The sequence below is a fragment of the Fundulus heteroclitus genome, chromosome 15 (genome assembly GCF_011125445.2).
Source record: "Fundulus heteroclitus isolate FHET01 chromosome 15, MU-UCD_Fhet_4.1, whole genome shotgun sequence".
NCBI classification, from domain to species: Eukaryota; Metazoa; Chordata; class Actinopteri; order Cyprinodontiformes; family Fundulidae; genus Fundulus; species Fundulus heteroclitus.
In genome coordinates, this window is record NC_046375.1 from 15,772,454 (window position 1) to 15,844,542 (window position 72,089).

At 39.3% G+C, this 72,089-nt stretch overlaps 1 protein-coding gene and 1 long non-coding RNA gene across 2 annotated transcripts; one reads left to right on the plus strand and one right to left on the minus strand.

Annotated features, from left to right (window-relative positions):
* Nucleotides 1-28,335: 28,335 nt before the first annotated feature.
* Nucleotides 28,336-35,890, plus strand: lratd1 (LRAT domain containing 1). Its single transcript, XM_012868854.3, has 2 exons — nucleotides 28,336-28,527; nucleotides 28,848-35,890. Exon 2 carries the CDS (start codon nucleotides 28,885-28,887, stop codon nucleotides 29,671-29,673), a length of 789 nt encoding a protein of 262 aa, XP_012724308.1. The 5' UTR covers nucleotides 28,336-28,527; nucleotides 28,848-28,884; the 3' UTR covers nucleotides 29,674-35,890.
* A 16,911-nt stretch (nucleotides 35,891-52,801) lies between these two features.
* LOC118566071 lies at nucleotides 52,802-58,505 on the minus strand. Its single transcript, XR_004932769.1, has 2 exons — nucleotides 55,826-58,505; nucleotides 52,802-53,645 (listed from the first exon to the last, which is right to left on the minus strand). It is a non-coding gene; the product is annotated as an uncharacterized LOC118566071 (long non-coding RNA).
* Between the last annotated feature and the right edge of the window lie 13,584 nt (nucleotides 58,506-72,089).

Below are 72,089 nucleotides of genomic sequence, written 5' to 3' on the forward strand. Positions count from 1 at the left end.
GCCTTTCTTGTACATCTACACTGTGTTCTGTGTTCTGGACATGATCAGAACTGATCTCACCATTGTGAGCCTTGCCCTACAGGTCTGTCTGTCTCTGTCCTCCTGTGCATGACCCAAGCCCGCTCTACAGAACTGATCCTAGCCTCTGCCAACCTGCCCATCATTTCCTACAGGGAGCAGCCTGCAGTCAGCATCGTCAGGCTTCTGCTTGCTCCTGCAGAGGATTTTTCTGCCTGCATCAGGTTTCTGATTTTTCATTAATAAACCTTTTAAAGTGCAACACTGTGTCTGGCTTGAATATCTGGTTCTCTGGTTATCCAGGGTTAGGGTACATTTCTAAACTTGGGTTAAGCTTAAAATGAGTTCAGTTTACCCAGTTTAGTTTGTCACAGGTCCAGTTGTTTTAAATATCTCTATTACTGATCCAATCTTCTGCACAAACTAATTGACTTAAAAATGCCATGTATAAATTACAAAAATGCTCCAGTTATTGCTAACACTATATATGGGATTATTGAATGTAACCGTATTTTTTTTCCTTTGTAGCAGCAAATAAGGTTGGTTGTTAGTTGTTACGCTTTTTACTTTCACTTTCAAGTCTGGCCGAATGGAGTAACCCCATCCTTCTCAAGAGAAATTAATTAACATGGTATGTAACACCAACTACAGCTTGTGACAACCAACCCCATTGTGGAGTTGATAGTCGCAATTATATTTTCATGAGAAATGTTTTTGGAAAAATATCTGAAAAATATTTTGGATACAATTTTTCAATTTACAATACTTAAGTTGATATCTTAGCATCTAACATTTTATAGAGTCAACATCTCATATACCATAAACTGACAGAACATGTACAGACTAGGCGACTCAACAAAAATCTGTATAAAAATAGTTTCATCCATATTCCAAATGGACTTGGGCTCTAACCAATGTATTTTCATCATGTTCTCCAAGTTGGTGAAGAATTGATCTACAGTATGTGTATTAAACGTGCAAGGCTGGCAGGCTCAAGAGTTATCATTGAGAGTGATGGGTGTTTTTTAAGAAAGCCAGAGAACCAGCCCCTGCTTTTCTTTCTTGGCTCAGTTCCCGTGGACTGGAATATCATTATAGACTAAAATTGTTTATGTAGGATTGCAGACTTCAAGGGGAAAGAGGCAAAAATAAAAATCTGAGGATGCGATGTAACAGCTGGTTTTCCCTACTCCTTAACTGAAGACTGAATGATTTCCAATGTATCCTACCGACACTATTTCCTTGTATTTGGTGTGTTTTTTATTTGCATACTGTTCAATTGTTCTTTGTTTTTATATTTGTAGAGCACTTTGTTCAGCTGCTATGTTGTATTTGAAATGCTTTAAATATGGTATCTCCAGATACCTCACTTGGACTCATTATTGGTAGCATCTTGCCAGTGTTCGATAATTAATATGAAACTCCTTCTCAGTGCTTTTGTACGATTTGTTCAACAGTTTCACCCTACTGACTGCCCCAACCATTGCATCAGGTGTTGTCTGGATATGGCTGGTCTTCCTGACAGATTTCCTACACATTTCCCTATCTAAAAAAAAACATCATTATATCAATACATTGTGGATTTATATGCAAACAATGGGACAACCTGAAAGAGAATGTGACAACCACCCCACCAGTGTTTTTATCAGCAGGTGTGCTAGCAACCACATGCTATTGTCTAGCCAAGGAAAAATATTTTAACTCGAACTTTCCCTTTAAATGGTAATATATTCTGTAAAGATCAATAAAAAAAAAAAAAAAAGTTACAGTATTATGTGAGAAACACTATAAGGGCTCTTACCAAATTGCTAAAATAGAGATGTAGCTGGTCTGTAACAACTATTAGTAATATATTAGTTATTTTTTTTAAACATACAAACCTAAAAGAAATAAGATTTAGTGACTGTGACAACCAACCCATGTTACAACAAAACCTGTCCTCCCCTACATTCTTTTTTAAATTAAAGGTTGTATTTAAAAAGAAAAGGTAATGTGAGATTACACTACTTCATAACAATATTATTTTATTTTAAGTGTTTTTACACATTTTATGAGGGTTCCAGTTAATTTAGCTATTTGTGTTGTTAAAGATTATGTGATTACAGATGGTGGAGCTGCTGGGGAAAACAACAGATAACTCACAGACGCCGGGGATATCACAGATGGGGCATACATAAACAAATGGACAGTTATCAAGGGGCAGCAGGCTATTTCACAGTTTAACAGTGACACATATCAGAAAGACGCCATGGAACGGATCGACCACTCCTGCAGGGGCATCTCCTTGCTGACCCTTTTAAGCTCATGTAACCGACAGATTATGACTCTGGGTTCCGGATTTGACCCTTTCTGCATCGTGTTCATGTATGAGAGTCCAGTACTGAAAGCTGTATCTTTCCTCTGGCTTGTTAGATTAAATATGCAAAAGTGTAGTTTCTGTTTCAAAACTAATTTCTCTTTTCAGGTAAAGAACTCGGAAGACAGCAACTGTGTATGGTCTATTATTTACAAAATTATGTTTCCACCCAACCTGGAAGTGGATTTTTTCCCCCTTTCTTTCTTTTTTTGTTTTGTTTTGCTGATGGACCACAGAGACATGAAGGCCACCAGCTGCGCACAGAGATATAAGGTTAAATATCTCCTGGAGCTGTGATGTCAGATCGTATGTGAGCAGATTTTTGTATTTTTGAAGGCAGAATAATGGTTCAGAATAAATGTTTGCAAACATGTTGGTATAAGTTGCATGTGGTTACATGAGGTGAAAGGCCTGGGGGTCAAGGAACGAGCCCCCGAAGATTGCTGCAACCCAGGGAAGTGGGTTAAAAGCCCCTTATTCTATGTAGGGGAAAATATAACGTCACCTGCCTAGAGTATAAAGATGGTCTTACTGAAAAAACAACCACGCAGTCGGCTTAGGTTTGTATACCATTAGCTGCCTTAAGTGGTTGAAAAAGCGTCCAGCCGTGGGCAGATATTAGGTTTTGAATGGCTCCTAAAGTTCTCGACCCTTAAAATAGGTTTATCCGCAGATAGGTCAAGACAAAGATGTAAGTGAAGTTAAATAGAAACTGGTCAGTATACAATAAAATAAAACAATATTTAAAAAAGTATTAAATTACATAAAATAAAAATATGTGCTGTGGCGTAACTAAACAGGCACAGCAATGTTGCGAGGGATGTGTTACGGTGACAAACTTCCTCTTTGCCTCAGTGGCTAACTTGTTAAATTTACTATGGGAAAAAAACGTAATATTGTTATATAGGAACAAGGGCTCCATTGTCTGTGGAAATGCATGTGAGTCCGACAATGACACACACCTCCCCCTTATGGTCAGAGGCTAAAATGTGTTGAATTCAGCATTTACTCTGAGTCGAACTATTTGAAAAGTGAAAATCACAGATCTGTATAAAAAGAGCAAGACAATGCAGGCCTGTGTGTATGTGTTGCTATAAGTTAAATATTGCTCAGTTGGTCAATCTGTCTAAAACTCTGTAAAAAAAAAAAGTTTGGGCAATGTTAACTGTTAAAATGCCAGATTCCAGGCTGTTAAACTACGAGCATAGAATATTCTTATAATTATAATAGAAAAGAGAAACAAAGCAGAGATTCTAACACTGATGTTAATCTGAAGTAAACAAAAGTAAGGAAGAATAGAAAATTGTTTGTAACAATGATCATTCATCATAAACCGGTCTGTTTAAAATAAGACACATCAACCTTGTCACTCCTCATAATTTAATTCCAAAATCTTTCCATAAATGTGTTCTTGCTGTTGTAGCCACAGAAACTGTATTTACATAGTTGAAACCATGGAGGCAGGTTTTCAGCACCTTTCAGGGAGGTAAAGGATGAAACATCCCTCAGCATTTGGCTGTGCAAAATGAGTCTTTTTCAGCATATTCTCTAACCAGCACCTTTTTGACTTTCTAATTAGCAAAAACAGCAAAACACAAAAAGGAACAGCTGCCCTAATTGCTTGCTGGTGCTTGTACAGTTCATTATGTGATACAAGCTGAATGTTCTCTCAAATTTAGGAACAAAAATATTTAGATTTTTGTTTTGATTCTATTATTTTGCCTAAAGCTGAATGGCAAAGATTTTTTTTATGGCTCATCTTGTCCACCTAAACTAGAGACAAGACTTAGAACAAATACGTCATTTCATCACTAAAAGAAGAGGGAGCCACAGGGGCAAAGCTGTGCTCTCTGTTGTGAACCTGCAGCAGCAGGTTTCTGAACCTCCACCTGCTGCTCTCGTCCACAGCTGATCCCACCAGCCTCAGATCTGTATATTACTCCAATTGGTAGTTTATGTAGTTTTTCATGAGTATACAGCAAACTGTAGTTGAATGTCATGGATTATGATGGTAGCAGGATTAAGCCTTGTGATGTGACAGGAATAAGTGCCTGTCAGGTGCGTACAGATCTGTGAGGTGGCTTGTGGTGCTTCTCTCTCTCACTGTGACAGCCACAGGTGCTTATAATTAGTGGCAAAAGGGAGCATGGGAAGAGACATGTCATGAGGAAGGTGTGCAAACACTAGCTGTAATCTGGCCTGATCCCTATTCCTGAGATCCTTGCCTTAAAACTATGTTTAGTGACCCAGCTACAACCATGTTCCTGTGTTTCTGAGAGAAACCAAGTGTCTATGAGCCTTCCTGGAATTCCTGTTCATCCACGCTCCTGCACTGACAAAGACTCATCCAACCACTACACCAAACGATCCCCTGTTTCTCCACCCTTCCACCACCGACAACAGCTAGCCATAAAGCATTACACAAGCCGCTGCTCAGACTGCCATCCACAGCTCTCTGTGTTCCGACTCCCAACTTCCTTGGACTCCCCCATTAACCAACACTATAAGCCACTCACAGAACAGGTAAAGGGGCCATGACAACAAATTTCATTTTTCTGAGGTTTTGGGGGTATAATATGGTCTGTTGTGCACTGATGTGTTAATGTCTGAATTGAATACCAAAGGACCTGCTCAAGGGGAGTCAGCTTTGTTAATTTGCTCAAGAACGGTCAGATCAGAAAATGGGTTAACTTTCTACGTAGGTTGTCTTTCTACGAAATTCATATTATCCAATAAGGGCACACCATCAAGCAAACAGCCTCCTCCCTCCCCCAGCTGCTGCACTATCTGACTTGAGAGGAGGAAGGCACCGCAGCAAGTTCACAGCACTAATTAAAAAGGGAAGCTGATGTGCATAAAGGTTCCACTCACTCCCGAAGGACGAGAGACTCACAGAAGAGTTTATCGGGACTTCACTGAAGATTGTTTCCTGTGGGGGAATTCAAGCCATGGCTTTGAAACAAACGGATTTAAAAAAACTTCTGTACTGACACAAAAGGTGGCGAACACAATGATTACCCGTATGTTTATTTAATTTCTAAATTAAATTAAATTTTATTTATATAGTACCCATTCATGAGACATGTCATCTCAAGGCACTTTCCAAAGCCAAATTCAATCAGATTATACAGATTGGGTCAGATTATACAGATTGGTCAAAAAATGTCCTATCTAAATGCTGTCAAATGTAAGAAAGGTGTGTTTGTAACAGAAAAGTCTGACTGATTGACAACCACCGCGACTGTCACCGCGGTGGAGAGCTGCCAGACCGCTGCAAACGTAATTGTGTTGCGGGCATGCTAGCAGCAAGTTCTCCTCTGAGGTACCGCGGTGAAGAACTGGATCCCAGCTGCATATGCCTGTGTCGGGAATGCGGCGGGGAGCTCACTGCGGTACCGCGGTGGTTCTGGATCCCAGCTGCCTAAGTGCAGGCGAAACGAGCTTTGTATTTTGGCCCCACTGTGTTGAATCGCACTGCCAGGTTAAAGCCTTTGGTCAGCCAGGATGACCAAGGGCTTTAAACTGTCCAACAACCTGCAACGCAAACTCTTCAACTAACAATAAAACCATAACGGTAGTATAGTTCCAGCATAAATTCTAATAAAGCTTCTTGCATATATACATCAAGCGGAGCACTATGGCGAAAACAGTTAGGCTCCACCTGTGAAAGTAAAATCTGTTGGGCTCCTTTTGGCATTAACACAATTCACATTGTCAGACAGGACACAAAACAAACGAGCAAACAAAATAATGGATTTGTAACAAAGTGTTGCGCTAAGAAGGGAGGTATGGATGGAGGGGGAAAGTGATGCGTTTGAGCAGTTTTCCAACTATGGTTGTAGCCGATAACAGTGAAATTAACTTGGATGGGCTGCATATCATTACCACAACCAACCCTTTAACTGACAAAGGATATTTGGCCTGACAAAACATCAAGCTGATCGTATTTTTTGTGAAATTCTTTGGAGAAGTTACATATGCAGCAATATCAACTACATAAAATGGTTTATACAGTGATGTCATAACACCTTTAAAATCACCAGCCTGTTTGCAGTCAGGTCTTTCATCTTGTTTATTTTCTGTTTGCAGTTCGTGACCAGTTTCCCCGGCTCCCATGCTCCACTTTCTTCAATAAAACCTCCTCATCATACATCTGCCTGCCTGTTTGTTGTTACAGAGTCAAAATGGAGAAATAAAACGTGACAGTGCCCTCACCACTGCACGAAAAACAATGAAGTGGTGGTAACTGGCACATTATGGAGAATAAAATGAGGTCCTGAACTGTGCTAAGATGGTGGGTGCAATTCTTAAAAATCAAATTCAAAACGTATGATGTTATTGAACTGAATGGCCCTGCTGTAACGCCAATGTCAAGGCTGTTAGAAGTGGCTGGCAGCCTTTGGAAGATTTACTGTATTTCTGTGGTATGCTGCTGTTTCTGTTTGCTTTTATTTCGCCAAGGGAACAGGCTGTCTGGTGTGCTCGCCCCATATGGGTCTTTTTTTAACTGCACGTCTGAAGTTTAAAAATTCAAGTAACCTAACCTTAATCCATTTTGTCTTCTATTCAATCTGCCAGTATCAAAGGTCAGTTCGACCCGCAAAGGTTGACACAGCTCAGGTCAGAGTTAAACGAATCTGAAGCTTTAGCGAACCCCTGATCTTCGAATTTTCACAGCTTGCATGTGTGCAAGCTGTGAAAATTCACTGCACCGCCTTGGTGTAATTTCTCAAGGAAGCTGATAAAATGACTATCCATACCCCTTTTACCTTGTCCATATTTTATCATGTTACAGCCACAAACTGTATTACTTTTTATCAGGATTTTTTTTATGATTGATCAACACAAAGTAGTGATTGATTTTGAAGTAGAAGATAAATTATCCAAGTTTTCAACCATTGTTAGAAGACAAAAGTGTTTGGCTTTCATTTTCACATTTGTAGGTTGAATAAGACCCAAATGCAGAGGCAGACTATGGTAAAACTGAGATCTTTAATGATGAACAAAATAAGAACTTGCAGAGGAAATTGCAGGAGGAGCAGGTCATGGAGTACAGGCCGTGTGATGGGGTAACGAGCAATCTAACGAAGTAACGGAGAAAGCCAGCACCGAACACTGAACCCCAGTGTATCCTGAAGAAGGGGTGGAGAATGACAAAGGTGTCATGGTGTGAGGGAATTTTCTGACCTACATGCAAGTTAACTCTCAGGCGACACAAAGTAAAGTTTAAACAGTTTATTCAAGGAAAAGAACACTGCAGATGTCAGGTGAGGTCTGAGAACCAGGACAGCAGATCCACTGTGAGGAAAGGGTGGAGTTGTGAGTGAGGCAGGCAGAAAAGAAGTTTGCAGAGGTTGAATGAGTAAATGGGTCTCACTGAGACTTTGTAGAAGGAGCCCTAAGGAGAGGGATGTGGGTTGAGCGTTAGACGGCGGACAGGTCTGCTTGGAGGTCAGGAGAATCCGAGAAGCTCTGGAGAATGTTGTTTGTTGGTTTATAGCAAAAGGACTGTGACATCTTAGATCCAGGAGATAATTAATCAGAATTACTGAAAAAGCAGAGTTATGATGTAACCCTAGAAGAGAGGAGACACAAGGAATTAACATACTGCAAAAAGAAAACTCAGAGAAGTAACTTCAAAACAGCAGGAAGGCTAGAAGTACCACATAGATTAACACGCAGGCGACAAGTGATCAGCAGCAGGTCTTCAGCGGCTTCAGCAAATAAGGGGATTAGAAGCAGGTGTGCCAGAGCACCCTGCTCAGCCGGTTCCAGAGGTGCAGTTCCTCCTCTCCAGGAGAAGCAGCAGTTTCAAGAGAAAACGAAGGCCATTAAAAACAAAAACACTCAAATTCCCTAATAAAAGGAATCAGAAGAGCTGATCAGTGGATATGAGGAATAGCTGTAGCAGTGTGAAAACAGGGAAGCAGAGAATGAGAGAATAAGGCTACGTTCACACTGCAGTCAAATGCAACCCAAATCCAATCTTTTTGCCTACATGGAAGTGTGAATGGTCCATTTCCAATCTTTTCACCCAAAAAAACTCATCCAATTTGTGCCACTTCCATATGTAGTACTAAATCGGATACGTGTTGGATATTTTTTGTAAAGCGTTCGCAGTCTGAATGGTCATGTCGCATTTCATCTGTCTTTTATGTCACTGTCCTGGCTCCCATTCACATCCACACAGACTTCTCTACCCTAGTAGCAAGGGTATTTTAATAGTTGTTAGCTGTTTTCTAGTTACCATTCTTCTTCTTGTCATGATGTGGTCTTAATACTGCAGGCTCCCCTTGCTCAACAACTTCATACTTAACACAGAGACATCGGTATCCACTTTTTTAAGAAAGCTTTATTGTACACTTTTAGTGGGAGTGGTGGCCTAGTGGTTAGGGAGCCAGGCATCTTGAGAGGCTGCAAATGTCACCCTATGACCACATATTGCTCCCCTATTGCCACTAGATGTGGCAGCACACTGCTCTCTAATGGATGGGTTAAACACAGAGAAATTTCCCCTCTGTGTAACTATAAAGGGAAATATGTATTTATTTATTTAGTAAAAATTACATTCACCATTACTGTCATCTAAGCATACGGGTCAGTTTGGTTGTTCAGACAGAAGTCTGATGGCAGTCGCATTTAATTAGCAGCAAGAATGATCATACACACAAACAAATGTGTGTGTGCTGTGAGCAAGTGGCCGGTAATTGTTTTTTATGCAGGTCCTTGATTGTAGCAGGTGCTTCCAATTACGTGACCAGCTGATGGGGTTTTAAGGAGCGCCAGTCTACCCATGAGGAGGTGTCTGAAGCTCAGCGCACCATTTGTCGTAGACGTTGCTGAAGCTCCAGTGTGCCACGGAGGACTAGGGTTGATCCAGGGGACCAGCTGAGGCCAGGACCTGACCAAGACCGAGAGAAGACCAGGCGAAGGGAGCACATCCTGGGCTGCTGCGCGTTATGCATTAATTTAATAAATGCCTCTGAAGGGCTAAAATTGTTTGTTTGCCGTGTCCTCACTGTTTTTGTTGCAGCCATTTGAGCCGGGTCGCAACAAATGGGGGCTCGTCCGGGAGTTGAACCCCAGACCTCTCGCAGTGGGAAAGTAGTCTAATTAACACAGAGGAAGCTAAACTAAGATACAAAGAAACTACTAACCAAGGGGAAAGGACTAACACTTCTCTCATCCAAATAAACCCAACTTTACAAAGATTGGAACACAGGAATAGACAAAGGTTTGTACATATTACAACATGTGCCAACCACATAGCGTGTACAAAGCTGATCTACATATGAGGTGAAAAGCAATTTGTGTGTAGAAATTGAGTGGAACAACAGGTGAAATTTTAAGTGTGTGCCTTCATTAATATGCAGAAAACATAATATTGACCAAATTGTACACAATTATAGCAGGAATACGTGTAGATGTAAAAACTTACCACCGGCAAAGCATGGAAAAGCAGACGATACCTGCTTATCCGTGCAGGGGGGTTGGTGCCGATCTCCAGCGGTCAATCGGAGAGAGGCAGGTATCACCTTGGGCACATCTACCTACGCTATTATTTGTTTGAAATAGTAGAGGGAGGTTTTCAGTCAACAGGGGCTGGATAAGCTCTGCTCAGCTGTTGCATTTGATATGGGAATCATCACTGATACACCATCCCGTTGAATACTGATAGACATAAATCTGATTTATCAGTTGTAATACTTTCTTATCAAACTCAGAAATAAAATAAAAGTTTTAACTTCTGTTTTGTTATGTAGTTGAACAGTATTTGCAGAACTTCTGCTGACAAAACACTTTTTTTTCTATTTATTTAGAAGATGCTCTCCTCCTGAGGTGAGCCCAAGAAACATCAGAGCTTTATATTCTGAGGGAAATCAATATTAAAATGTATCTGGATGACTACAAACATAACAGTACCGCAGTGGGACAATAAAGGACTAAATTGATATAAAATATTAATCTGCGTCTTGCAATACACAAAGGGGAAAACAAAAGTAGGATCCTCTCTCAAGGTCACATGGACACAGTAATCTGAATGTTACAATTTATAGAATAAGGTCAGTAATTAATGTCTGAGAATATTATTTTCAAGGTAGCCACAGAAAATGTATTGATCATCTGGTGATTGATCTATCTAGCAAATTAATTGTATTATAGTCTTTAGAAACTTTGACTTCCATTTGGGTCAGATGACTCCTATTATTTATGACAAAATATGATGCTTTATCAAACCAAAACAGCCATAAAAACCTGTTGTTTTCAGAGAATATTAAATAAAGCAAAACGTCCTTAGAGTGGAGTGAGTTTAGAAAGTAGAATACAGAAAGTTACTGAGAATCATCATCGGTTAAAGCAAATGTGAAATGCCACTCTGCTAGGTACGAGTTGATGCATAGTCAGTATGAAATGCCCTGTGGATGATGATGGTTCATTCACACTGGAAATGTTGGGCAAAAACCACCCAAACAGCTAAAATTTCAAACGGTAAAATGGATGTCGTCACCAGGACATTTGTCCAGATCAGGGGTTAAATTGGGCCTAGGTTTATGAGACTGGGTTATTTGTATTTCTTCTTGCTGTCTCATTTGGATGATGTGTAAGTTGCTTGTACCCAGACTAAAGGGGTATGTCTGCATTTATAAAATATAGCCTACTTTTAATCAGCTTAAAATATGAATTCCATCTAAATTGTCAACATTGGATTAATTTATTCATGACTGGAGACAGATTAGAAAACAATGTATGACACACTGTGAAACCTTATTCTATGTGTGAAAAATGTTTTAAATGTTAGAAAATAGACTTTAATAAAGCTTAGTATACCAAGTATAATAAAGCTTAGTACCGAACAAAAACTCTTTAAATAACCTGTGTGAACTAAATTAAAAAAATCTAGTATACGAGATCATGAACTAGAGCTGATCAAACGTTGCTCAGATTCATTAAAAGCAAAAACTAGTCCTTTACTCAAGCTCTGAATAGCATGCTAGCTTCACCTTCCTCTCGATCAGATTTAGTCAGTAAGTCTCAGCGTGAAGAACAGAGGGACAAAGGTTACATGTTAATGAAAACCTGCTTCAGCGATTGAGCAGATCTCTAAAGTTGTGCTGAACCAAAAATATTAACCTGATTTAATATAAAATCTGTCAATGCTCTCTGGCCTGAGCATAGGGACTGTAGAAGGTTACTGAACAGTCCCTGAGGTCACGACAGGGAGAAAAATCATGCATTAAACTTCCAGGGTAGTCTCAGAGGCTATTATTATGTTTGCCGGAATACACAAAGAGAACCGGTTGCAGTGACTCTTTCATACAAGCAGCATCTGCTTGTATTAAATGTGTACTGCTGAGAGTCGGGCGAGCAACGCACAGGTCAGAGTGTAGCTCTCCAGATCTGTGGAAATGACTTAAAGAGACTGAAAGAGTTAGTCATGGAGTGCTGCTTCTGTTACAAAATTGATTAGGAGGGATCTGTATCCAGATGGTCTGGTTAAAAGGCTCAGGAGCACTCCTGCTTTAAGGTTAGAACGTTATTAAGTGTGTTTACTTTAAGAGCTTGATGCAAATAGGTTATTTCTTACACCATGACATCTGAAAAAAAAAACAAGACAGGGCGAATAAAAGTTACATTATAAAAGTACTAATGATACATTTTTGAAAACTATTTTAAGAAGCACTTTAACAGGATTTCTGAAGGTTTTTCAAAGTAATAAAGAGAAGGATACTTAATTAGTATACCCAACACATTTTATAAATTATGTCTATAAAAACAGATATGAATCCAACTAACACTTGACACGAGAGCTTAGAGATGCACCACTCTTCAGTTTATTATCATCCATATGTTATATCTTGGGTTAATAGCTTTTACCATATTACATTCTGTTTGTCATGGGTTTCCTGGGTGAGACCTAAAAATGGTTTGAACATTTAGCTGTAGTTTTATCTTTAGTGGACTTCAACATATAAAATTCTCACCACTGACCAACAGCAGTCCATTCTGAAGGAGCTGACCTTTAATGCAGCTGAAGAAATACCATTATTATCAAACTCAAAGAGGGTACTACACCTCATTAGATGCTAAGACCCATTCTCTTTTATTTAAATTCATCTGTCAGAATATAGACCGCTCCATGAATTAGACATAATTTTCAGACATTTTCAGTCTTGGGTGTTACAGTGGCTCTGAAAAGCAGATCTATTTCTGTTAAAGTTCCAGTTTTATTTTTCATCAGGTATTGAACCAATTCATGATTCAGCTCTTTAACATGTAATGCAAGTTTTATCAATTTCAGTTTGACAGCCTTTCAGCATTAATCAATTATAGTGAATATGATTATCTTAAAATATTGTTAATCTTTCAATGTGGGATTTTTGTGTATTTAAAGCTATATTTTGGATAAAAGTACCAATAAGGAAAAGGTTGGTGTAGGGTTGCAAGACAGAAATACTTTCTGGCTAATAAAACGGCCAGGCCGGACGTAATGATTTCTGTCTGTTCCTGCCTGAAAAGCTGCTGTTTGCAGTCCCATGAGGTCACTCCCTGCTTCCTGTGCTGCACCACCAATCGAGGTTTGATTGGTTACACCTTCGGCGGTTCCAATTACTGGGAGTCGCTGCACTTGGGAGGAGCACTACGCATTCCTGACTCTCCTAGTGTGTAACCGCCAGATTCAGCGTTCCTTGTCTGATTACCTGTTACCGACCTGACTTGTTCCTCTTTTCTCCTGCCTGTTTTGCCCTTATGGGATTCTCCTAGTGACTGAACCAAGCATGGACTTCGGACCTGCCTCTGTCCCTGCTTGGAAACCTCTGCTCTCTGTGTGCCTCTCATTACTGATTCTCTCCCTTGGATTCTGGACTCACCACTTGCCTAGCTGTTCCGGACACCTCTGCCTTGTGGAGGGTTTCCCTGTGCATGACCCCTGAACTGACAATCACTTCCCCAGTAGCCTTTGCCGTATCAAGCCACGGCATGATTCGGATCAGTAAGAGATCCGACTCATCCTGCTCTTCTCCCCACTGTGATTCCATTACGAGTTCCTGTCAGTTCCTGTCCCAGCAACACCAGATTATTATTAAACTCTTTTAAACATTCATTCTCTGTGTGGGCTGAATTACTGGGTTTCCGGATTATGTCAGGGCATTACAGGATCTCCAAAAACCTTGAGTGTGAATGTCTGTCTAATGAAACCAAAACAGATCTTTAGGTCCACAATTCCAAATGCTATGTTTGGCACAAAAGCAATGTTAAATATCAACAATTAACTATATGCACAGTAAAACATGGTGGAGACAGCATAATACTGAGGGCCAACCTTTCATCTGATAGAAGTGGGATTTCTTTGAGATGGATGAAATTATTCACAGCACCAGATAGCAGTCAGTTTTGACTAAATATGAGTGGTGTTTTCCCATTAAATTCTATAATATACAGGTATCCAGGGTTTCCTTTTTCACCTCCAGAATATTACCAAAATTAGACATATTCTGTCCAGGAGTGGTGCAGAAAAACTAGTCCATGCATTTGTTACATCAAGGCTGGACTATTGTAATTCTTTACTATCAGTAAGTCCATAAAATGCAGTTCAAAGCCTTGAGCTGATCCATAATGCTGCAGCAAGAGTTCTGATGAATATTTACAAGAGGGATCATATTTCTACAATTTTAGCCTCCCATAATTGGCTTCCTGTTAAATCAAGAATATAATTTAAAATTCTCCTTCTCACATATGAAGCCCTTAATAATCAAGCTCCATCCTTCCTGTTAAAGGGGAGTTTTCCTCTCCACTGTCGCTTCATACTTGCTCAGTATGAGGGACGACTGTCCACTGTGGCTCTACGCTCTTTAACGACGAATGAATACTGCGTCTCAAGACTTGATACAATCTATCGGGTTTCCTTAGATAGAAAACTTTTTGACCAATGTGTCTGTATGATTTGATTTAATTTGACTTTGTAAAATGCCTTGAGATGATGTGTTGTAAATTGGCGCTATATAAAATAAATTGAATTGAATTAAATTAAATGTTTACTGTCAATGCACATCCAAAGGAATGGCTTCATCAGAAGCAAATTGAAGTGATGGACTGGCCAAAACGAAATCTGACTTTCTGAACTAAATCTGTACAGGCAACTGTAGACGAGCTTGTAGGCAATGTCCGCTCTGATAACATTTAGAAGGTAGAATGGGCAAATATTGTCAGATGAAGTCCTGGAATGCTGAAAGACACTAAAATATGACACAGCAGAATATATGTCACATTAATTTAAGAAATTTAGAATCCATCAAGATCCATTGTATGTTTTAGTTACTTTAGATATTTTTATCAGTAAAGCTCCATGCTTTGTAAATGCCGTGAACAGAAAGCTCTTTTTTTGCAAAAGAAGCAGATGGTGATACATTTTTTTCAACTGAGCACTGAATACAAAACATAGGTGTGCAGAAACACATAAAGACTGGAGAAATCTTGAGCCAACACAGGTTTGGCTCCTAAATTTACCGCCTCATTAGCTGTGAAACTAGAATTTCATTAGTGTGTGCCTCATGACATATTACTGGGCCGATATGGGGGCTGTGGGTGTGAGATTTAATCGTAACCTATCAGAACTTTACCACAGTGTTATATAGGTAGTTCCTCAACATTGGCCTGCATTCAATACATCATCGTCTGCTGGAGTGTTAAAGCCTGAACTTATGTGCTTAGCATATAGCTACATATGTGCATGTTCTTCACTGTTGCTGGGAAATTACCTTTTAGGGGATTATAACACCGTGATTTAAACCTCTAACATCTTGCATATTTGTCTTTGTTCTTCTTCTCATTCTCGTATACACACACCCACACACTAATCAGGTCAAGGCAGCAATTGTAGGAGGTGAAGTTCTACAAGGCTGTTTGACAAGAGATTAGAATGGCAAGTCCAGGCCACACAGGAGGTAGTCAGTCACATGTTGAATCAACCCCCTCTGTGAGAAACACTCACGTATTCAGTCACACTCAGATGGAAAAGATTATATGTGAAGGCTTCTGCACACTCTGCAAGGAATTGTAACATTTGCAAGGGCGGATTCAGCAAGGTCGAACATGTTGTTGCACGCTTGTAGTTACCTGAATGGCTAGATGTGGCAGTACAGCAATTTGCAGGAAACAAAGCGACACTTTAAAACCAAAAGAGCTATTTTAGAGCAGTGACTGCATCAGTCTTGCGATGTATGACAGCCGCTCAGCCTCCAAAATGCAAAGTTGGGGAAATATGTCAAGCGTGAGTTGCTATTGGGGGCCCACCTATCAGTCACCTCTCTTAACACCACCACTGGTACATTTCTGGAAAAGCGTTGCATCTTTTGAGGAGAAATGTAGGCAACAAAAACTTCTCCCTGTGGGAAATGATCATCCTTGTACAGGAGGTGCAAAATCGGCACAAGTGAACACACAACACTAGTTGCTCTTGAAGCTCCTGAGCATCATCTGGGTTTTTCACTACTCATTTGGAGTACGCCATCAAGTTGGTCAAATCCCAACCTGAACAAGTGTGTTCTTATCTGCCATTTCTCAGTCACTTACCTCTTTGTGCTTTAGATCTGCACATGGTTACTGCAATTCTGTAATGTAGCTGCCATTTTCCTGTCTAAGAATAAAGACTATTGAACACTTCATTCTGTTTGTCAGATGGATTTTTAAGTCCAAATAACTCCTAGAAGTTACTCAGGATCAGGAAATGCTACAAAGTCAACGACTCAATGGCACTAATTAAGCTTTTTTTTTTCAGATAACATTTTACCAGTTGGCAGCAAAAGATAAGACTTTTTTTATTTAAAATTCACTCTAAGAGTGAAATAAATAAACACAATTGATACAAATTTTAATTAAACTGAATTCTACACAACCACACACAAATTAGAATTGCTTGTTTTGAAGTTTTGTTGTTGTGTTTTGAGATGAAATGCGTTGGGAGTTAGAGATATATAAAACTAAAATGTGTTTGTCCCGCTATTTGGACTTCCTCTCAGACAACATCAATTACTCACACAGTTTTTTGCAGCTAACAATTTTTAGACAACCTTATTTGTAGATATAGCAAAAGTAAATTAAAGAGTCCAGTTAATGTGTGCTGGTGCTCCCGGAAAAAAAAAAAAAAGATGATTGTGAGTTGGTTAATATGGCGACGGAGGGTAATCACTGGTTGAGGCCAATGTTCCTGATGCGTTAATTGTTGTAACCTTTACTTATCAGGGTAAGGTTTGCTTACACACACAGACGAACACAGGAGCTGCCAGCTGGATGCTGCTTCCTGTCATTCTCAACGCAATTAGCTGTTCTGCTGAGGCTTTTGATAGAGAGGCTGGGGGCTCATGAGTGCCTCGGCTCTCCAGGTTCAAGGTTCATCTTTCATCTTCAAATTCCTGTCACAGTTGTGTGATATGACAAAAGCGTTGAAATAGACACAGTTCTTTCAGTGTTTTTATACTCAAACATTTCACAGCTGTTGCATCAGGGCTGTGCAAATCCAGCCAGAGTGTTCAAGTGATACAGTTGTGAAATATATGTTTGAGTGGTAGGAATATATGTCTCTTCAAAGAATAATCTAGGCAGAAACAGGGACCATAGCAAAATTAACGCACTGTTGCTTTTCAAGGGTTGCGAATCTATTTCACAGCTTGTACAGAGGACAAGAGCAAAAGAAGTCATAAAAAAATGTATTCAGGAAAGTGACCTCTGACTGGCTTTTGTGATACTACTCCCCCTCACACAGAAAAAGAAACACACATTCCCATACACATGCGGATACAGATGGCTGGCTGGTGTTGCTGATGTTGGCACATTTGTGCTATGGGACGAGAGCTGCTTCATTGGCACTGATTACTGCTTTATCCTTCCCCTGCAAACATCAGCCAACATCACCCTGCATACCAATGGACCAGACAAGCCAGAGACAGAGGAGGAAGGAGGAGGGGTCGAGGCCTGGCTTGCCTACATTCATTTGAGCACAGAGGGCAAAGTGCCAAGACACTTCACATCAATACGTCCAGTGATATCTATGTGTTAAATTCATCACTGTGAAAGCCAGCTGTCTATTGTTGCTGAGGACTCATTAAAGCTGAATTTTGTGAGCAGATCTGAAAGAAGATTGTTTGTTTTAGTGGTAAATGGTAAATCTATTAAACCAAAGACAGTTAAGTGACAAATTCTGTGAGTATGGGAGGGTGATGTTTGTGAACATAAGCTCATGTATTAGATTACTCTTTTTACTCTGCTTTTATTGACGGTATTTTCTCTCTGAACCTCTGTTTTCTATGTCTGATAAGATGTTTCAGTTTTTTTCAGGTTTCCTGACAGTCATCTGACCTTTCACACAGAAAAAAATCCCACAAGTCTTACAAGCTTAACCCATACTCTGTGTGTAGAAGTCAGTTTTCCCACAGGCAACTCTAAAGAGTGCTCCCTATCGCATGTAGCGACCATAGACAAATGATTACATTGCATTTCTTAGCAAATGTTACGTGAGAAAATAGCATTCTGGTGTTGAATCTTCCCTGTCTCGGGAATGGCACATTTGTTTTTGGTCTCAAGAGCTACAATATAGTGTTTGTTTCAGTTTTTGAAACAGGTAAGGATAATCTTTAATGACCTACAGAAGAGGATAAGTTGTTATAGAGAAAGGGCTGCAAACGTAGTACAGGTAGCCTAACTAAAACTACATGCAAATTTGTCATGCCAAGTTTTCCAATGAGTTCATACTAGCTTTGCCTTTTAGATTCCTTTTTTATGTCTCATTAAGAATAACCTTTTATTTTCAACAGTCATTTTGTGTTTCATGTTTCCTTTACGTCACCATCCTCATAAAGTGGTCCAGATGCACTTTTTTTTAAAGTTTAAACTTTGACCACAAAATGAAATATTAAATGTTTTATCTCCAAAAGGTGTGCAAACCCTAGTTTTTAGAAGCATTCAATTGATTTATGTCGCAACAAAGGTCACAAGCCTCTGTAAGCTCACTGGATTTTTGCACCGTGATTGTTTGGATTGCAGTAAATGTTATCACAGTTCTACTGGGTTTATTGCAGAAAAGACAGATTCTAGCACATTCACGTACCTTTACAGATACTCACACACAGTTTCACAAATGCCACAGTTCTTTTCTGAGTTGAACTGCCTCAAAGGTGGAGCAGAGTGGAATCAGTGAAAGTTAACATTCAGGGCCATGTCGACGGGCTTCACATGTGTCGAACGAGGGCTTTCTGAATGAGTCACAACCCACAGTCTGAGGAGGGCTGATAAGTCCTGATTGAAGACCTGCTTTTCAGTGGTCGACACAGCAGGAACAAAACACATGCATCAGACACAGGGAAACTTCAATACACATCCAACTCCGGAAATATAAGAAAAACCAAGACAAGTCAAGTTAAAATAATGGTTTAAAATTGAGGAAATGATAAAATTCTGGTATGTATTAAAAAAAACTGAGAATTTTTAGAATTTTTAGAATTTCCTAATGAACAAACACAGGAACCCTAGGCATATTTCATGTAGTAATTATTATCCAAAAGCAGCCAGAGTAAAACAAAAGAAGCAATAAATCACAGCAGGAATATTGGTTCTGTTTGGAGAAACATGGAAGAAGATTTCTGGAACCAGTCTACACAAAACAATATTTTGCCAATTCAATCTTCCCGGCCCCGCTACTGGCTGGTTTCACAACTAAACTATTCCAGAATGTCTTCCCCGGCAGAATCACGAGGGACAGATTGATGCCATATGCGGCAGGCTGGACGTAAACCAAACCAGTAAAAAGACTCAAATGGAAACGCGTTACTGCACTGTCTGTTAAATCTGTTATGATGCAAAACATCAAATTTATGGTGACAAGTTTTTACCATCTCCAAACCCAGAACATACCCTCTTGGCAATTTTCACTCGCAGTGAGATCCACAATTTCTAAATGTGTCTCATTCTCATGCTTGGAAAAACAGATGCTTGCGCACGATGCCAAACATTTTCTGTTCATAGCACAATTTAAACGCTGGGGTGGCTTGATTGATTTCCATCAGCAGTAGTATTGATCTGGTTGTTTATGCTATAATTTGGACCCGTGTTCAATATCTTCTGAGACTCAAAATCAAAAGGAGGTGACACAAAGAATAAGTGAAACAAAAAGGAAATCCTGTGACAGATTGTTGGGAAATTAAGATGGTTAGTTAAAAAAACAAAAACAAAAAAAAAAACATGGTAAGAATAATAAACATATGATGTGTTTTATTGAAAGGTGCGGGCCTGTGTGTAGAGTTGGATGTGGACTAAATTTCCTCAAATACATGTGCAACCATGTAGATAAGTATGACTATGTTTAAATGATAGTAAAAAACTATAAATGATCAATTACTCTCAATGCAATTTAAGTGGTTCTGTTTCAGTTGCACTGTTTGTAAAACATATAAAAGTAATAATGTTTTTCATATGAGCCGTTGTTTTCTTACATGATTTGCATTCTAGCATAATTAACAAAGCCAGAGATTTACCATAAAATCATAATATTTACTATTCAAATGTTCTAAAATGTGCTAAATCAGAATCAAATTTCTTGCTAACACAAAACATAAACAGCTACATATTTCATAAGAGGGAGCACTGTGTATGCAGCCAGAGTCTCAATTAGATTCTGGAAATGAAATAACACCCAACTTAACTGCCCTCGGTGAGGTGACAGCCTGTGCACCATGTGGGGGGCGCCTCCCCGGTGGAGACTCCCTCGTAGATTCAATGGGGCTCTCTGGGGCTTCCCCGGCCTTAGTCAGCACTGTATTGGGTTTGGTGCAGGTGGAACAACAGAGGATTCATGCTGGTGTCTTGGAGTCCACCCATGCCTCCCTAACATATGCAACACCCGACAACAATAGGGTTGTGATCTGTGGTCCGATTGATCCTGCAGGACTGTCTCAGAAAATTAGAATATTGTGATAAAGTTCTTTATTTTCTGTAATGCAATTAAAAAACATGAAATGTCATACATTCTGGATTCATTACAAATCAACTGAAATATCGCAAGCCTTTTATTGTTTTAATATCGCTGATTATGGCGTACAGCTGAAGAAAACTCAAAAATCCGATCTCAAAATATTAGAATATTTCCTCAGACCAAGTAAAAAAAATAAATTATAACAGCAAAACAAAATCAAACATTTGAAAGTGTCCATTAATGCACTCAGTACTTGGTTGGGAATCCTTTTGCACAGATTACTGCATCAATGCGGCGTGGCATGGAGGCAATCAGCCTGTGGCATTGCTGAGGTGTTATGGATGCCCAGGATGCTTCAATGGCGGCCTTTAGCTCATTTGCATTGTTGGGTCTGGTGTCTTTCAGCTTCTTCTTCACAATACCCCACAAATTCTCTATGGGGTTCAGATCAGGGGAATTGGCAGGCCAATCAAGGACAGTAATGCCATGGTCAGTACTGTGAGAATCTTATGTTGTCTCTTAACCACTACCATACTTGTGATTTAGTTTACTGAACCAAGCTGACTGCTTTTCAAGGCTCAGGAAACCCTGCAGTGTTTCGAGTTAATTAGACGATTCAAGTGATTAGTTGAATAGCCTACTAGTATACTTTTTCACGATATTCTAATATTTTGAGATAGGATATTTGGGTTTCTTAAGCTGTAAGCCATAATCAGCTATATTAAAACAATAAAAGGCTTGCGATATTTCAGTTGATTTGTAATGAATCCAGAATGTAGGACATTTCATGTTTTTTAATTGCATTACAGAAAATAAAGAACTTTATCACAATATTCTAATTTTCTGAGACAGTCCTGTACAGTTATGGGGGAAACACCATTAAGACTGCTGGGTTCCAACTTTCTGAAACATAAGGTCTGATTAGACTGCATCTCCCAGCATTCATTGTAGTGCCAGAGACTCCGCTAATATTACTGGATCTATAAAAGCTGGTGAACACAGGAAACTGTGCTCATCTCTCTCCATCCCGTTGCGTTACCATGATACAGAAAGCTCTGTACACACGCAAATCTCTTTCAACTTGCTGGTCGAGTCAGAAACTTTTGAATCTTCAAAGAAGAGGCTTATACAAGCTTTAAAATCACTGTTCGTGTATCCAGTCACACGAATGGCAAAACCTGCAACTCGCTGTTTGCAGTACCAGCCCTGTTGAATCTGAGCATAGATCTCTCCAAGAAAAAAAAGAGTCTGTCTCTGATTACGTCAACGTCAAGAGACAGTAATGGGACCGCGTCTCCGCAAGCTATCCAGCTGCTTACCAGGAACAGCTGCTGTGTGCCATTCAGCCAGATCTAGCCCTTGGTCCTATTGTACTCCGTACTCACATAAATCTACCGAGAGTCATGGAACAGTAAGGAGACTTCTGTGTCTTCGAAGACATAAATTAGTTCACGACAGAACGATTTAGAGATTGTTTCAGTTATGTGATGGATGTGATTTAAAGTGTTGCATTTTAGAAGGTGTATTTACTAAATAAAGCAAGCCCTGGTGCAGACAATACAAAGACCTTTGTGCTTCGTTGGGATAACCTTGCCTGCAAGCTTAATTCTCATGGTATTTGTGCGTTAACAGACACACAAGAATCCATCTTGTACCACTCCCATCTCAATTGTTTGGACCCGAACCAAAAATGGTTTTAGCCAATCACATTGCAGTATTACGGTTTAAGGCGGGACATACCAGCTGTGATGAAAGCAAGAACTGCCAAGCCCACCACCAAACCAAAATAAACTTGGCAGCACAGGAGGACGCATGCGTAGCTGCTGCTATCACAATGGTTTCATCAGAATCCACAATTTCTTCTTCGAAAGGAGGACAGCAAGAAGTTCCTTGACCAGCGTAACTTGTGGTTTCTCACTGCGTCTACTGCTTACAACATTTTAATTTGATACCGTGATTGGCTAAAAACAACCTTTGGTAGGTGGGCACCAGGTGTTGATTCGCTCAATCAGCTTGGAAAGTTCTTCTGAATGTCCCTTCTTTCCCCAAACTAATTCCATGTGAGCAGACCCAGATTGATAACGTGCAAAACAGAGAGTGCAACACATTATCAATTTGGTTTGTCAGGTTAAAATTGTGAACCATAGCACTGTAAAATGCCAGAGTATTACTCTTTTTTGTTTTGTTTTGAATTGAGCATTAATACCTGCAATGTGAATGTAGCTATATAGGTGGCTGAAATCATATTTGAAAAAATATATATATGTGGGCCAGATCTGAGCATTCACACTTGTTCTAAGAAGTCTAATATGGTCACTTGACCCAAATAAAATCCAATTTGGGCCACATTTGCCTGCAGTGGGAATGGGGCCTTAGCATCATTCCAAATATGAGAATGATGTCAAGCAATGTCAGTCCTCATGACTTGATCCCAATCTGTTATTGTGTTTGAGTGCGAGTGTGAGATCTTCCGTGAGCAGAGGCGTTTTGTTGTTGGGTGTGACCACATCTGATGGGGATCTTCTCATCAACCTGCTGGAGATACAAGGAGCTGTGAGTCAACACTTCTTCGCCTTATGATGAACCTACCTGGTTATAGTCAAGCCGAGAGTATTCCTACATTTTCTTCTTAGAAAACCGGTTGTGCTATTTCCTTGCCTTACTTCCAACCCAAGCATTTGTTGTTTATGTGCTTTCCAGGTTGCAGTTTCTCATCAGACTCGACACTTTCCTGAAATTTCATTTAAACTACCTCTGTGACAATAATTTCCTGGAGACCTATCCACGCTCAGTCTCTACAGCTCCTCCATCTTCCGCGGTTCTCTGCCTGAAAGCTCTCCAACATTCTCCTGCCTCCGTCTCAAGCCTTCCTCGCTGTCATTCTTATGGACGTAGGAATCGTACTCTGCCTCTGCCCACTCGCACAGTGGCATTACCTCCTTCCATCTATTTCCATCACCATCATTCAACTTATAATTGTACACCTTTCAAGCAGTCCTGATAAATTTCTGTGTGTGGGTCAGAAAATTATCTGGAACTGTAACACCCCTTGGTCCAGTATCGTTCATGTTTTTTTTTTTTTTTTTGCTGGTTCACCGTACCAAAATCAAGTGAATCGTTCATTACTAGGCCTCTGCAGCACTTGGGGATCTGAAGAGGAGGTTATGCACATATTTTAATCAGCTATGTTGGAGCAAAAATACATGTAAAGCATGCAGGGCAATGCCCCTCAAAGTCTGGATTTGGATTCCTCTGATATAAAGGCCATTGTTTACAAAACCTCCAAACTCCTGGTCATATGGTGGCCATTTAAACTGCATCTTCACATCTAATGTTTTTCATGTAGCATTAACTCCCTGCGGGATCAGTTAAATGGGTTTAATCAGTGTAAAAAATGAACAGCTCATTAAAATTCCGTCCAACATCTGGGGGTTTCAACAACTAGAAGCCTGTTCCCTAACTTCTTACATGTAGAGCCAAAGGGCAAAAAATAATTTACAGTAACCATCATCCAAAATGTGATACTGGTCCTCTAGTATTTGCATAATAGTTTGTGTCACACGGGAAAAATGCAGAGCAATATCCAATGCTGTTGCATTGTTTGTTGGCACATGGCCAGGCTGTTCTGCTGACTGTTGTGTTTGGATCTTCACCAAATAGATCACAGAGCTGCTCCATATACTGAGCAATTGTCTCCAACAGCTCTGAAATCACTGTGGCCAAGTGGAGTAATATTTCTGCCTGAAACTGCTCTGTGGCCGACCCTGCTCTTTGACCTCCGCACGAAAGATACAAGCAGGAGGATTATGTTTCCCGCAGGGATCAATAGAGTATCACAAAAAGAGCTTACAGAGGAATTTCATGTTACCTTTGGGGTTCCAAAGAGGAAACCAAGACGAAATGTCTCTTATTCTGATGATAGTAACCTAAATTTCCACTTACATAAAACATTTTTACAATGATGAGATTATGCAGCTCCAAGAAATTTGCATTCCACGTTTTCTTTAGGACAGCGAGCTCAAACACGAAACAAGTACACACAAAGAGCAGCAAATCCATCTTCTGTTTTCTGTTTTACACCAAACCAAAGAAAACACGTGCTTTCACCTGAAGGGTTTGGGACGAAACACTTATGTGTTTTCACAAAATACAGACCTTTACAGTGCCTATTCACAGGCTTACTCATAAACTTTTTTTATAGATTTGTCTTGTTACAACCACAAGCTCACTAATTTGGGGGATTTTAAGTGACTGGTTAACAGAATGCAGCAGCAGATAATTGTGAAGTGGGGAGAAAAGGGCTCATGGTTTTCAGCCTTATGAAAAAGGTTTACACATCTTGAGACTGAAATTTTCCACTACTTTTTTGTAAATGTACCTAAACACAGACTGAAGTCAGATCAATGTGTACAAACCTAGATTTTAACTCACACGACAGATTCTGAGTTGGATCCAAGTCAGCACTTTGGTTGGGCCATTCTAACACATGAATGGGCTTTAAAGAAAATGAGTCCATTGAACCTCCGACAGACGCATTTTGCAGCCTCAAACAATATTTATATTGCAGGACTGATCTGTATTTAGCTCTATCTAGCATCATATTGTCCCTGACCAGCTTTCTTATTCCGCCTGAAGAAAAGGCATCCATCCCCACAGCATAATTCTGCCAACACCATCTTGGCAGGGTCAGCCCGGGGTGACCAAACACCATTTTGCACGTTGATCAAAGGGTTTCATTTTGGTGTGATTGAACCAGGAAAGAATCTTCCCATATAATGTGGAAAAATTCAATACATATGAACAGTTTTGGAATATCCTGTATGTACCAGAAGCTCTCTCTGAATGATTTTAGAAATGTACGAGTGTGTGCAGGGGCTCGGCTGTATATGAGGCATGAAGGTGCCGTTTGGCTGCACGAACAAAAGACACGCGTGCATTTTAGGATGTTTATTAGGCCATTTATCGGTCACATGTGAGACAGAGAGACGTTTTAATGTTGAAATCCATTAGGATGTAAATCTGTGAATAACTGAATGTGTGTGAGTGTTAGACAGTTTTATTTGTATTGCACAGCAGAGTAGATGATTTAGTTAGTAATTAGGGAATAGAGACGTATCCAATTATTGGGGTTGTGAAATATCACTCTGTCTCAGTAGTTATTCCACTACTGTCTGCAACCTGCCTTATTATTACAGCCACTGCCTACATGATTAGCTGGGTTTGTGAGGAAACATTTGTAAGAAGGTAAAAAGAAACAGATGTAAAAAAATAAAAAAGCCAGAACAAGTCGAGTGGGAAGTTAGCATCCTCAGAGGTAACTAATTTCTGCTCATTGTAGATTACAGGTGGCAGGAGCACAGAGGAAGAGCTGTGGCCAAAGCCATTACTGGTGGTCCCGTGACACAATGTGTGTGGGGCGGCCATGAAAAATCTTATTTACTACCTAATGTGTTTCTCTCACTCTCAGTCGGAGTTAAAGTGCACTGATACACACAAAGGGCAACATACATCATAAATGAATCACGCAGCCTTGCTTGCAGTTTCATGGTTGTAAAAAGGCAATCACTCACATACATGCACTCCTGTTCTCAAGCTTGCAGCTGTAAACACAAGGGAGGGCATGCAAACGGCTGCATGGAAATCTGACTTTGTCCTTTTGGTCTGCGTGGGCATGTGTGTAAGTACAATCGTATCTCACTAGGTGAAAAAAGCTCCTGTTCGCTCTGCCTGTCACTGACGGAAACAAAGACCAGGGGCAGCTGAAAGCTGCTATCTCCAACCATCTGGGAGAGGATGAAAAAAAAAAGACAGCAGCAACTCCTCTTACCACTCCAGATGCCACCAGAAGGACAACGAGATGAACAGATTCTGAAGACTGAGGTGTGAAGATGGAATATTATCTCCATGTCGAGGGGTCTAATATAAATGCTAAGATGGCTATCTGCTGTGGGCAGTGGCGATGAAAACAGAGACATCACTTCAGAGATGAGATGGCATTAGTGTACTCACATTCATCTTGCAAAAACAAGAAAAACTATAAGTATTCAATATATTATGCATGCAAAAGTGAGTCACAAGCTGCTATGTGATGCGCATTTCATTTCAGCCTTACTTTGGTTCCCAGGAACAACATCAGTGCAGAGTGATATCACACATTTTAGAACAAAGCATCCTGCAGAATCCTTTGTTTTACTTCTTCCTTGCTGTCAAATGCGTACCTGCAGGTCCTTCCCTCCACCAGCTACACAACCCTCATATGGGGACAGATGTGAGTGAATCTGCTGCTTTGCAAACATAAAAAAAAAAAAAAAACATATTTACAGGCCACTCATGGGAAGTGGAGGATGGAATCTGCTTGTGTGTTACACAAGGTGTTGGTATGTACTGTGCCTGGCTAAACTAGCTATCCTTTTTGACATTTGTAAAATTTCAGCATGCAACCACAAACTTAAATTAATTTTATTGGGGTTTTATGTGAGAGATCAAGACAAAGTAGTGCGTAACCATATAAGCGGGAAATTTTGTTCCTAGCTTTCCTTTGACACCTTCCCTGCAACTACAGTAGCCGGCGTCTTTTGGGCTATACGTTTACCAGCTTTGCCAACTGCTACCCATTCTTTAGAAAATTGCTCAAACTCAGCTAAATTCGATCGGGAGAGCAAGAACAGTTTTCTTGTCTTGACCCATCTTTTTACTGGATTAGCCTGCATTCAGTTTACTTTGATGTAAGCCGTACCATTGTAGCTCTGGCTCTATGTTTAGAGATATTTTAGAGTCATTTTGGTGTTTGTAGTCGAACTTCGGCCTTAGTGTCAAGTTTTTTTGCACTCTGGAAGGTTTTCTTACAGGACTTCCCTGCATTTAGGTCAATCCACCTTCTCATCAGTCAGTGATCAGTTTCTATCTCTGCAGAGGAAAAGTATCCCAACAGTATGACGCTGCCCACCACCATGTTTTACGGTAGGGATAGTGTGCTCGGACTACAGTCCTACGTCTTTGGGTGACTGTGGCTAAATGGAGTTTCTTTTTATAATCTAAAAGTTGCAGCTTTGATCTTCCACATGTTGACTTGCCCCCATGCAAAGAAGACAGCCCCAAGTGGCCTACTGACAGGCGTATCGGAGTATGAATGTGTACTTGTTTTTCAGTGCGATTAGGTAAACGTGGCTCTATTGTAAAGTACTTTGAGTGTTCAGCATGACAAGAAAAGTGCTATATTAATTCAGTTCATTTACCACTCCTCCATGATGACCAGATTTGCAGGGTGCTCATGACTCAGGCCCCTCGGCTGTATATATAATTAATAGTCTTGCAGTTTTACATTTTAATGTCCGTTGTCTAATTTTGACATTAGGTTATAACCTGACCCTGCATTGAACCGCTCCACACATTACTAGTAAGCTTATTCTTGAGGGCAATTGATTGCATTTCATTTTATTTAGGGGTGTAAAGGGAGCTGGTTAAGCACTCCATGCTTTCGGATTTTTTTAATTCTTTGTTAAAAATAGCTCTTAAACCACCTTTTCTGCTATTTTACAATTATGAACTACTTTGTGTTGATCTATCACAACAAAAAAATCAAGCAAAAACTCTATGAAGTTTGTTGCTGCTCTGGGGTGTAAAATGTGTAAATGTAAAAACATTTGGGGGGTGAGTATTTTTAGAGCTCTATTTACCATGCCATGTGTAATCTGCCTCTTGTGAGATAGTGCTGCATCTCACGCCGTCTGAACGAAAGTCTGCCCTGAAGTTGTGCGTGGACTCTGCTGATCATGTGGAGAATAACACAGCACTCTGACAACAAAAACACCACACCACAGTAACAGCCGTCCGTCGCCGCCAGCAGCCTCTGAGCGCACCTGATTGGCTCTGCTGACTGACTGGCACTTTCTCGGAGTTTCCCATTGGCTCTGAGGTAATAGGACACCGGGAACGGACTCCACTGCGGGCGGAGCGCGTCGGAGGAGGCGGAGCTCTCCGTGGTACTTAAACAGAGTTGGTGACAGAAAGAAGTGAAGTACGAGCTTCGCACTGCAGCCGGAGCGCCCGGTGCGTGCTGCAAACACCGAAGGAGAAACGAGAGAAGAAAGAGGGGAAAGAAAGAAAGCCAGAAGGGGAGCAGAGGACTGAGCAGCCCTCTGTACTCATGGATCATAAGGATATCTAGTCATTCGCCATTGGGAGCGCACTGGTATCCTCTTTTATCCTGCTTTCTCTTTATTTCTGTGCGTAAAGATTGGCCTTTATATGAAGTGGAGCATTAATTTGCTGCAGTTTCGTGTTTGGTTTTCTTACATTCCTTTGGATGTAATGATTGGCAACTGAGTGTGAGGGAGCAAGGGACAGTGGATCATTGATTGGCTCAATAATATGACAGCTTTTGCCCTTGTGCGCGCTGATCCTTGCTGTTCTTTGTGTTTTCTTAGAATAGCTACTATCGATTTTGTGCGTAAACGCATTGTTTTGTGAAAGGCGGTGTTTTAATGCTTTCCGTGCTCTCACTTTCACTAGACACCGCAGTCCATGCCTCTGCCTTGCCGGGTCATTGATGGGAAACCAACTGGATCGGATCACCCACCTCAACTACAGCGAGCTGCCCACGGGGGATCCGTCCGGGCTGGAGAAGGACGAGCTTCGGGTCGGCGTCGCCTACTTCTTCTCTGACGAAGAGGAGGAGGTGGACGATCGCACTCCGTCCGACTGCGGCTTCACCAAGGACCACAGCCCCGCCGAGGAGGGACCCTTCTCGGTCAGCGAAGTGGAATACTCGGCATTCTGCTCCCAGGAATGCATCTTCTCCAAGCTGCGGGAAAACGAGGACCTGAACGTGTACTCGGCCAAAACTTTGCTGACTATGTGCAAGCCGGGGGACCTGCTGGAGCTGGTGGCCACCGCGCAAGCCCCCCACTGGGTCATCTACCAGCGTGACGACCAGATCATTCACCTGCACAAGGGCGAAATCCGCAGGGACAGTCTGCTAGAGATCAGCAACGGCCGACACGGAAGAATAGTGAACAATCGGTACCGATTCCGGCCGCTTCCTCCGGACCTGGTGATGCAGAACGCTTCGGGACACCTGGGCTTGAGGAGCGAGGAGATTTGTTGGACCAACTCAGAAAGTTTCGCTGCCTGGTGCCGCTTCGGAAAACGGGAGTTTAAAGCAGGCGGCGAGGCGCACTCTGCAGAGCAGCAGTATTTCCTCAAAGTGCACCTGTCCGGCAGCGGGGTGCACACGCTAGTGTTTCGGAGCCTGGAGGACATGATCCGGGAGCGGCGGAGAGTGGACGCGAGTGGAATTCTTAAAGAGCTCTCTTTGGTGAACGGAGGCAAGGACTGATCAGGAATTCCGTTTGATATCCTCCGCCTACTGTCACGGAGGCGCATGGACGCACGCTTTGGCGCACAGACTGTCAGGACCTGCACACATACGCACTCAATTAAGCCCCGCCAGACGCGCACACACGGACAAAGACCTGTTGTTTTTGGGACTGGCCGCTTGTTTAGGGCAGACCGTGGCGCACTGTGGATTTCCCATTCAGATGGAGGGCTGAGATGTGAGGGAGCGCGGCCATACAAACAGACAACGCCCCGCATGGTTAGGACGCGTGCTGAGTCGCGCACTCGATTTCTAATCAACCCCATTAACCCAGAACAAGCGAAATCACCTTTACACAGCGCACACGAGTCGATTTGATTTCTCTTTGATTTCTGGGGAAAGTGGATTTGGCTCTTTTCTCCTCTGCAGCAGCAGAGCAGACCGGAAGAGAAAGGGGATGGGTGTAGATGGGATCTGGGGATGTCTCTCGGAGGTCTCTCTTTTATTTTTTTACTGCTAGCTTTACTACCAGGACAGACCCAACGACACAGACCCGAGTCACTTAATGATTCATAGACCTATGACAGCCTCAGTTGTTTGCAGCAGTTGCCTAAACAAAGCGTCTGGGCTTGACCAAGCTCCTCTTTTTGCCATATTGTCCTCTCCACAATGCTGTCATCTCGCTCACAGCACTGGATGTATGTGTAAATTGTGTTCATACATTGATTTTAAAATTTGAGTCCCTTATTTTTGTATTTAAGTTTAGTGGATTGATCTCTTTTTTTGGTTCAAATAAATGAAGGTTGAAATAAGAAGAAAAAAAATCTGGTCTTTTAGGTCTTGTTTGCACACAAACAACGCTGCATTCTCCATTTGGCGAGCACACATACATCTATGAAATATTCATGTCCAGATACCTCACGACCTCTCTCGAGCCAAGCACACTTCACACATCTTTGTAGTAATCTGCATCAAACACAAAACATCAATCTGTGATCATGCAGCTTATACTGGCTGTTTCATAGAGTGTTGTTCACAGTTAATTCAGCAAAGGCGTTTCATAACTCGAGCTCTGATCTGTGTGATGTGGATTTTACAGCCTCCCATAATTTCCGAGCACATATTTTACATCTCTGGAGTGTGCAAGATGTCATAATCCTTATCATTAAGCAACACAGCTGCTTGTGTTTATCAATCACTTTATGTGAGGGGTGGACAATGGCTTTGCTTTTCTGGCATTTATCAAATGAGGTTGGATCATTTAACTCATCAGAATCCTGGATTTGTTCTTGTGCTGCTTTCATGTTTTCCCTTAATTCCAGTTGAAAGGACAGGGAAGCACATATGTGGAGGTGTTTTTCCATGAGGCGTGCTTTTATTGAGCATGTTGCAACCATCAGTCATTATATTGATTGTATGCATTAGCAAAGGGTAACTGGGCACAGTGATGGAGATGAGTATGTCTGTAGATTTTATAGGAACAGCAAAGTTCTGACCTTCAAGTACTTTTGGTTGTAGCAATGTAAATGAGAGAGTTGCAGTTGTTTTTTAAATCAACAGATGTGAGGCAGCATGTGTGCAACAACAGTAAAGCTGATTTAAGTTATGCATATGTGATGCTTTGACATCTTAGGTGTGCCCAGGCAATGGCCTCGCTGAAATAGGGTCCTGTGCCAGAATACAGACTACTAAAGCTAAGAATCTGAATGTATGCTTTGAGAAGATGGCTTCTATATTTATTAACCTCATAATTGTATAAAGTAGTTCTTTGTTTTTGTGTTATTTATTTTTTAGTTTTTTTATGCTTTCTGCCTAAGGTGCAAATGTGTCAGGGAGGTAACATCTAAAAACAAACTTGTGCATCAATTACAACCCTTACAAATTTTCCTTTGCTTCTTGGCCCGATACACATGAAAATGTGGCGGTCCAGCAATTCTGGGTAATAACCTTTAAGTTGTTACCTGGTTTGTTGCTGAGTTAAAGGACTAATTCACTTAATAGAAATCCAGACTCTAATTAATGAGCTCTTCATCAGCATCTAAAATTATTTGACTGGTTGAACCTTGACTGTACAATAGATATAACCCAGGGGCGATATATACGTGTCAACTTTCCCAGTAAGTCAATTCTGCCAAAAACCCTTATCATTAGGTATTTTATTAAAAACATATGGAACAAAAAATATTGATCAATTCAATATTTCAATAGAAATCTAGGAATTAGCTTTTCTCTACAAAAGAGTTTTACAAATCACTAACAGAGGTTTATGAACTATAGCCCAGTTTGATCAGTCTGTATATTGCACATTTTAATTGTCAGTAAATATCTAAATATTGCTTGTAAAACACTTTTTTGTGTTTTACAAGCAAATATTAGTTTAGTGGACATTAAATTGTGTTTTATAGAATCTCCATGCTTAGCATAGAATTACTCAGTCAAAGTTCGCCTGGCCTAATTATGAAATTTTAACTGGAAAAAATCAAAAGCAAACAACTCACTTAAAAAAAACAAACAGAATATGGCCATTTATTTGTGCTGTAAATCATAAACTGTGAATTAAACACCAACTTCGGTGTCAACACATAGCAGGCAATTGTCCATTAAAAACAAATTGATATCCCAATAAGCAAAAGAAAACTCTGACCTAACTATGCTGCTCTGGGCAGAAACCCGTTTTGCTCATATCAAAACCCACCAATGCTCCAGGCAGAAGGAGCAGATCACCCAGACAGGCATTGGTGCACAAACTGCCACCGTTTATTTGGACTTCCCATTAGACATATGACCAGATACTTTTCATCTATTTCCTTTCTTCTCATTACCATCAGTTTCCACTGGCCCTTAGCCACAGCCTGCAAAAACACATTTTCATATCTGAAGAAAATAATTAACAAATGTGGTAGTTTATAAAAATTCAAGCAGGAAAGAGGGTATTTTAAATTTTCTTCTTTACAAACTTGACATTGTTGTTGCCAAACATGAACCCCAACCTTTTGCTGCTGTTTTAGTCCTTAGCTTTTGACGTATTCCCTTGTGATGACTGTTCTGCCTGTTCAGTACATGTTGAACAGGCTGAGGTTGCCTCAGGTGAGTGATTTTCTATATATTTTTTTAGCATTTGTGTTCATGTGTGTGTGAGAGAGAGAGAGAGAAAGAGCGCGAGAAAAGGAGAGTGTGTCAGACTTCCCTTGTGAGCTTGATAAATCGGGGTACTGGGGCAGCCAGTGTTACACTGCTGTTTGTGGTCTGTGACTAATAGGACTCCGAGAAAGACGAACATGTGTATGTGTGCGCACGCCACAAAGCCAGTTTGAGGGGAGATCATTGCCATCTATGACACTGTTTGTGTGTAGATCCTTTACTTTCAGTTCCATATATACATCGGGTATGTATAGGAGAGTTAAAGTGAGAAAGGCTAGTAGACAAAGCTCTGAGTGTCAGGTTGTTTGTTGAAAGCCCTGGTCACTTCTCACTGTTTGTGTGCATTTGCAAGCCATATGCTGCGTGCTTGTACCATGTAGCCATGAAGATCTACATCTTTGTTTCTATCAGCAACAGTGGGGAAGTAGCCGCTGTTACTAGGGAAACTCCAGACCCTGGCAAACAGCACATCCACCAAGCTCTGCATGCTTCTGAGTGTGAATGAGCAAACGCCTCATAGTCCAAAGCTACTGTAGCTGTCAGCCTTAACAACCACTCATGTAAGACATATGACATTCAAATCTTTCTCTCTCTCTCTCTCACACACACACACACGCGCGCCACTGTTTCCTCAGGGACCGGCTATTGTTCCTTTGGCACTGAAGTGTTTAATTCACCCAGAGAATTGTTTTCTGTATGCATCTGGACAAAGAGGATCTAGCCTTCTGCCAGCTAAATCAGTGGTCTCAGAGGAAATGTTCTGGGGAGGAGGGAACAAGAGAGAATATTGTGCCTGCATGATACCTTTAAGAGGATCTCCCTCTAATCTAGATACAGGGCCCTCCCGGTGGAGTACTTTTTTCAGTCTTTATTCTCAAGGATGGGCATTATTCAACAACAGCACAGCTGGTGATAAAAACGAGGCAGTTTCAAATGGGTTGCAAGCTGCTAAAACGTTGGTGAACGCAGTTTATACCTCTAAACATCTGTTGTGAACACATCATCCATCACATGGAGTATATCTGCATTTGAACCCCCACCTATGCTTTGGCATTTAAATCCAATTGCTCACTGCAACACATTTGTAAATTGAATATCACCATTAAGGCCTGTTATCTGTGCTTTCAGAGCATCATTGTAGCCAGAGAATAAACTGATGAAAGGTCTGTGTATTCTGCATTGTGGGTGTTTTTATAGCAGTGATTCCCAAAGTGAGGGCTGATATGTTAAGGCAAGGAAAGTTTATTTACATGGCACCATTTATGCTAAAGGAAGTTCAAAGTGCTTTGAAGGAAAATGAAGGAATAGAGATAAATATAATTACTTTAATTATACAAACACAACAAAAGAATAGCAATTACATAAACAGAAATATAAGCTTAAAATCAAGGGGAGAAAAATCATCTTTGACTTGTAGCAAATGGCAATCTTTTTAGGCGTGATATAAAAGAGGCAACAGTTTCTGCTCCTCTCAGGTTTTCTGGGTTCACAGCTGAGGAGCAGAGAAACTAAAGGCTTCCTCTCCAGGTTTAGTTCTGATCTTCCCTCAGGTCGGCCCAAGACTCTATGGGGGCTCAGGAAGGATTTGATTAGGGGACCTTCTTACTGTTAAGAACGTCATCATCACTAACAGCGTTTTATACACATTTAGTGGAATCTGGGAGATGGGTGCAAACGTAATCGGCTGAGCTTAAAAACATTCAGAGGCTGTTTGCTGAGACGTATTTGTGAACAAACCGAGCTCAATCACAAAGAAAACATAAAGCTTGCAGCAACAGACCGTGACAATGTAAACACCACCATCAAGCAATTAAGTTTTTTTCCCTCTATACCTTTAGAAAGGGAATTGGCTAATCCCTTTAAATGTTAAATTTGAAGTTTAAACAATCAAAAAGCTTTGAATTTACTATGCTGAAACAATCAAAGTCAATGTAATCATATTCTCATCCTCAATAATAAAATATTAGGATGTAGGTGTATGGTCTGTGTTCAAGTTTTAGCATTTCAGAAACGATCCCTGAGGGCCCCAGACAGCGGGTTAGTTCACTTATGCCTTGGGCCGGGTCTGGTGAATGGTCTGCATGGTTCATATCTGACCAGTAGCTCTGAAATATATTTAGATTAGAACATTCAGTGCCTTTTAGACCATGGACGAGATTTTAAAGTCTAATCTTTTGCAAACATGGTTTCCATATTTATGCCGTTTGTCAGGATTACCCAAGCAGTATTTTTTTTTATTGAGCTTCAGCTGCCTGATAAAAGTTTTTTTTTTTTTTTGTGAAGACAAGTAAAGACACCATTACCTTTACCTAACTGCAATTTAATCCCAGGTTGCACAAGTTTTTATTCGTAATTTTTTTAACAGACAAGCTTTTATTCTGACATTTTTAAGATGGCATTAAACTGATTTATTAATAACCTTAATTGGATGCTAGAATTTAAGTCCATAATAATATCAAGATTTCTTACATACTCTGTGTTTTTATTTTATTTATTTATTTATTTTTTTTGGGGGGGGGGATTTTAAATGTATTTATATGCAGTTAAACTGAAGTCTGAAGTTTATTTATATTGCACCAACACATGCCGTGTAGGCTGATCTTCATTCCTTCTTTTTCGGAACAAAAACCATTTAAAGGAAAGGTATTCAGACAGATTTGTTCATGGATGTTATTGACATTCTGACTCAGCGACTGTAAGGGTATGGTATCTGTTAATGAAAAATCATGTCCTGTTTTATCAGCATATATGTGTCTATATGGTAAGAAGTGTTGGAGTACTCCATAATCTAAACTAGGAGGAGCACTTGCAATTATAATGAGTAATAAATTATATAAGTGGCCCATGAATGGAGCCTTGAAGAACTCCACATGTGATTTTTGTTTGGCCAGATCCATGTTTACCAAAGGATACAAAGCAGTCTTGGTATAACAAATAATATCTGAGTCAGTTTAGTAAAGTAGCAGACATGCTCTCTAATCTAATCTACCTGCAAGTTATAATCAGCTGAGTTAAATGAAAGACTGAAAAACAGTTATACAAAGACATTGGTTTTAGAAGCATTGCCGAAAAGACTTTCATTAAATACTTGCAATGCTTTGCAGTCTCGGTGTTTGTGTGATTGACAACCTGCATGTCAATGTGAGTGTCTCTCAGTTTTAGTCACGGTCTTTTGTGATTTTGGGTTGACATCACAAGATGTACAAGAATTTCACTGATCAGCTTTATAAACATTACAAAAAACCTAATAACAAGTCAATAACAGATTTCAATACGTTCAATATGTTCAAATGTCCTATTTCAAATTGTCCACACGATATGGTTTAAGTGCACATTTGCCGCTTGTAAAATTAATACATTATGTTTTGCAGCTTAACTAGTTACATGATTTGCCAGAACAGTGGCACTGCATGCAGTCCATGAACCATTTGGCCTTACCCAAACAGCTTCCCTTTTCTCCCTGGCGAACAATGGATTTTATTTTCTCATTTCTTCCCTTCGGTGTTGAGTTGGATGATAGCGATGGTTTTAGGCTGTGCGTCAGGTGCATGCATAGTGGGGCTAACTGGTAGGACCGAATTCCTTATAAATCTCTCTGCCTGGTGATCATTTTTGACAAAAGTAGTTGGTGACACAACAATTCTGCAGGAAACACCAATGGAAGAAAAAATATAAATGTATGTACTCAAAACAACTTTGATCATTTGCTTCATGTAATTTCATTAGGGGCATGTATGTAAAAGCTGATCTTAATTAATCAAAGATTAACAATAACATAGCAAAACAAATAGAAAGGACAATGAAATGCTGTTATGTATGTGACAACTTTATTGTTGATTTTATCAAGCAATAGACAGTGAATTGTTTCAGACTTTTAAAAACACCTAATCGTTCTAAATCAGCCATGGGATTCTTTGAAACTTTGTGTAGCATTTTAAAATTACATTTATATACCTGAGGAGAGCTGGGGAAAGCTGTCAGAAAAACAGCATATGCTATTCGCTAAACCTATAATGCAAGAAATGTCAGTTAGAGAAACAATTAAAAGTCTGGAAATCCACAATTTTGTTTGTAAATGGAAACAGCTTGAAGTACAGCAGATCAAAACTCCCTTTTGACTTCAGACTTCTGGAGGATTAGTAAGATTCAGGAGCGGTGCGGTTCTTTTTTTAATGAGCAGCGGCACCTGCACAAACAACATTGAGTCATCAGAAGCAAACGTTTCTTAGGCTTTGTTGGTCTTATCGTGTGTTGTAATAAGTTACTTGCACAAATAACTTGTGGGTGTGGAGCCCTGCCTTTATGACATTTTATAACATTGTATCAAAACCTAAGATTTAGATTGCCAACAATGACTTCAACACCAGCAAGAAAGCAGTGAAAAGCTGAACTTGTAGGGAAGTGTGGGTCTGTTGTGCTCTTCGTGAAATCTTAGTATTTGTTATTTTCACCCTGACATACCTCCAGGTAAAAGAAGAAATTCCAGCTGTATTTTGTACAAGGCTTGTGTTGCGACATACAGTCAGACTGAAATCCACTGATTAAAACATGCCTCCAGCTCTTGAAGAAAACAGGTTGTTCCACTGAAAAAGACCAGTATTCAAACTGTGCCTTACCCGTCTTTCATTAACAACAGGTAGACCAACTGTATGCAAATAAATGCTGCGATCCGTTAACGGCGCTTTGCTCTAGGCAAATTCAAAGGATGGTCACAACTCAATGTTCAAATGAGTCAAATTTGTGGAGATGTCGGAGAGCTAACTCACTGGGACAATGCTTAGAAAGTAAATATAACTACATATTTTTAAGCATTTATTTAGTTGCATTATAAAACAAGTATTTAAACCCACACCCTGATTTAGTCAAAAACAAGTCTTTAAAGTGTATTTCGTTGTTAATCTAAAACTGTTTAATATGCTTACCAGCTCCTTGTAGTGTTCTATTAATTTTGTTTTTATTACTAATGCATATACATTATGTTGTCATGAGTTTAACCTTTTAATAACACGCTTTACAACAAGAGCCTTGTGTTTTATTGGGATTTTATGCAATAAATAAACATAAAGTAACACATAATTGTGAAGTGGATGGCCTGTTTTAATCTAATGTCAAAAGTAAAACTAATTTCCCTTAGAGGTCACCTAATTGAATAACAGGATCACTTAAATCAATCGCCTCCTTTTGATATGGAGACCAAAATACTTGCGGGTCACACAATGCTTTGTCTCTAATGAAAAAATAAAAAATGCAAAGCTAATTTTACTGTGAACATTTTGACTGTCACCTGCCCATGATGAACTGAAATTACTATTTTAGTAGAAGCCAACAAATAAGTCTGAGTTTGTAGAAATGTATCTGTAAACCAGTGTAGTGCATGTATGCCTTGTCAAAAGGAAGGAAAAGCAATATCCAATTTTTGGGGGTGGATTGTGTTTGGTTTCCTTGGTCATAGGGAAAAAAAATACTCTTCTCAGCCACAAGAACATTTTATGAGTTTTTCCTACTCTGAAAAGGCCAAATCTGGGTTTAAATGAAAGTCAGCAAATGTTTGTTTTGTTCCGTTTATTGTTATATTTAAACTAAAGCAAGAAAAGGGAGTTGGTAAAAGAGAAGCACCTTGTTGTACCTAATACTTTTTCATTTAAAAAAAGATTCTAACTTATGTTCATTTATACTGAAAGACACCCCCCCCCCCCCCCAATCAAAATATTGCATGCACATGATGTATGATGCATGTACATAAGCATCAACTACCTTTGCTGGTGGGTCAAATTTGTCTCATTGTTATATCCTGGTTACATAAAAAAAGGGTTGCAAATGGGCCACACTTTGGATTACCTGGACCTAAGTAGTAAATACAGCACATCTATATGTGATTCACTTTCAGTATAAATATTATAAAGGTATAACAGTACTTTTATATCACACAGAAATAAATAGACAATTTTTATCAGATGAGAACTGCATTCTTTTTTGAACGTGGTAAAAAAAGGCAACATTCATGCATAGCAAAACCTTTAATTATCCGTATTAACCACTGATTATTACTATTTTTTTCTTCAAGTCAACCGCTGTTTAAACAGCTTTGCTAAGTGTGAAGATCTTTTGCAAGGCAACATGTTTTCATAAATTGTAGAATACACATTTGGGTGATAAAACACTTCCTGCAGTCGATAAATGTTCTATTCTGAGGGCAGGTGTTCCAATCTTAGACTGCTCCAGAGAGTTAAGGGACTGAACAGCCTCGGGATATTTTCTCTGCCGCAGCTGCATCGCTCTGTCCTTAGCCTTCACCCCCACCTCTGTGAAAAAGCACTGACTGCTAAATGTCAACGGTATACAGTCAATAACCATTTACCTTTTACTCATTCTGACTACTGCGTCTGCAAACGTTCAGTTACATTTACTTCTAATGCTACAAAAGGTAGCTTTAGGATTGCATTTAGATGAAAACACCTACTGAATTTAGATATTTTATGACATTCAAGGTCAAATCTTTTGAGATAGGAGTAAAAAAAAATATTTATTTTGCTAGTTAGCATTTCCTCCTCTTTAGAAAGCATAAGCTTTTCATTTATTCACAGTATGTGAACGTCTCATAAAACTGTGTACAGATTATTCAAAATGGTGTAATACAAATTATTTTTTTTCTGTAATTACAAAACCATGGCTGTTCAAAGCGTATCTGTGCATAATAATGAGCAATTTGTTGCTGATTAACATTCATGAAAAACATTTTTCCATAAAACTATTCCTATCAGGAAACTGTGGCCGGGATTTGTTTTGCTCTGTTTTTTCTCGTTTAACTCCGTTGCAGCTTTGCCAAAGGAACTGACCCTGACATTAGTAGTAAAAGAACAAATATTACAATCTGCAATGCATCGTGCAAACGTTACAGCTGCATATGTGGGGTTTTCATCCTTCTGCTAACTCCTCAACACATGAGAAGAGAAATTGCCCAGAGGCTATGGCCCAGTGCAATCACATTTTGATTAATGAAAGGCCTAACATAGCCCCATCTTTCCGTCTCTGTGGTTTAATCCCTCTTTTAAAAGGCACAGCAAAAGGTTACTGTAAATGTCATTATGGGCAATTTCACAACCTTTTCACTGCCAAATGTCATCCTTTCACCATTTTGTAATCCTGTTTCCTTTCTAAACTATTCACATGTATTCACCATTTCACAACGTTCCCAAAGCTAAGAGCAGGCGCGCGCGCACACCTTCTGCGGCAGCATTCTGTCGAATAGCGCACAGAAGAAAAAAAACAATGAGTGCAGTTTGAAAATAAGCATGTGGTCATTTCACAGCCAGTGTGAGGCCCGATCTGCTTACTGAAGGGATAAGAAAGTGTTGGAAAATCATGCAGATACACAGCATGTTTCCGTGTTTACGGCCACAACTCATTAAAGTGTGTCAGGGTGATTAATAAAAAGAACTCCCATTAGTCTTGACCCTTTAGAAACCTCCACTTTTCAGTTTGCATCAGTAAATAAGAGAAATGATGGTGGGTCGTTGAATGTTGAATCAAACAAAAACAAAATGCAACATTACAACATTAAGAAAAAGCATTAGCTTGCTTACAGACTTACTACTTTTACTTTTGTGTTAGACTCATTTTAGATCATCAAACTAATTTAATGTCAGACTAAGATAACCAAAGTAAATACAAAATACAGTTTTCAAAATGATTTTATTTATTACTGAAAAAGCTATTCAAACCAACGTCTCTCTACACAAGAAGGTAATTAGAACCCTAACCCAGTCATTATTTGGGTCTCCCTTGGCAGCAACAGCTTCGAGCATTTGTGATAAACCATAAAAAGCCTTTTATAACACTGTGACTGAATTATGGCCCACACTTCTTTACATAATTGTTTTAACTCAGCCATGTTAAAGGTTGAGTGGCCTATTGAAGGTCATACCAATGACCATCTAATATATCAAAGCCAGGACTTTGGCTTGGCAACTCCAAAAACATTCCTCTTGTGTTTTTTGAGACATTCAGAGATGGATTTCCTGGTGTGCTTCAGTCCATTGCCTGGCTGCATAACCCAAGTGCACCTTTTCTTAGGGGTTAAGCCAGTGGCTGGACACTTGCCTCTAGGATTTCCTGCTGGAGAGTAGGATTGATGGTTGCATTAATTACAGAAAGCTGTTCAGGTCCTGAAGCTGCAACGCAGCTCCAGACCATCACGTTACAATGATCATCTGACTGTTTCTACAATGAGGTGCTCTATATTTCTTTTTTAAATGCTGTTACTAGATGCAATTGGATGGATACCTGCCAAGCTTGATTTGCCATATTGAATCAGGGAGAGTGAGCAGAGTTGTGCTGGTAGTTACGCCACGGTTCAGTCTTTTGAGGTGGAGGATATCCCCCCCTGCATCTCCGGAGGTTGAGGGAGGGTTGATGAGCTATGTTAAGAGTTTATTAGCAAAAAAAGTTGATTTGGGGAGGGAGTTACCCTTTATTTCTTGATTGTAAACCTCTGGCAGCAATCTGGCCTCTTTGTGGCAACTAAAATTGGACTGAGCTCTCCAAAATGGTGGTCAATCCCAGTTAATTGACAAGCTAGCAAGGTGGGTGGTCACCTTTCCCTATATGCCAGTTTAATTTGGACTGTTTTCCTTAAATAAACGAAACACTTATTCAAAAACCGTGTTATGCTTTTACTCAGGTTATCTTTATCTGATATTACAATTTATCTGATGATCTAAAACACAAACGTGACAAAAAATAACTAAATCTAATGTTTTCACAGCATTGTAGCTGAACTATAATCCTCAGTAAACCTTAGTAGCAGAGACTAAGAATGGTGAAGATAGCAATTGTCACATTCATCCAAAAAGGATAAAAACATAAAGAACTGTTGAGGAGTAGGACACGTTTGACAAGAGACACTTCACAAAGTTTTTTCACACTATTGTCAAGGTACCAAGACACAATGAAATGTACTTTTTTACATTTAAATAGGACAAACTGTACTCTGAAAATAATGTGCAGTTTTCAGAGGAGATTATGTGTTTTAAGAGAGGAGAACCTTGCTGCAGGGCTGACAAGAGGTATGTTTTGTTTCGCTAGTTAGCCTGTAGTCAATAAACGAGGGCTTTCTTAGTCCTAGTACTCTGGACCCAATGCCTTAAATATTTAAAGCCACGTAACCGGCTTATAAAAAAAAAGACAAAAAAACGATCACGATAAATTAAGGTTATATATACCAAGCCTCCATCTTGATAGTGTTTTCAGCCTTTATTTACAGAAAAATAATTTGCTCTCAGGCTCGATTAGCAAATATAAACAGACGTGGCGACATCTAGCGACAGTATCATCCACTTCAGTGAACACCAGCGTTCATATTGTATGACCAGCAGCATTCCAGTGTTTTTCTTCTTAGAATCATATATTTTGTGCTTTTTCTTACTGGATCTTAGAGCATTCAGCATTGTTCCGCTGGAATATGCTAACAGTCGTTAACTGCTTCCTTGTTTTAACCCCTGCTGCGCATGCACAGTACGTACTTCCATTAAAATCATAAATAAACACGAAAAGCTTTATTTACTAACAAACTGAGCACAAAACACCAAAATAACAACTAATAAAACTTTCATAAAAAAAAAAAAGTTTCTTTGAATTATTCAACAAAATATCAGACAGACTTTATTGGAAAACAGGATCAGTTTATCCACTTGTGGAATACCAGCAACACAACTGTTACAGCAAAATGACCACCAGGTTTTTTTAAGCTCTTAATGCCTGCATAATGCCTGATTTAAATGTGGGCAAACTGCATCAGAAGCTACTCTGTTGGTGAAATAATTTTTGGAAGCAAGTGGAAACTAAAATTTGCATAAATGCAATACCCACTAATAATAGTGTTATGCAGCTCTCACACTTTTCTCTATTTTACCATGTGTGCATATTTAGAAACATTTTTTTACATGAGTCAAACACCTAATGAGGTCCAACCCTCAAAAAGAGGAGTATGAGTAAGGTGGATCATATGTCCTTGATATGTTTATGTTTATTTATGTTTATTTTTTAGTTAAAGTAAAGTAAATAGTGGTTCTTACTGTAATGATATTAATGGTTGCTTGTTATTTTGGGCCTTCACCACTTAAACCTTTGTCGGTGCAGAATGGAGATCCGACTTGCCAAAGGGACAATCTGACCCAGATTCAACATGAACAGGTCAGTGCAAAGAGGCGATTGAGGCTGTGTTTGTTGTGTTGAAGTCCACATTGTGATAAAAAACTGAAAGTTTATAGAGAATAAGGACTGTTCGGAACTCCAGTCTAAGTTAAGAACCTTTACTTGAACACCTGCATATCTTCTTTCATCAATAACCTTAATTTCTTTTTCAAAACTTAGTAATCACATGACCTTCTTTGGGCTGAATATTTTGTGCACCAGACATAGTTCAATAGTTTCCCCACATGACAAAAAAATATTGACTAAAGCAGGGGCCACCAACCTTTTTGAAACTGAGAGCTACTTCATCAGTACTGTGTCATACAGAGGGCTGCCTGTACTGACTTTTAAACTACAAGAGTCCAAGCTCACCATATCTTTGTGTAATATAAATATGTTTTTAATGCTTTTGTCATTTTTAATGACAAAAGGAAGAGCAACTGAATAAAATAGCATTTTAAATGCAGCTCACTGGAGGGTTGTGCTATTTTTTTGAACAGGCTTGTGACATATTGTCCTGGGAGGCCACCTGGTGCCTGCGGGCACTACGTTTATGACCCCTGGACTAAAAAAACAGGGTCTTCTCTCCTGCTGTATCAGCCACTGTAAGTGTCCAGCAAGCTGCTGTGACTGAATTTAGATTAATGCAGACTAAATAATTGCATTAAGTTGAATCACCTTGTCTACTGTTATTGCTGGGACACAAACACTTGCTTTGTATTTATGTAACTTTCAGAATGGTGCATATGTCTATTACTGTAAGCAGAACATTTTTGATTCACTGTGTTTATGGTATGGAAACTTTTAATGTGTCCAAAAACACTCATGGCATTGTGGCTTAGCTGGAGTTCACATTAGTAGTGCTAATGTATTGGATACCCAAAGAAGGGCTTTCAAAGTTTTTGTTTTTAACAGTCACATATCTAAAGATACCTTTAAAATGAGCACCAAGAGAAAAACTAACATAAGCCTCGCAGAACATTCAAACTTCACGAAAGACTGGGAAGAACCGACATTTGAATGAGACCTTCTAACCACTACACCTCCATGAGCCGGAAAACATAATTTAGTTGTCAAAAATTGAAACCTTCATTTTTTTTATGAAGTCTGAAATTCTAGCATGTCTGTTTAACTAACAGAGCAACATTCTCAGTTTTTAGCTCAGTAGAAGGTTGAAACAGGTCACTCATTCTTTGTTGGCTCTTCAATTACAGTGAAAATTGCAGATATTTAATTAAAACTTACTGTTTAAATGAGACTTACTCTTTAAAATCCACATTCTAGCCCTAAATACATTTTGTTGTCAACTTGGAGTCACGAGGAATGGAAAAAAAGTTGAATGTAGTTTTTCCATTTGCAGCATATATATCTTTATATTCTTTTTGGGTGAATTTTCAAGCCGTTCAGTCTTCTCTATCCCCTATTAGGTTTTTTATTTAACAGTTACATTGCAGCATTTGCTGTGGAATTGCTAAACAAGGTCATGGACTTCCGGCTTACCATTTTCGCAAGTCTGCTCCGTTTTATTTTTGGTGCAATTTTCCAGTCCAAGCTTAAGGATGCCAAAGCTGTAAATGGGTAAGTCAAACTGTTCGGTTTTTCATTACACCCCCCCCCCCAGCATATTACAAAAACGGCAGAATGGGGCGGAGTGGAATGGTCTGTGACCTGTAGGGGCGTGGGGTGTGAAGTGCCTCCTTCAGATTTAAAGAGACAACACCAAAAGCAGTTGTTCCCAGATGCACCTCAGAACTGGCCTGTTCTCAGGTCCTGTGGAGCTAAATTAATGAGGAATTCAGACCAAAGCATCGCAGTTCCACTTTGTATAGACAACAACTGAATGATTCAAATGTAAAAAGGATGAACTGAAAAACATGTCCCCATTGAAGCGAAACATTATTTTCTCTAGCCGTAAAAAAAGGTAGACAAAAACATGTTGATCTGTTATTGTAGAAAGGCTCAAGGACAGGTGTTTTTACTATGACCAGTTAGTCAATAAATACTTTTACTAACATAAGCCAAGACTTTCTCAAATTTTCACTGGTTGGCTTTCTATTGAAATGTGTGAATTTAATAGTTATTTCAGCTGCTATTGTTGTGCAACCTCAAACTGAATGAATGCTAATATTAGATAGAGCGCTGGTTGAGTCCAACAGAATGATGAACAAGTGTGTTGGCAAAAACTGACTGTAGATTATCATGTAGTCTCCCAGATCCCTCTTGTGCCAGCTTGATAAAGTAAAAATCTTAAATTACTTTCAGATAAATGTGGCTTGTTTGCAAATTTGCAAATTTTTCAGCAAGCCTAGTTTAACCATACAATCAGTTTGTCACAAAGAAAGAGGATGGGAAAGTAAAGTTTTAACAACCAACGTTAAATAAACTTCTGCCCATTACTGAGTGACAGCAGACTGCTGGATGACGAGGCTTGGTGTTACTACTAGCACATGTGATCTATCTACACTGCTGTTGTTTAATGAGGGTTAATGAATTTATCAGCGTTTTCTAAGAGGCTTTGATATGAAATTAATGATGGTAATGAGCTATAGTCAGGAAGGTAATAGCCAGAACACTGTGTTTGTTACATACTGTACCTGTTATTTTAACTCATATCAAGAAAAAAAAAACAATGATGGTTCCAGCAACAGGTCCTTCCACAATTACCTGCATTGCCACCTGTCTTCTTGTGCAGTCTTCAGCCTCTGATATGCACCTTTTTGCTAACTTCATTGGGTTTTTTCCATTTTCACTCTACACATTACAACCGAGTGAAAACTGAAATAGTTTTATCCCTTTCTTCTTTAGGCCTTGGCCACACATAGCTGTGTCTTAAAAAAAAAAAACACATAATTTTTTTAAAATAATATTGTACACACAAAATCGTTTTCAGAAAACTTTTCATCCACTCAAACCCGCACAAACACACCACTGAGCATTGTTTTATGGCCTTCTTACACTGTGCAATTTTAGAAATCTTACAAGACAACACCATGACACACTGTACGACGTGGATTTAGCTTTGGTGCAACGTTAAGTTTGATGAGTGCACCTTATCCGTTCACCATTTACTACTAAATCGTTTACGACGTACGCCAATAAGCAACTTCATCAGCATGTACCACATAAGTGTCTGCCATCCATCTACAGCACTGCTTGTATCTGATATAAACAAACTAAATCACCTGTTCAGCCGCATGCTTTACTCTTCAATACTAAATCCATCCAAAACAAAAGCACAATCAAATCATTTTAATAAAAAAATAGTCCAGCAATAAATGAAAGAGTTCTCTTTCATTGAATATGTTTATTCAACAACAATGTCCTTTCATAAATAATAAAAAAATAAGTTCGGCAAAATGTTCCAGCTCAGCACATTGCAGTCTGGTGCAGGCACAAAAAGAAAAACTTTTTTTGAGGCCCAAATTATGAGTCTTGGTATAGGCTACCATAGTAAGAGAACAATAATGAAACATGTCACCAGTTTGTGGCTGCCATGCAATCTGACATGTATACAAGCTAATGAAGATGCACATGTTCACCGCCTTGGTCAATGCTCTGTACAGCTGTTAGCAAACAGCACAGGTTATCCCTGACAGGATTTCATTCAGAAATCCAAAACGGATTCCTTTTTTTTTTTCTTTATTTACCTGGCAGCACCATTTGGAACCTGTGGAGCCTCTCATATAATAACGGCTCTGATTAGTAGACGTAGGATGTAGCATCTGTCACACTGTGAGATAATCTTTCTATATCTGACACCATCACATATTAATTGCAGGATATCTTTGGTCTCAAGACGCTAACAATGACCGTCCTTGAATATTTTTTCTCACGTAACAATTCAGATTTAGAGCCTTCAGTTCTCGTGTGCACTGTGCCCAAAATCGCACAGTGTATAAAGGTCAATTAAACATGCCAAAAGCATAGGGGGCAGTGTACCGCAATGTGAGTCAGTCAGAATCCTTCAAAGCACTTGTGATGTTTACATGAACATAATTTCACGATCAGATTAAAATGTATACAGATTAAATAATGGGATTGTACTGTTTATATGGGCACACAATCAATTAATCAGATCATAATGTGCGTGTATATGCACATATGGCATTATTCAAAATATAACCACTTTGACATGCACAGTTATCAAATTCCCCTAAAAAAACACATAAGTGCTTTAGTCTTCCGGGCGCCCATGATAGACTTGCACAACGTTCTAATTACGGTTGAGTTAGCAACAATTTTGAGCTCTTTTATTTTTCAGCAGCCCTGACAGTTTAGCTTCCCGACATATTTCCGCCACTCGCCAATGCAGATATACATAATTTTTACGTCGGGTGCACATGTGCACTCAGGTCAGTTTGCCACATTCGGAATAACTTGAACCTGACAAGCATTTATACGCACAATAATCGTATTCTCAATTGGCACAAACCCCCTCTTTCATTCGGAATACAATTTCATTCTGACTGAGCTTAATCCGATCATCATTTTCTGATTGGCTTGTTTACATGACACATTTTTATTCCGATTACTTTTATCCATGTAAACGTGGCTAATAAGGGCATTGGACAACATTGTGCCTCTGTATTGAGAGGGAGTTGGTTTAAAATAGCTGACCTCTGAATGCTCTTTCTCCTTTGCACCGCAACATATTGGAGCAACTGAAAGCATCTCAACCAACTGTGATATTTATAATGCTCCATGTATGCTTTTACTCTGAAGTCTCGTTACCGAGGTGACGACAGAAAATGCTGTGTGGTTGCCGGGGTAATGTCAGTTGGAAATAAACAACCGGAGATGCCGACACGTTTTGTAAACAGCCAATCACAAAACCAGCACCTCTCTGACACCATTCACTTGTCTACCACTGCATGGCCATTAACAATGGTCGCACATGTGACGTCAGGGCCACATTATGTTATTTATTTATTATTTATTATTTGTGATGCACCGGACTCTATAACTCTGTTTTGTCCTGTACACACACGCATGTTCAAAAACAGATTTCTTTTTTAAATCTCCACTTTGGCCAGAGTTTTCAGAATAGATTTTAATGATGTACAACTGAATTTTTTATGTGGATAAAAGGCCAAAACACTAAGAGATTAATTACTGTTCCCAGATTTTCAGCAAAGTGTGGACTATGTTTCAGTTTGCTACTTCACTAACAATATTCTGCTGTTTTAATCAGGGATTTCCCAACCAGGATTGTTTTGTTCACCAATACAGATCAGGGCCACATCAGAATAGGCATCAGCAGAAAGAATCCTAGACTCTCCCAGATACTTCAACAAGTTTCATGAAATAAACACCATGTATATGCTTGAAAACTCTGTACCTTTAAATTGCCGGTAATTTAGCACACTATAGTTCATGCTATGACTTACTCTCCTACGATATTTAGGACCGTGCAGTCGCTCCATTCAAATTTTCTTGACATGGACTTAGTCTCCATTTAAATGTCTGTTAAAAACTGATTTTGATTTGACTTAATATACCCAAAAATTAGGGTTGTAATTAATTTTTTTTAATCTTTTACTGTTTCACTTATTTATATATAAAGTGTATTGTTTTAATCTGGCTCAGATGTGAAGCACTTTAGTCAACTGTTGCTTTTTAAAATGTGCTATACAAACCAATTATACATTGAAAGTGATATTTGTGGGCAGACATAAACAAAAAGATGAAATATCTAGAGGGGAAATCATAAACTCACTTTTCTACCCTGAATATTTCAATATTTAGAAGGGAAGCTCAAAAAACCTGGTCATAACTAAAATGAACAGACCTGTGATGGATAAAGTGGTTTTAAAACACTGTCATGGAAAAGCGTATTGTGATTATATCCATCAGCAGCTTAAGGTGGATCCCACTCGACTTCACACAGCGTTAAACACGGAGGAAAACAACAAAAAGATGCTATAACATGCATCTCTGTTAAACTGCCAACAGCACCTGCTGCAAACAGTTATACAAAGAGTATACTGGAAAAGTAATACACATTGATCTCATTTAACATTGCAATCTACTGACTTCTAGGAACTAAATAAGATTGTGAAAAAAATATATATTCTTTGCAATCAATCCTATACAACAGAAAAGCAATTTTGTTTACCTTTAAATGGTGCAAAAGTTTTAAGGAAAATGCCTTTTTTGAACAGAGGAGTGAAGTTAGGTACTTGGATTTTCACCCATAAAAAACTAGTAAGTTTCTCTCTGCCAGTGGCATACCGCTTATTCTGACATTGACTCTTGTTTGGTGTTGTTTATTGGAATGGATTGGTTTGTTTCAAGAAACATGACATATTGCTATTTAACAATTTATTTTAACATGGGGAGCTGGTGAAGATTCTCAGTCACAGAATTAACATGAAGAGGTTTTGGTGGAGTTTACGAGAACCGTGCAGTACACAACTACAAGAGCCTGCTGCACCATCCTGCTGGTCAGCAGATGCACTGCTTGGGATGGCATGTCATTCCTCAACTTGCATTTGATGCAAGGTGATGTGGTTGTGCTTTTCACTTCAGCACAAACGGCACACCAAAACTAACCCCACGAATAAGGTCAAGATTGTACGCGGCCAATCCATTCTCTCCCAACTCAAATTCCACTCTGTGGGGCTTAACATTGGCATCTCAGAAGATTCATTTTTCAGTTGAAGATGTGGGATTGACACTGGTTGCAGAATCTCATCTTAGGTTCTCTTTACACTGAGCAGGAATCTAATGGCAAACCTTGTTTTTCCACTGCAAGCGATGCCTCCCCACACCATGACACTGTCTCCACCTTTTTGGCATTGGCAGAGAGGATTTAACAAGTTTTTCATGGTCACAACCCAAAAAACAATTTTCCTTACAAATAACGTACCATTTAAGTGAAGTAAATAAGCTTTTCAATGGGACAAGATTTATTGCCAAGAAGCATTTAGAAGAGCAAAATATCAACCGTACACTAATTTCTTTTCTTTCAACAGTAGTATTTGGGTCTTTTTTGTCCTATTTCCTAAAGCGTTTGTGACCCCAGATGAGTGTGATAAATGAGAAAAGCTTTTCTTAAAAAAAAAAATCATTATTGTGCCTGACTCTAATGTTTAAATTCATATTGGTTTTTATACACACACCCTGAGTGGGCACTACAACAGAGAGAAGATGCAGACATGGGTTTCTCTCCCAAATGTAACCAAGAGATGTTAGATACTTTTCTCAAAATCATAACTGTGAACTAAATTGCTACACTAGAGTACATGTTATAAATATTCTTCAATGGATCAACAGTTTCTGGACAGAAAATCCGTGAAAAATCCAACCAATAATTCTGGAGATATTTCATTTTTGGAGTAAGGCAGGGACCAACTGGGCTATCACCAACACTCTACCTTAAAGCCATGCAACAAGCCAGGGGTGAAATTGGGATTTGTGTGCAAGGGGTATCCAAAGTCCAAATGGGAATGGTAAGGGGGGAGGGGGAGTTTCCCCAAACCACACTCTGTTGCTCTTCTGAAATTTAAGACAGGTATTTTTTATTGAATCTAATCAGATGGCCACCACAAGGGAAGGTGGAAAACATTTTCACAATAGTTGGTCAGTTGTGTGAAAGTGCTCGCTAAATGTTTTCTAAGTCTTTCTTTATTATGCTGTGTTGAACTCCTGGAGACAAAATCAATCAATCAATCAATCAATCAATCAATCAATCAATCAATCAATCAATATTATAACATTTCTGATTAAATTCATGCTCCTATTTCCTATAACTATTTTATCCAGCATCCATTTGAAACATTTAAACAAACTGTATTGCACCCACAAATTTACTCATCACATTTTGGATTAATAATGGCAACACATATCCATAAATTAAACACAATTATTTGTGTTATTACATGTTTTTATGAAGATTTTACATGATAGTTTATTTCCAATGTTTTTGTTCTGTCATATTGAACCCTATGGCTTAAGGATGGGATGTCACTTAAGCACATAATCACGTCAAGGCAGGTGACTGAATACTTCTGCCAATATGGTTGCCAATATAATGTATGCCATAGAAAATTACTTTTAAATAGATGTCTCATTACAAACAGCTACGTTTTGCATCTGAAAAATATTATTTTACAAAAAGATCAAAACTGCTAATGATAGGGAAGGCAAACAATTCTCACCAGTATTCATATAAACCTGGACATGGGATTTTTTAAGTTAATTTTTCTCACGATTAATAGGCATGTAAAATTGTCAGACCAATGAAAAATTAAGAGCATAAATAATCCAGCCAAACCAGTAAGTGGGCTAGCAAATTTAAAGGAGTGGTAATTCCCTACATCTGACAAAACCCTCCATGTTAGCTGCAAATTTCCCTGGCCTAAGTCCATAATGCACACATGACCCAGTGTTGTAACATCCTTCAGAAATAGAGCAATATGAATCAAATCAAATTGTGTTGACCCCATCTCTGTATGGATGGGTTTGGGGGTCATCAGGGTTGGTGTATGGACCGGGTATGCCCATATTAGGGCAGTGCTCGGCTTGTGGCTCGGGCAAGGCAAGGCAAGTTTATTTATAAAGCACTTTTCAGTAATAAGATGATTGAAAGTGCTCTCTGCAGTCTGCTCTCCACCCTGGTGAAGGGGATCACCTGCCAGGTCTCGGGGCTGGTTGCCCCCCTGGGGTATAGGTACCTGGACCTGTTAGTATATGATGTTTGCGGTGAGTGCAAGTGCGTGTACAGCATCCATTCTTGTGTATTATTAGATTGAGTGTATGAGTATTGGTGTGAGCAAGTGTGGGCATTAGGGTGGGAACGTGTGATTGTGTGCCTGGGATTTTGTGCTCGTGTCTTTGTGGGGTTGGGTTTTGGGCTGCCCGTTCTCCTGGAACAGCTCCCTGCCGGTGGCTGGCACCTTGACCCGAGAACCTTGGTGGTTCTCGATGTCCGGGGCTGGGTGCTCGAGTGTGTGCTGGCTCACTCCTGGCAGCTGCTTTGTGGGGCCTGAGCTCCCTGCCATTGTTTGTTTGTACCTGTAATCAATTTTCTGTTGTTTTTTTGTTCTTTCTATCTGTCTTTCTGCTGGTGTAGAACTCTGAGGATATTATCTCTTTTTCCTCTGCTCTGTTTTCGTCAACTTTTAACATTTGCCTCATCTTCCTTTCTTCCTTTGTTTCTCTTTTACCTTTCAGTTGATGTGTCCATTAAATTTCAAAATAATCCCAAAATAATACTCAATCAAGTTTTTTGCACATATATCTAGCGGAGCACTATAGCGAAAACAGTAATGCTCCACTTGTGAAAGTAGATCTGTTGGACTATCTTTGGCATCAATACAGCGATGTTTAGTGCTATACTGCCAGACAGGACAAATAAAGAAAAACAAGAGGTGTGATTACTGGGATAAGGAACAGGTGGGTGTAATTACTGAACGTGGGGCAGGTGGCTCAGGCACTGGATGGAATTAATTAGAGGAAATAATGAAATACATCAACCACCACAAAGATAACACAAGGACGAGAAAAAGGCTAATTTACTAAACAGAGCACACATAGACTTTTATAAATGAAATAACCACAATCTAAGAACAGAAAGAAAAAAGGAAATTTGAAAAACAACCCAAACTCAGAAGTCAAAAAAAGTCCTATAGATCCTGACATTTTCTTCAGCGATCATATATTCTGAAATAGGTTTTGGTGATCACGAGCCATTGACTTTGACTAGTCATGAGATAAAATACTTTAGCTGTCAGACTCACAATAATGTAATCACAAGTGGATTTATGGAGAGGAGTTTTCGGAATAATCTGACATTTAAATGAACTTTTATCACCACTCAGACATGCTGCAAACGCAGCAAAAACCTTTATTTCAAAAAAAGAATGTGACAGTTTAAGCAGCAGATTAACAAGCCACGCAGACATCAATACGGCATGCTGAACACATATTTATAACGCCATAATCCATGTGCAGCACATATAGAACTATGACTTTTCTCTGTAATAGTTTGACCAAAGTGACAGTACAGATGTAATAAAGTTGAATCAAAGTTCAGGTGAGGCTAAAAGAGATGAAGATGACTTTAGTTATTAGAGAGCTTGTTACTGTGGCGGACCCAGTTTCATCACTCCTGTTGGTTTGGCAAAAAGCAACAACCTAAACTAACGCAGCATGGAGCAGATGTAATGTTGGTCCCTCACAAGTTACAGTGAGTCCAACGCAGCTTTGTGTTATATTTGGTTGATCTAGCATAACCATTAAATAATTCTGAAATGCCAATGTAACACGTGGAGCCATTTTTTTCAATTACCATAACTTTCAGGAAGCACTTAATAAAATATATGCACTGCTTAAGAAACAAAAAGCAAACACCCACACAAATAAACACAAGGAGAAATTGATGAAATAGGTGATAAAACACTTTTGCTTTCTCAGATTGCCTTTAAATCACCCATACAGGTAATGGGTTTTGAAATTGATTTTACTTCCATTGTACAGAAAGTAAATCAGTGCTGGTTTAACTACTGTCCTTTCCTCCAGGCAAGCACCACTATCCACCATTCAACAAGCAGCAGTTTAATAACAATATGTGCACAGGGTCGCGAGCCTTCACAATATGTGCGCGCAGCCGAAGATGTGAGGAAGTGTTTGTGCTCGAGCTCATCCGTGAATGAGAGAATCTGCAAGACAGAGAAAAAGCATAATCTACCGGTAATGGAACATGAAACCGAGCAGAAAATTGCAAAAAGAAATGACTCCTAGGGAGGGTGTCAGCTCTGATGAAATAAAGCTCCTCATGTGTGACCTAATAAAAAACCGCAGAGGGGCTAATGCCCCCTATAATCATCCCTCTCTTCTTGCACACAATAAGGCAAAAAAAAAAAAAATAACAGTAACGCCTGCACACATGGCCGGAGTACCAGCAAATGTTTAAAAGTAGCCTGATGGCCAAACTACCCAGCTGGATTTTCCTTCCTCATGTGCAGGCTGACTGCTGGATGTTTAAGCGCTGGATAGCAGTGATTGGTAGATATGATTCATTATAAAGATGTAACACATTCTGCACGGCAAAGTTATTTGTTCTGAGGACACTGACATGTAATTATGACATGCCGCCTGTCCAATAAATGCTGTATGCCTGATTTGGTGCTACAGTTTTCGCAGATTTCGAGTGCAGGTTTCATTATATTCTCCAAAATCTTCATTAGGTTTTCCAAAATCTTCAGGGATAGGAAACTGGGTAGTTGACTTAAACCACCTGAATAAATGGAAACAGTCATTTGGCTATCATTAGTTTAGCTGATATTGTAGCAATGGTCCAAGTCTACATTTGTACTTGGATAATTATGTATATTAAATATGATCCATAGGACTTCTAAAATCAATTAAATAAAGTCAACATTTTGCGATATAAATTTGAACTTTTGTCACTTATCTTTTCATTTCAAGCTAAAGGTCAACAGCATCATAAAAGGCACAACTCACCTTGTTCAGTTCTTTGTAGAACCGCCTTTCCCTGTCATTACAGCATAAAGTTTGTCTCTACCAGCTTTGAAAAGGTTTTGCCTATTCTTAACATTTCAATCTCAGTAAGACTGGATTGAGAACATGTTTATACATAAATGATAAGTCTTGCCACAGGTTCCCAATTAGATTAAGGACCAGAGTTTCTGCTGAGTGATTATACAGTCTGTCTGCCAGACAGTGAACCTCTGCTGCCAGTCACAAGTCACTTGCTTCCACTTAAGATTTTTTCTGTCAGCATTGCTCTGTGAGCATGAAATTTGACCAGCTTTTCAGTCACTGCTGAAGAAAATCATCCCCACAGCATGATGCTGCCACCACCATGCTTCATGCTTTGTTGAGTATCGGAGGCAACCCGACATTCATTCAGTTCTTTCTGAAAGTTTTTCAACACCTATCCAAGAGTCTTTGTCAGTTCTGGTGGCTCATCTTTGAGCAACATGCAGTTGGAGCGCTGCTGTTTTTAAGGACATGGAGGCCCATCCTCCTAGGCACATTCTAAGTCTGATGCAAATGACTGACCCATCCATCACTGCCCTGGGTCGTTAGAAGCTATTACTTGGTGTGAGTGGAGTACTTTGTCACCTGAATCATAATGAGACTGCTGACGTAATCTCTTTGGAATGTGTTGGAGGATAGAGCTGTAAACACTGGGGAGTTGGATGCGCAATCCTCTGTTTAGTGTAAGTGGACTGCTGAATCTTGCCCCGAGCTGCTGGCCCTCCTGTGCTGTGCCATGAATTTATGTAGTTGTTGTTTAGTTTCTCCAATGTAGGAGTCTGAGCAGTCCTCGCTGCATTGGACCGCATACACAATGCCGCTCAGCTGTGCTTTAGGTCTTCTGTCTTTTTGATGAACTAGTTTTTGTCGGAGAGCTTTATTAGGTTTGAAATTTACTGGTATGTTGTGTTTGGAGAACACAGCTGAGCAGCGTGGTATATGCGTCCAGTGCAGTGAGGACTGCTCAATCAACTACATAAATGCATCGCACAGCACAGGAGCGCCAGCAGCCTGGGGCAAGATTCAGCAGTCCACTTGCACCTCAAGAACAAAGAGCACTCTTTTGACGACAATGATGTCCAGATTTTGGAAAGAGAGAACAGATGGTTTGATAGAGGGGTGAAAGCAAAGCTTGCATTTAAGGCTCATTCAGGCTAATCAGGAGGAGCTTGAAGAGGAACGTATCTCCTAAGGCTGATGCCAAATGGTTCAGAATGGTAACCGGGCCTCTTGTTATCTGTTCCAATCTTTTTTCAGGTTCCTAAGCTTCTAGCTTGTGTCCTTCTTTCAGGAAGTTACCCGTACTCCAGTGTTTCTTGTTCCCTTGCAAACTCACCTTTGCATCTCCTCTTTAGAATTTCCTCCCACTCCTCCTCGGATGGGTCACTTGGATCTCTCCGTACAACCCTCATAAGTCAGTATGTCCACCCTCCATCGCTTCACTGTCATCTCAATCTTCTCTCTGGAACAAGGAAACAAACAAAATCAGGAAACGACTCCACCCACCATAACTTGCCAACTTCAGTTCCTGTGGATACACTCACCTCTCTGTCAGGATCCTCCTCTGCTTTGACAATAGTAAGACTTTTCTTCATCATCCTTGCAAATATTATCAAATAGCACATTGTAAGGTAACCATTAATGTCTCTGCCTTAGTTCCATCATGGAGCCCACTCTGGAACCTGGAAGAAACATTTATTTTCTCTGTTGTGTCAATAAACCATTTATATGCCCATCTGTCAGCCGTAGTTTTGGCCTAAGCATTGGTCTCACAAACAGACATTATGATACTATCATGCTGCTTTATATAGTGGCCACGAGTCATTGGTCTCATTTTAAATATTAAAATATCCATGTTTAATACCTCATGTTCAAAGGTCTGAGGAAACCTTGAACTTTGCCAAAGTTTTTTGTCAATTTTGGGGAAGAACATTAAGAAAGATTTAATTCTTACTCGTCACAGTAAGTCCAAGTATACATTCAAATCAACAATAGAATGGCTTGCACAGAGAGGTCCTGAAATAAATTAGAAATAATGTTTTTGTAGAAATCTGAGGTTGTACAATGAAGCATTTATTTTAGGTTGTGTGCACTTATACAATTAATTTTTTCCCCTTTTATATGTTTTTACATTTTTTTTTTACATCCTTATGAACAGATTTTAGCAGTTTAAGAACAAGTTTCAAAGTAATTTATCATGGTCTTATTTTTCAAATTACAAAATCATTGTAAGAGAATGAAAATACACACTTTTATAATGTTGCTGTAAAACCAATAAGTAATAAATAGTATTGTGCAAGTAAGGATAATTTAAACAATGGTGATGTAAAACGATGAGTTTCTGTTTTGGGTTAAAGGTTTGGAGTTCCTGGTAGGTTTGTACTGTCCGCCCTTACTCATTTGTGTGACGGTATGCAGCCATTATGGCGCACCACATGAGGTCCCTGCCCATTTAACCCCACTGTCTCTTTTTTTCTCTGCAGTGACATTAGTGTTGACGGGGCTGCTGGAACTGACACAGCAGGGACGTATGATTTGAAGCAGGGGAATTGGAAAAAAATACATTCAACTGTTAGAATAGTTTGACCTGCCCTTGGCTCTTGCTGCACCCATGAATTAGCTAAATGACCCAGTGTCAAGGCATAGTTGTGCTGGACAAGTCCTTTGTGAATAGACGAAAAATGTGTAAGCATGTGTTGGACTCTGTCAACCAACTGTGTGTAAATAAAGGTTAAAAAATAGCAAAAGGATTGTTTGCAGCCATCTGGCAGAGGCAGTTTCCCTGTAGTACCAGACGCAACTCATACGGTCCCAGTGGGATTCCATCCAGCCAACCAGTCCATCAATGGTGTTTGGTAGAGCATAGATAACACCTTATTCTGAGAGAAGAGGGAGGGAATGAGTCAAGGAAAGAGTGAAATATTGATGAGAAATGGGAAGCACAAAAATAGAGCAGCCTGAATTCCCAGAGATGGGTCTTAGATGCTGACAACAGTACACACATGCACACACCAACATGTAAATCAGAATGGAAGTGAATCACTGTCACACATGGTGGTGATTCTGTGCAAAACCATGATTCAGCAAGATGACAAAAGAGGGAAAATCCCAAAAAAAAATGTTTTCGATAGCCTAAAACTGGTAATAGCATTTTTTTTACTTTTCAATTAACCTAAATAAAAGATTAAGAAAGCTCACTAGTATAGTGTTACACAGCTACATGCAGCAAAAGTGAACAGAAACATGCTTTTAGAGTCCCTTACAACCTTGCTAAAGAATGAGCACAGATCACATAACACATATGGTACCTCAATATCTGGACTAAAAGGATTGCCTTTTAACTAAACTGTTGTAATTCAGTGATTTTATTTCCCAAACTCCAATAAAATAGGAACAGCGTATTTGGGATTTTGCCAGTCTTCTTACCACAAGAATCTGAGCCAACAAAGAGGTTTTTCTTTAATGAATGTTGCAACAAGACAATAAGTCACAGAGAGCCGCTGCAGCTACCACACCGTGATGTGATGGAGCACTACTCCCAACCAGACCTGGCCGACCGCAGGAATTTAATTGCTTCAGTGAATGACTTATTGGGTAGGATTTTTACCAGAGTTAGGAGGAAGAGAGTGAATGAAGAAAAGAATCAAAACCACGAACAATTACCAAGCTGATTAAGCTCTCATTGTTGTCTAGTCAGTGTCTATGTATTAATCTGGCATTTTACTTTATATGGTTAAACGTTCTATGGAAACCTAAAATCAAGATATTGGAAAAGAAGAATTGTGACATCTTAGATTTGACTGGACAATTTGATTTAATGTCAGCTGAGATAGGCCAGTTGATATCTTTGCTCATGATATTATGGCAAATGTCATTCAGAAGATCACTGGATACAAATTACTAGAAGCACTGTTAATATCATTTAGAGTGTACACATTACAGTAGACCAGGGCCTTCTGAAGGAGTGAAATTGGTTTTCAAATAAAGCACTAAAAATTAAATTAAAGTGGAGCAGTTACTATCTGAAAGGCTTGGTTCCTGTTGTAGTTCCACCAAGAGTTAATATTGTTTTTTTCATAATTTACATTTATTTATTCCAGATTACACTGTATGTGTGTATATGTATGTTAAGCGCAAGTTACTTTATTTAGACATACTGTATATTTTCTAATGTGTGCACACTTTGGTTAATATCTAATGTCTGAATGGTTTACTTACACTTGTTCTTTTCTTTGAGGTCTGCAAAAACAAATCAGCTGGAGGAGGAAGCCAGGGACACACCACTACCCCAAAAGACTGAGGGGGGAGGAACTTTATGTATTGAAGTTGACCTTTAGTTATTTTATTTTAATATTCACTTATTTGTGCTAAGTTAAATATGTTTTGCTTTATATGTTTTGTGTCTTCATATTTTTGGTTTGTTGTTCCTCTGTTATGTTGTGCCTCCCTCATGTGGAAAGTTTAGGTTATTCCACCCCTATTTAAGCAGCCTCTGTTCTTTGTCTGGAGGTCAGTTTTGTTTGCATTTTGTTACTGTTTAGTTGACCCCAGTTGAGTTGATCCCAAGTTCATGTTATTTATTATTTGAGTTATTTTGTATTAAAGTTTTACTAATCATTTTGACATTATTAAATTTAGGTTTTTCTAATTTTTGGAACACCATTTGTCCTTATTTAAGTATGGTCCCTTACAGTTTCCAATGGATGGGTCAACAGTCCACAGTAGTCCATAGTGAGGTTTCCGCCTACATCCATAAGATGCCATTTATGGCACAAACATGCACCACTACTACAGAACATATACAAGTGCAACTCAAATGTTTTACCAAGGACAACCCAATAATATTACTTAATCTTATACCACACTATACCGAAACCCTGTCTGCACTACAGTAATAAAGATTCACTCATCTTGGCATTAGGATTGCTTCAAGCAGTTGCTTCCAGTGGCACGACAGTTCAATCTACTTCCTGATTGATTCCACTAATAGTTTTTTGACCATTTGAAAGAACTCAGGCTGTGTATAGTTCGCTGAAGATTTAGTAGAAGATGGTCAGGCAATCATTTAGGGTGAAAAAATCTGAAGGGGATGTCATGGTAAAAGCAACTTGCTCTGTACTGATGCACTAGTACACAGCCCATCGGCAGGACTTTCACAAAATGTGCTTCCGTTCTTCACAATTACAACCAGAAACATTTTTAGACACACCAACATATGTTGCAAGATAAGAAACAGTGAGACAGCAGCTTAACTCTACACAGTTGGAGGTGGTGGCTGTGGAGAGGGAAGCCTGGGCTTCTATGCTGAGTCTGCTGTCACCAAGACCCAGTCATGGATAAGCGGAAAATGACAGGTACAAGTAAAGAGTATCTTATAAAGATTATCTTTCTTTTTCTCTTCAAATTGACTTACATGAGTGAATACAGGCAAAATACAAAAATAAAAAAAAAATAGCTAAATAACACATGCCTACAAATAAAACTACTGTTGTTTTTCAAGGAAGATCAGCATGAACAAGGATGCAAGCCCAAAAAGATGTCAGCTCAGACATTAATAAGTGTTGACCAACTAGCAGGTTATTTTTTTTCTGGACACCTTTAACATTTCCCTGCAGCTCTCAATAGCCTGCCCGCCTTAAGTCCTCCATAATAAACCTGTGCCCAATAAAACAACCATCACCTGCCTCAGTGATTACAGTCCTGTTGCTCTTACTCCTGTCATCATGAAGTGCTTCAAGAGGATCCTCCTATGTTACAATGCCATTCATAGGCTTCAGTTCAGCTTTCAGTACCGTGCTCCCAGACATGCTGGCCCTGAAGTTCCACAACCTGGGAGTATCTGCACTGCTTTGTTCCTGGATCAGTGATTTCCTCAACAATATGCCCTAGGTGGTGAGGATGGGGAAACTTACAGCTTCCCCGCTGAACCACAACACTGGCATGCCACAGGGTTGTGTTCTTAGCCCTGTTCTCTTCACTCTCTTCACACAGGAGTGTCCTGCAATGCACCCCACAAACATGGTTGTGGAGTTTACGGACAACACCAGTGTGGCGAGAAGAGAGAAGAACAGAGAAGAGAACAGAGAAGAGGTCCACAATCTGATACAGTCGTGCTCCAGGATTAACCTCGCCCTGAATAACAGCAGATCAAAGTCCAGGAGGTCCAGGAAGAATGAACATGCTCGTCTCTGCATATATGGGGAGGCGATGGAGCATGTGGACAGCAAAAGGTTCCAGGGCATTTACATTTCCTCTGACCTTTCATGTACTGTGAACATCTCTCATCTTGTGAAGAAGGCCTGACAATGACTCTTCTTTCTCAGGAACAGAAACTAACTGGAAAGCATCCTGTGTCTTATTAGGATTTAGCACAGGTAATGAAGTCAGCACAGGGGATTATAGGATGCCATCTACCAGATCTGGACACAGTTTATGCAACAAGAGTTCAGCAAAGGGCCAGGCGTATTGCCACAGATCCCATCTACCTGAGAAATGCACTGTTTGTCCCGCTTCTATCAGGAAAACAATTCCAAAACATTAAATGAAAAAACTAATAGATATCAAAACAGCTTCCTTCCCAAAACTGTGAAGGCAATCGTCCCCTGCTGAACAGCAAATAAAGCCCCTGTTTCAACAGATTCTTATTTCTCATATGTCAATGTGTATTTCCACACTTTTAGCTCATCAGGGAGTGTTTGTTTGCACATTTGCAAGGGGCTTCTTTCTAAATGTCCATTCTTAATTTTTCCATAGACTTCTTTGATTTGTGTCCGTGTGTTATATGTACTTTCGGATAATTCTCACCATAATTCCATTATGGTTACATTATGACAATTAAGACTTAATTAAACCCCCAGAAAACCTGGAAGAAAGATTCATGATTTAAAAGGATGTCTTTTACATCCATTGTATCCATGACATAATTCAATTATAGGAGATTTTGTCCCTTTTCTTGTCTTTCTAATCAAAGTCAATTCCAGTAGATAGCTATCTTTTCTAAATAGTTTCTGGCCATAGGTTCTCCCTTTTAAAAGCAAGCTTTCCTTTCAGCTGTCATCAGCCACCCGAAGCATGCTCCCAAACAACATTTTCATCTGTTTTTTTATATTGGATTATCCTTGTATTGAACTTGATTGTGTTTAGTTGGGTCTGTATATGTTATTGTTTTCTTGCCATAACTATTGCAAACTGATTGTGCTAAAAAACTGAACTGAACTAAACTGGTGAGCTTTAAGTCATTAAATGGTGAGCAAATAATGCTCCACTTCCCCTACCTGCATTAAAACATTAATCAGTAAATACCTAGGTAATGAAAGATAAATTAACTAATACCGTCTTTTGTGTCAAACTTGTTTTGGGAATTTCAAGCATCCCCTTTTTGGGTTATTGGAACTCCACAATTAAAATTCTTGCACGATTGTCTCCCTTAAATTAGATTTTTTTCTGTAGTATAAAAGAGTTGAACCTCAAACTGGCTTCTTGAACACACCATCTTGCCAAAGATCCTGAAATCACTGGGAGATTGGTTACCTTAGCAACCAAGCACCTTTTTGCTGCCTGTATATTTCAGCGAGAAAATGTTGGAAACAGAGAAGAGACGAGAGGCCAACCGCCTGACAGGCAGGCAGACGCTCAGGAGAGACAGGCAGTTAGACATACGTACAGCAAAGACCTGGAACACTTGCATCCCAATTTGTGTTCAAAATTCTTTCTGAGACTCCCACAAAATGATGCAATGTGCACGATGTGCAGGAAAATAAAAAAAGGTACTAGAACAAATTACTGAAATGCTGGAGCCTGAAAATCTTTCAAATTAGATAGAAAAAGAGAAGCTATTATGTGAACAAACCATGTGAATCACCAGAATAAAGAATGAAAATATGTATTTTTTAAAAATGTATCATCAAGTATTTGGTTGTAAAATATTGTATGTAAACACAGAACTTGCTCTGCAACAATTTGAGTATAACCAAAAAAAATTAAAGAATAAAGGTCTTTCATGCTGCAAATTTGAACGCAAACGATTTAACAGTCCTTGTGTATACAGACCTGTGAGTCACTCCTCCCTCTCCATCTACCCTTTTTAAACCTCAAATTGAGACCCCCTACAGTCACTTAAGGGAAACAAAAAGACCACATGTAAATCTTTACTCTTGGTTTATGAAGCATGCTTTGCTTCATAATTTGTGCATCCATTTCCATACCCCAGGATCCATAATCTACGCCTGTGTAATTGGAGAGAGAACAAAAAGGGGGCAGTTCACCAAAAAGCTCTGAACGATCCAGCACAAAGCAAAATATCTAAAATATATATAAAGTCTTGGGGGGAATTTGAAATGTGTAGCATCATTATGTTCTCTTCACTGGTTGCTAAAAAAAGAAACTACACAAATACTGTTAAATTTTAAAGTTATGAAGATAACAAGAAATGAAAACTTTAAAGAAGTTATTTTTAAATAAACTATTTGAGATCATGTCTCAAATAATCAGTACATTTTAGCTGCTCCATACACTGAACACAAAGTACCAAAAGTGTTCTTGTTGCTCCGATAAGTAGCTTGTTTTTTGTCTTTCTGCCTGTGATGTACAACTAATGATCACATCAAAATGCCTGAAACATCGAAGGCTTGTCTATAACGACATGCTTTAACAAGTAGACTTTTCAGAATAGATACATTTCCACTTTAATCAGCTACACGAGCTTGCATTTCACTCTCTCAACTTGTGAACAGAATAAGTGAGGTGATTGGATTCTGAACTGTAGTCTCAAGTAAGTTCTTTTCAGTGAGTTGGCATGTACTATATAGACAGAGGTGGCCCAAAACATAAGCAGCATTCTAATAAATCGGTATCACATTTTGAGTTTTTAGAAGCCATCTTTGCTCTTAGCCCAGCTCTGATTACCATCGGCCTGTAGGAAAATCTAGTCTCTCTGTCTAAGATAAAGATCTGATTTTTAAATGGTCAAGACTGCTTGTGATCTTTCAACAGAACCTCATTTAAAACTTTAAATTGCAACTGTAAAGAATTCCCTGTTGACTCAATAAATAACTTTGAATTCAGCTGTGATAAATACAGAATCCAGACACTCTCAACCATGGTCAACATAAAGAGATTGTAATGCTGTGGTTGCAGCAGTCTTATCTTGAAATGGGCCCACCATTCAAACTCTGCCTTTGACCTTGGACCAGTTCTGATTAGAGACACATCACATCAGTGATTTCCAAAGAGTATATTGATATTTTTTTTTTTAACAATTTAGCTTGTATTGCCTTTTGTTATCAGTACTTGTTAAATTGATATGGAATTGAATGTTAAACGATACAAGGTTAAGATTCTACTATAAGGTAATGGTTGCCAGGCATTTAACCAGTCTAATGACATGCATAGAACCATGAACCATGACCACAATGAAAAACATGTTTGGTAGAAAGCTTCTAAGCACTGGCATGGCGACCAATGATAAAAATGTTTTGGATAATCCACCACACCTCAAATTTAATGACACTTTAGACATTTAGGGTTTTGGATGGTTGGTATGAAACTATGGGGCACCGTTATCCACAGCAGTGGTTTACCTGGTCGTACCCAGACATTACATGGCACTCAACAACACCCATGTAAACAAACACTAGACATTATATGTATCCACTACATATGTTGAGGGGGTATGGGGGCGGTAGATGCTGTGTAGCTCCATGTGACCCCCGGCTGCTTTCTCCCTGGGAGCCCCTGGGTCTGGGTTCTCTGTCTCGTTGTTTGGGGATGCAAAGTGGGTGATTGGACACCTGGGTATGACTTGGGGGCCCTTGTTCCTCTGCTCTATGTTTTCTGGCCACAGTTTCTTTTGGCTGTCCATCCGGATAGGGGCTTTTGTGGCAGTTGTGGCCCAGGGGTTAGCTAGGTCCTCAACTGGTTTGTATGCATACTCCACTACACTCAAAAAAGAGAAAGTTGAAACAACTTAAATGAATTGCTTCAATTGGTAACAAGTAATTGAACTATGTTTACCTAACCTAATTTGTTTACAATTGTTTAACTTTACAACCTACATATTAAGAAAATAAGTTGGATAAACTTGTTACCAATTTTCTCTCATTAGGGTATAGTTCGGCATTGGAGGTGCACTACGGGATCCCAGCAGACCTACCTCTCATAACTAAAAGCTGAAGTCCAGTTTTTCCTAATCTTATGTTCACAGTTACCTACATACAATATTCTGTACACTCACAAATCTCATGGATGGCGTGTTTTAAACTGTGGTAACACCTTTTCATTTACATAAGTTTTGCTCTCCTCTCCCTCGTGCCAACAATTTTCATTGACTTTCTGATTAAAATCTGCCATTTCACAAAGTTTATTGTCTATGATGAGCATGGCCTGTGCATTGAGCTTCTCCTGGGTCAATTGTGTTTTCTGAGAAACATTTTTAATCCTCTCAAGGATGAGAAGCACCGTTCAGTTTCTGATGTGGTAGGAGAGTGGTGATGATGATCTTTAAAAGATTGAGCTTATTAAAAGAAGCTCCCCAAAATTGTTCTCCGTGAACAACTGGAACAGTTCAACATCACCAGAACAGACTCTGACCTCTTCTTTGCTGTAGATGAGACCAAGTTCTGTCTCCAGCTTGCTTCCATTCAGCACTGGCTAGGCCTTTAAGGTGCTGTGCTGAGCATCTTCAGGAAATGACCTGTGGTGTTCCTCAAACATGTCCCCCTGCAACAAGGTTGCACAGATAACATAGCAAAAGTGAAACACTCCTTGGTCTGTCTTAAGATGGTGTTGCAGACATATGGAAAGAAGAACATAAAAATATACAGAGAAAAGAAAGATATATGTGTAATTAATGACATTTTGTTGACATTTATCCTCTTTTTGCTGCATGATTTTGGAAATAAATATCTTTCTACTTTGACTACTGCAGTTGTGATTCTTAACAAATATTTTTGAATATTTTTCATTATCATTAGATATATTAATGGTCTGATTAACAGGTATCATGAATTTATCAGATTGGAGTGTTGAATGAGACAAAAAGCGCTGATTGGCGCACAAAGAACTGTGCCCTGATGAGAGTATTTAAGTAACCAGTTAGAGACCAGCATGGAGTCACATGGGATCCAAAAGTTTAAAAACATATATACACACTCATCTGGCTGGTGTCCCTCCCCACTGAAACATATGTATGTAGCAATCCTAAATAAACCCAAAGTTGAATAGAGAGGCTGTAAAATCAAAAGCCAGACACATTTTACGAGAGAAGAGGTGGGAGAATTACGTTATATTTCATAATTTAGATTTACTGTGCCAATACTTTTTTCCTGCAATTATAATGGGCACAGCACCTCAACACCCCTATTAACAAGCCGCCAGTGCTTTCAAATACTGTCCATTCAGCCAAACATTAAAATCAAGCTGGTCTCAGATAAAGCATACACTGTTGAAATATATTGCTTCGAAGCTGCTCTGGGCAGCATAAAAAGCAGAAAGAGAAATTATATGGCTTCATAACAACCTCCTGTTGCACTGATACCATGCTGCATAATTTATCTCGCTGTACTGTAAATATCTTCACTTTTACTTTTGTGTTAAAATACAAAAGTCCCCATGTATCCTTGAAGTGCCATAGAAAAGGGATATTTTACCTTTTCCATGTGCTTGTATTTTTTATTTTTATTTTTTTGCTACCTAACTGGTTTCTCAGTGTTCAACTATGTTTTTTGTTTTGGGCACCTGACATCCTCCTTCTATTTGTTCAACATTTTACTCCTCTGCTGAATTACAGGAAACATTTTCCAGTGACATATTGTATCAATTTAGTGGAACATGCCGAAGGCCACAATCACTTGTAGCCTATCATGTTCTACATTGTTGTTTTGTACAGTCGTTAAATGTTTAAAAAAAAAACAGCTAAAACAATTGTTACTACTATATGACGGTGTAACGCATACATGATGTTTATATAATGATTGCTGATTCATGTTAAACATGGCCTGTGGCTCAAGTACAAGATTGCTTGGTATGCAGAAACAGTTGCATTGAAAGCTGACTAAATCACATTCATGTAAAAAAAAAAAAAAAAAAAAAAAAAAGAGCAGGGTACAAAAATATCTGTCTGTAGAATGAAAACATTTACAATGTGTTGTTACTGGTCTTCTTTCAAGCAATAAGCATCCCCTGCTTTCATGTCAGAGATATCTCTGCTCAGCTCTCTAGAAAGCTTCACCGTACTGTATTGCCATCAAAAACCTCATTATGTCTATTAGTATGGGACATAGATCGCTTGGAAGTTGCAGGTATGTTAATAAAACGTAAAAAATATAGTTACATGAAGTCAAAGTAGTAGCACAAACTAACTGCCTTTAGCTACTTGAGTTAAAATGTATGCATTACTTTTGTTTCCAGCCACAGTGATTTTCGGATCTTTCAATAGTATGTACTGGAATTAAGGGTGTGTATTTCCCAAAGTTCAATTGTCTCAGCATGAGGTATGTTACTTTTATTTTTTGCTCATTAAGAAAGACAAACGGACTGTCTGGGATTTTATATTTCAACACTCTGAGTCTCACAAATTACTGAGATAATTACAGCCGGATTTGTCAGAAAATAGGTCAATTCACTTTGAGTTTCTAGTGCACAGCATGTCAAGGTCAATGAAGTCTCTGCATAGCATAGTGTCAGACAAGCTAATGTTATTATTGAGTCATTGCTGCAATATTTAATTTCTACATTGATTCTGTAGCTGTGGTGCGGTGGAGAGGTAAGGCACTAATGCAGCAGAGTTTTTCCACATCTCCAAAAGATCCATGCTATCTTAGCTTAGCTGGTTAGCAAATTGTGTATACTGCATTGTCAATTGTAAGGCAGTACTGGAGGGTTATTTTCCTATAGAAATGTTTGTTTTTACAACATTTTAATAAAAGGTAGATACACATTAATATGACAGGGGTATGAGGGTCTTTTTTTAGTAGATAACTTCAAAACCAATGGATGGCCTAAATGTCATTCTTTTGCAATCTAAAGCTGAAAACCTGAATTCTAATTCATGATTTTCCTGATAGAAAAGTTTAAAAGATGTTGCTCTCAGGAAAGTAATGCTTCCATGCATTAGGCACTTGAATGACACTGAGAAATTATTACATTAAACTTGAAGCATGATTTTTCTTTTCGTTAATGTAAGATAAGCATCGTTGGAAACAATTACATTAATTAAATACTGACAAAACAAACAGTCTTTTTTTTTTTTTTTTGGTTATCCTTCTGCTCATTCAGGTGCCAAAAACATGACGTTATTGCACACGCAAGCACACATTTTCTGAATACCAAAAGGAAGACTCCTGTCCAGCATGGCTCTTTACACTGTTAGAAATCAGACCCCTTTCAGAGACTTACCACCTGGCAAACAACTGATAGAGAAAGAAAAAGGACAAAGCCCCAAAAGAGCACAAGCAACAATAGATAGGGTTTAATGAAACAACAGATACAAGGAGAGAGAAAGGAAAGGGCAACAAAAGAGAACTGATAGGACGCCACGCTGTACAACGGACATCTCTGTGGTTAAAAGAGTGAATAAATAAATTTTAAAATTAACTTCATGTCCCAAAACAGCTCTATCAGCTCAGAATGGTAGCCACTATAGTAGCCTCAATCCCTTTTGTATTTTTTTTTTATCATTAATGGAAAGCACTACCACACACATGCCTATAAACACTGATCCCCTCAATGAAATTCTTTCAAAATTTAAAGTCACTTACCGCTTTCTATCTCTGAGCTGAATGTCTTTAAAAATTCTTTTTTTTTTTTTTAAAGATCCGTCTCCCTGCTTGTTAAAGGATACTCCCACCTGCTGCCGTCCATGTTGTATCATGAAATTTTATGAGGGTATCTTCTCTTTTGCCTCCAGCTATAACCGCAGCTTCTGTTTTACAGACTCTACGGTCCTGATGGGAGTTTTACATACAGCTAGTGGTCTCACTTGCAGCTGCCTCTGACAAGGCTTGTAATGTTGTACATTCATATTATATCAAGATCTAAGCATGGTTCTGCACAATAGCACACTCACAGAACATCCCATATTAGTTTCAAGAGCAATACCACAAGACTGTAGTGCATGAAAATTCCTTCTCAAGCTCAAACACTGAAGCAGATCACATTAGTCTCTCTCTGCTCTCCTGACATAAGTGACTTCAAAGCTTTTCCTGGGAGAAAAACTAACACACTAATTAAATCTAGACAGAAGATAGGGGAGCAACCATCTGCTAAATGGCCATCTTATCTTCTCTGGCCTGACAAACTGTCAAACCCTCTCTTCCATTTGAATCAAATAGGGTGGTGGAGGCATTGACAACACAATGGTGTGTAATTGTGAGGAGGTGGGGTGCTTAGCTGTGGAAAATGTCAGATGCGACAATGAGGTGAGCTAGATGGATGAAGTCCTGATTTCTTTGGGGAACGTTTAGAAAAGTAAAGGAAATAATACAACTTATCGAGGAATTGTCTTCTATTCCAATGTTATTGTAGCCACAATTATTTTGGTTGTGAGGTTTACTAGAAATATATTCTGATAAAAAAAATGTAAAAGTAAAAAGCACATTTGAGAATTGCATTCAGTAGTGAAATCGCGAGTGTAGCAAGAAACATTGACTTTGGGTCATTTGTATTCTAATTCTTCCCAAAAATGGCTGTCTATTCGCCTGACATTATGACAATAGTGACTTAATTCAATATTGAGAAGGTTACCACATGCTTAGAATGAAGATTAGGTTGGCTGTAAAGTTGCAACCCTACTTCATGACACGTCAGGTCATTCCAGTGCTGTCAAGGAAAAGTATTTAGGGTATCTACCTCAAACTGACACAAAACAAACATTTTGTCTGGTTAGGAGTTTTCCTTTTTAAGGCCCTTCCATCAGCACACTCTACAATAGATTTATGTTGTTATAATGTGAAACACATACACTTTTCTCATTCTCTGACAATAAATCAGGCATATTTTTCCGTGATAGATTAGGATCATCATAGCATTTATTCCAATAATGTAGAAGAAATTATTCAGTGATTTTTGTTTTTACTGTTTTGAAATTATTGGTGATAACTATGCTTTTCAATAATTTGTGAACACCTAAATGAAGATGTAATGACTTTGTAAGCTTTTGATATGTCAATTCTGTAATGGATGACGCTGGTGAACCCGATATTCAGCCGGAAACAGAGTTCTGTTTTTTAAAAGGTTTATTGTGAGAATGATTAGTGACAGCTGAGGCAGGCAAACAGAACCAGACTAGGCAGGTGAGTTATAGCTGATGGAGCAGGCAGGCAGGGATGAGCAGAAGACCAAAGTATGCAGGTAGTGACGGACCAGAACAGAACAGGCGATGTGAACCGGGAAACCACCAGAATGGGCAGAGCAAGCAGCTGGAACTCACAGGGAAAAAGGCAGAACTGCAGCATGCAGACTCAGGCAACCCTCTACATTGAAGCGAAGAGAAGAGTCCAGCTGGCTGAGCGCACAAGAACTGGTCAAAGCACATCACATTGAACTAGATGAGCTCAGATGGGACGAGAAGAGACGTTCTGGCAGGGATGAGTTGGCTGAAGCAGGTATAAGTTATCAGGTGCACAGGCGAGCCGAGTTGACTAATTAGTGGCATCACGTGGAGCTGATCTAGAGTAGAGTGGTGGCTGAAGGGAGACTGAGCTGATTGTATGATGAGTTGGAGGTGAAGGCAGATTAAGAAAAGTCCAGAAAAAGTCCAAAACAAAACAAACAAAAACCTAAATCATGACAAATTCACACCGTTTGAGCTGAATGGAGGCAAACCTGTGTGTGTGTATTTGGGTGCATCTAAAGCACAGAGCTTCAATGTGTGACACAATGGAAACATCATATGAAAAAAAAATAAAGATGTACGGTAGAGATTAGTCTACAGTTTGATTCACCTTTGAGTATGATTTCCCAGTCCCTGAAGGTGTTACATGTATCTTTCAAACTATTCTATGCATATTTAAACACCAGAGGAAACTCCAGCCATCATACCTTTCAGGAAGGAGACACGTTTGGTGTCCTAGAGATGAACAGGTTTTGGTGCAACATCGACCGCAGGACAACTGCAAAAGACCTTGGGAAGATTTTGATTAAAGATGTTAAGAAAGCATCATTATCCATGGTAAAATGGGTCCTGTACAAATATGGGCTTAAAGGGCACTATGAGGGGAAAAATCCATTACTGTGAAAGCAACATCAAAAGACATAACAGCTTCTATATTCAATCAGGTACCTTAATTTTGGGAGATGTGTCCAGTTGTCTGATGAAATAAAAACTGATATGTTTGGCCATAATGACCATTGTTACATTTGGAGGAAAATGGGAGTAGCTAGCCACGCCAGCTGTGACATTTGAGCATGGCAGCAACATGCTGTGTAGGAGTTTTGCTGCAAAAGATGCACAAGATGGCATTATGAGTTAAAAAAAACAATATGTGGAATAATTGATGCAACAGCTCAAGATGTCTGCCAAGAAGTTTTTGTGAACGAACAATGTCCACCGTCTTGCCGACAAATCAAAGTCAATCTTCTGGAGTGGCCAACACCATTCCCTGATCTTCATCCTATAAAAGATTTGTGGGCAAAGCTGAAAAGGATGGCCTGAAATCTCACTCAGTTATATCAGTTCCTTCTGGAGGGAAAGGGCCAACATTTATAGCAAACTGTTGTGTTGGTGGAAGAATATACAGCTTTTGGAGTAAACTAAATATTTTTAAATCAGAGTGCATGACATAAGAACACACTACATGTACGCTGCAAAATCACAGGCCAACACTAAACACTTTCAGGATGCAGTTTAAGCTAGAATGAAAGCAACATTTTGGCCTGTGCCGCTTTGTCAAAGGGCAGACGATGTCTGGCTGTGTAACAAGCAATATTGTTCACCATTGCGTCCTCAATGGTTTTACCCATTGGTTTATGCAAAAGAGAAACTCAGAAAATAACAAGAACTGGCCCTTTGTGGGGGCTGCACAGTGCACTGCTGCCTTGCAGAAAGTGGGACATGGGTTCAAACCCTGGGTTTAACCGGGGGTCATTCTGTATGAGTTTTGCATGTTCTCCCTGTTGTTTGATATGCATGCATGGGTTCTCTCATGTTACTCTGGATTCCTCCCAAAGTCCAAAAACATGACTGTTAGGTTAATTGTGTGTTTGCATGAATGCTTGTTTGTCCTGCACGTCTCTGTGTTGCCCCCCAAACCTGCATGGATAAGTGGGTATAGAAAATGGATCAATGGATGGATGAATGTTTCTGTATGTATGCCCTCAGTTCCTCTGTTTTTATCATAAGCCAGAGGTAAACAGCTACAGTTCAACTGTTTGCTTTTTGACAACAAATTGTTTGCACAGATTTCTTATTGAGGAAAAGTCTTGCCTATTTTAGTGAAAAGGAGAAATAAAAAGCTCCTTGTTTATCTTTCTTTGATTTTATTGATTGTTTCTGGAAGGTTTCTCTAAAGACCAAAGTGTAACATTACACATCAGGGACTTTTTGTTTTTTAACACATACCCCTGTCTAAGCTTTGTCACATTTATGACTAGTGGATTAGAATATA

Coding starts and splice junctions, on each gene's coding strand:
- lratd1 (XM_012868854.3), top strand. CDS start 28,885: ATGGGAAACCAACTGGATCGGATCACCCACCTCAACTACAGCGAGCTG.